The sequence below is a fragment of the Apium graveolens genome, unplaced genomic scaffold (genome assembly GCF_009905375.1).
Source record: "Apium graveolens cultivar Ventura unplaced genomic scaffold, ASM990537v1 ctg1319, whole genome shotgun sequence".
Taxonomy (NCBI): domain Eukaryota; kingdom Viridiplantae; phylum Streptophyta; class Magnoliopsida; order Apiales; family Apiaceae; genus Apium; species Apium graveolens.
Genome location: NW_027417189.1, coordinates 8,105 through 80,193, shown reverse-complemented (window position 1 = coordinate 80,193; position 72,089 = coordinate 8,105). Strand labels below are relative to the sequence as shown.

Here is a 72,089-nt window from a genome sequence, read left to right as displayed (position 1 = left end):
ATTTCTTATTTTAAATTTTAAACAATGGAGATATTGACAGATACAGTAATTTCAGGATGCTAAAAAAGGTGTCTTATTTATAGACTTCCCTCCTGTTCTACAACTTCAGTTAAAGCGATTTGAATATGATTTCATGCGAGACACGATGGTGAAGGTAAGCTGTTTGATTTATTCAATTGTTTCCTCTGTTTTGTTGATGCACAGGTTACACATTCATTAGCTTTGCGGTATTACTGTATTTCTTGCAATGCTATTTGGTGGTTGCATGTTTTATAAAGAGCAATTGTGTCATTATTTAGTTGTTTTAAGAACAACCATTAGTCAGAAATCTCTACTATCGGTAAAGCAAAAGTCATTCGTTAATTGAATTTTACTCTAAAAAACATTAAAAACTGCTGTAGTATGTCTCTTCATACTTTTATATTGTTTGGGTATATTTGCAAACTTTCTTTTATGCCTGGTCAGTTACATTGTTGCACGGATCGCGGGTCGATCAGGTACGTGACACGAGTCCGGGTACGTGGGACTTTAGCTTTAGTGAATCCGGTATGATGAGCCATGCATCGGGTTCGCGTATCGATTTGAGGATCCCTTTTTTTATCATAAATATTTATTAAATATTATAAAATTCTGGTACTATTATATATTTTCAGTTTGATAGTTAAATTTAAAAATTAAAAAAAATAATATTTGTAACAACTAAAATTATTTATTTTAGAAATTAATATTTTGAATTTATATAAGTTGATTATTTTGTCGAAATTAAAACATTTATATGCAAGTGCATATCCAAGTTATAAAATGGGAAGGTAATTGGTGAATAGTTGGCTCCATTATTAATAATAAATCATGAACATGGACATGATACAGTCCAGATTCATCCATACTTGCATACATATGACTGTATCTATATACCATTTTATAACCTTTTTATAGCACCGCAAAACAAATATATAATTAATCTTGTTCACTGAAAGCAATCTCCGGAGAATGTAGGCGTTCTATCAGCTTTCTTCCCGGTAATTAGCCATACAAGCTAGTAAACAAAATTAATTTGGGGTATCTTTATATTATTTTATTGTCAATGGAGTTAAAAATCTTCATATTACTGTGTAAAAATATAAATCTTGCTTGAATTAATTGTGCAGATAAATGACCGTTATGAATTTCCTTTAGAGCTTGATCTTGATAGGGAGGACGGAAAATATTTATCACCAGATGCAGATAGGAGTGTTCGCAACCTTTATACTCTTCATAGGTATATATTTGATGCAGTTGACTACCTTTGTTGGCGTGATGCTTCATTCGATTAAGTGTGGCTTCCATTTTGTTTTTAAACTAAATTTGGCGTCAACTTTATTATTTTGGAAGTACGTACAAAAACAATACACTAACTAGTATTATTTACGAATGAGAACTAATGTGTTACTTTGTGGAGTGTTTTGAATACTTCTCTCCAAAGTGTTGTTTTTTTACTAGGAATACAATGTTATCTTCCACCTGACAGTTGATTAGCAGATTTTTAGTTATAGTTGTGATTCGAAACACATGTTTGTATTATTCCTTTTGTCCTACTTTAGTTGGTGGACATTTGGTTGTGCAAGTTAAAGCGGTTAACCATTTCCAGAATTTGCCCGTGTGCGTCTACTTGTCTGTAGTTTTATTTTGTTCATCTACATGACTTCTCATTCACTCGTATCACTTCAATATTAGTACTTGCAGTAAATTTTTCTACAGAACCCAAAGAGTCTGTTACCATCGCTTTAAGCATATATATATATATTAATGAAATAATTATTTCTCTGAACATTCAAGGAGAACTGCTATGTCTAGGCATTTGAGCATGGAACTTATCTTGCATCCGGAGCAGCCTTTTCTCTAATCCAGTTCATGTTATTTGTATAAGCAATTTGTTTGGGGTTCTATGGAATGTTTATCTAGTAATAATGCATGTAGAAACAACTAAGGGCTAGGTGTCCGTTTGTTAACCTTGCAGGGTGCGCTTAGTTATTAGCTTACACTTTACAGTATATGTATAATAAAGAAAGATGAAATGTTAAATTGTTGAGTGTTGACACATGGATATAGCGTATTTGTAAGCTTTTTAGCATAATGAGATGAAGGATGTCATAGGTATGATGGATGATAAGTCCACTTACTAAATGCAGTTACTAGTGATTTGTTGACCTAATTTTTTTGAAGTTTTTTGGAATAGTTTTGTTGCATTAAAGTCTCAATTTATCAATTCGAACTTTTCTCTGTTGTCAATATTTAATGGTTTGCTCACTCATGTTTCTTTTCCTTCACAACAGTGTTTTGGTTCATAGTGGTGGAGTGCATGGAGGACACTATTATGCGTTTATTAGACCGACACTGTCTGATCAATGGTACAAGGATTCATGTTAAAGTACTCTATTATTTCTGAACTTTTGAACTGTAGAAGTTAAGCACTGAGAATGTAAAATGACTTGCCCCTACTTGTTCGGTCCGTGTATCTTTTTTGCAGCGTAGTCAGATTTTTTCACCATGTACACGTCTTGATGGCCGTTTCCTGTCTAGCATCAGTTTTTTAATATTGCTATCCATTCACCTTCTCCTTTAGGTTTAAGTTTGATGATGAAAGGGTTACGAAAGAAGATATGAAAAGAGTGCTGGAGGAACAGTATGGCGGTGAGGAAGAGGTATTGTTATGTATCTCATCAGAGTTCAATATGCGGTTGATTTATCTTGGTTGTTCAGTGCTCTAATATATTTTCCTGTTTACTTTTGTCTATATCAAACAGTTGCCCCAGACCAATCCTGGTTTCAATAATGCCCCGTTTAAGTTTACAAAATACTCAAATGCATATATGCTTGTGTATATACGAGAAAGTGACAAGGAGAAAATAATATGTGATGTGGACGAGAAAGACATTGCTGAGCACCTTAGGGTAACGTAGCATATATCTTTGGACATCTTTATTTTCAACATCTTCATCACAAAGGCATGCATTATATTGACACTTCTCTATCATCTCTTTCCAGATAAGGCTTAAGAAAGAACAAGAAGAGAAGGAGGATAAGAGAAAATATAAAGCACAAGCTCACCTGTACACAATAATTAAGGTAATTATATATATTAGAGTGCTTTACTTTTTTGGTGTCTGCAAGCAGATCTTTTTCTTTAAGCCAGTTCTTGCTAAATTTTGATTTCAATATCAAGGTTGCTCGTGATGAGGACCTAAAGGAACAGATCGGAAAGGATATCTATTTTGATCTTGTAGATCATGATAAAGTGCGGAGTTTTCGAATCCAAAAGCAGGTCCAATTTTCCTCATTTAAGGTAATTTTAATAATCTGTTGTATCTACTAGTCTGGTATGTGCTCAATTATTGTAAGATCTATATTTAGTTGTGCATCTTTAGTCTGTTGTAGATTTAGTTTCCGTTAAACACTATAATGTTTAACATTTTATTTTTTATATATTTTTTTAATCAAAAAGGGGGTAATTATCAGAAAGGGTTAAAATAAAATAAAATATAATAAAAAATTCACGAATACCTTTATTAACAAAATGTTGTTATGCCTTTTCCTTTACTCCGGGCTATAGATAACTTTACTGGTTAAGGTGCTAATTTTGGATATGTGGGTCCACTCCTAGATGGCAGCTACATTTTCGTCCTATTGTCCCACACCTAGTCGGCACTCGGAAGCTAAATTTTTTACTATTGTCCCATTCCTGCCAGCAGCTAATTTTTCATGCTTCTGTCTTTCTTAACTATAACTTAGGTTTTAGAGGACTTCAAGGGTTTTTTTTAGATTACTGACTTAGGATTTAGGTTCTATAAAGTTTGCTGCACACTGATGTATACTATTTTGACATTATTCTTGAATCTAACCAGATGTTTGGTTACTATTTATTTCCATGATTAAGATAACCTTTCTTGAACAATCCTGGGCTCTAAATGGAAATTTTCTTATGATGTCATTCGTTAATCCTTTTAGGTCAATTAGTTTCGATAATAGTAGAACTGTTGTACATCTCTAGCATATATGCTATCATTTAATTTGTTCAAATGATGAGTAGAGATATTTCTCTTGATCTCAATAACTGTTTCTTTGTATTGTTGAACACATCAATTGATAATTTAAGTTATATCAGGTAGTAGAAGTTATTGAAATCTATTATATTTTCAGTTTTAGATGAATATTAGGGTCATGTTAAGAGATGTTTTCTAGTTCAAATGTGTTTTATACTTCTTCAACACAGATATTTATTCACCTATACTGGGACATGATCTTCAGCATAAGAGGAACACTGAAAGCAATGTTTACCCTATTTGTTAGCCTTTCATTTTCTTTCTGGTAAAATTGTCTGAATTGATATAGAACTTACGGTTGTTTGATTTAAATTATTTTCGAAAAATAAGTATTGAATTCTTAAAAGAAGTACTGTAACAGGTATATTTTCCGAGAGGATTGAAATGACAGTTTTTAGGGGTGTTTGGTTTTTATTTTTGTAAGAGAAGTACTGATTTTTTTTAAAGTATTACGTTAACAGTTACTTTTTCTGAAGAACTGTACTTATTTTTAAAAGGGAAATGTTAACAACAGCCCTTAAGGCTGTGTTTAAGCATTAAAACACTTTTAGCTTTTAATAGGTTAGAGGATTACAGCTGGACGAATGAACTTATCAATTAAATGAATGGCTACTAAATGCATTTACTGCCCTATTAAAATGCATGTACTACTTATTTGAATCATCCATAATCAATTGTTTTTATTAATTAAGTTTATATATCAAAATTTGGAAAATGTTAGATGTAAAAAATTGGTTTCCAATTTATTTACTAAATGCCATTGTCAAACTCTAATTTGCTATATACATATACAATGAACCCCCTGCATTCACATCAACATTATAATTAACTATTTTATACCGTCACGTTAACCATGCCATGTCATTTGCAAATAATTGTTTATACTCATTTTTGTAACTCTTGCACTACTAATCAAATTTTATGATTTTTTTATATCGAAACTATGTTTAAAAATTAAGAAAATTTTAAATCATATTTTGGCTATGTATAAATATTGCTCAAAGTTAAGATTTAAGATATTCAGTTTGATTAAATATATAAAATTATAATTTTGATAAAATATGTTAGAAACATTTAACTACCGAAGGCGGGTCATTAGGTGTGAACTCGTTACATGTGTGTATACAAGAGAGAATGCATACATTTATTTTGCAAATACAGTTGAAAAGGTTCAGATAACAAGGAAATTATTAATTGCTTAAACACAGCCCTTAGGGCTATGTTTAACATTACCCTTTTAAAAAAAAGTTAAAGCGAACACGTTTGTATTTTAAAATCTGATTATTTCTGGTTCTATAAACTGTTTTCTCCCTAAATATGGAGTTCCTTGTAGAATGCTAACAGGTGTTCTTATGCAGGAGGAGGTTGCCAAAGAATTTGGTATACCGGTTCAGTTTCAGCGTTTCTGGGTCTGGGCAAAGAGGCAAAACCATACATATCGTCCTAATCGACCTTTGACTTCGCAGGAAGAAGCACAAACGGTAAAAACTGAGTACTTGATATTGCTATCAATTTGTTAACATGAATTTATGGCATTGGCACATGTTTGTGCTACAAGCTGAATCTTAAAATTGGTGGCGGGGGGATGTTTGCATTGTACTCCATCCTTTGAGAACTTCTATCGACACTATTCATGTGTACGATCTAGTGTTTTTATTACACTTCGTGTCACTAACATGCAAATTGAGATCGTGCTCACATATTTGCTTTTAAAAGTCTATTACTGTCGAAAGAAATACGTGTCGAAGTAAATAACTAAATACAAATTTTCAAGCAGTTGTGCATCCCCTCGAGGAAATTTTCCAAAAGTTTTACTTTCTGGGTATTTATTGTATTATAGCTAAAGCAAATGGGTTTTTACACTATGGCATATGATTTAGCTAATTAATACAGTTCAGTAGGAGATAGCAGCAATCATAGGTTGAGATGAGTATGCACTGTTTGCATATATTTGAATGGAAGTATCGAAGTTGCTTCTCTCGCATATACGAGTCATCACGGTTCACTTTTAAAGCTAATGACTTGCATGTCATAAATGCAGGTTGGACAATTAAAGGATTCTTCTAACAAGAACCACAATGCTGAGCTAAAATTATTTTTAGAAATTCAGACTGGGCAGGTAATAATGCAGTTTTAAGTGGGACACCTTTCACAATTTTAGTTGACCTTTCCAATATGAGTGACTTGCCCAAACTTTGCAGGACTTGCATCCTATACCACCACCGGACAAAAGTAAAGAGGATATACTCCTTTTCTTCAAGCTTTATGATCCTAAGAAAGAAGAGCTTCGGTAAGTAGCACCTGCAGTATCATTTTGTCGTATATCATGGCTAAATTTCTTTTTCTTTTTATGTATCAATCTATATTAATCTGCCTCCTGCATAGTACCCCTTGCCTAACGAACAACACACCATGTGAAGAATATCAATAGAATATGCAGTGTTTTACGCTCCTTGTGCCACCCAAGTTTTACTCGCATTGTGCCTCCAATGCTGTCAACTCAATGAAACATGATCCCTTTACTAGTTTTTATAAACTCATGAGCACGAAGTGAAAATCAGCTACATGGATGTGGATAACAAAAAAAATGCTAGTTGCTTATATGAATTAAATTCTTCCCTTCAGAAAATGTAAAATTGTTGGTAAACCTCATAGCCTTTAGCGACCACTGCGTATTTCCCCAAACTAGAGAAATAACATTTTTTACTATAGTAAAAAGTTTAAACTTTTGAAACATGTACCCCACTCTGAATATCTCGTTGAGAAACTTACTCTGCAGGAAACTTGTAAGTGTGCCAACCATATGCATGCAATTTTGGGACAAGGGTGCCAAAGTGATATTCACGAGAGTGTGTGGTGATTCGGCAAAGTTGGTATCCTTAAAAAGTGCTAACAATTTGGAATGCTCTTACAATAATCAATAATATGGCAAATTAAATCACAGCTTGCAAAATCCTAACCCCAGCTTCAAATGGTTGTTTCTTTTTCATTACCAACGGAATTGACAGTCCTGGAAAGAGTATAAGGAAGAGGGGATAGTGAAGAAAACAGAACAAAAGCAAATTTTAGGAGATAAGACAAATGGAGGCATATAAGTGCATTGCATGAGAGGTGCAAAATGTTTTCGGTGGCTCCAGTAAGAAGACTGGCTTCTGAACATTGTCCCTTTTATTTATCTCTATATGTCCGTTATGGTATCATTTAAAACCGACATTTATAAATTGATGGACTGGCTCAGAGGTTAAGAATTGGGAACCCTTTGCAGGATAAAGCTTGTAAGAGACTCACAAAAATATCCTAGATTAAAAGAAACAGATAACTTTAAAGATCAATAACAATTGAACCATGGTTATCGACTAGTCGGCGAGTCGCTGGGGATGAAAAAGTCGAGGAGCGACTTTTTGTTTTGTCGTCCATGGGTTTTACCCGACCCGACCTGGCCCAAATAGTCAAAATAGGGTTTTTTAAACCCAAGACTTACCCAATTCTTAATCTGGACGGCTACAAAGGCGACGTATTCATGTCCAATTAACAGATCCATCAATGACGATTAAAGTTACGTTTTGTCCATCTCTATCTTCTTTTCGTCTTACTTCCTCTTCTTTATCTCTTTATTCTTTCTCTATTTTTCTTCTCTCTTCTTCATCTCTCCTCTACATGTACGTGTCTATACATACATGTTTTGTATATAAATATAGACACAGTTTTTCTATCTGTTTTATAAAAAAGGTTTATTGAATCATTTTTTTTCCTTTTTTGTTTCTTTTTTCTATTTCATTACTTATTCACTCACAAAAACGAATTTCAATCTTTCATTTATTTAAAAACCAAATATTTGTCAATCTTTGACACCAAAAAATGACTTTTATTTGAATTTTATGTTTTAAATTTATTTTATCAGGTTTAAAATTTTAAAATTTATCCATTTAAATAGTTTTTTTTCTTCACAACTTCAAATTAATTTCATCAATTTTAAATCTTCAAATTTCATAAGCGCGTTTTAATTTTCAAGTTATCAGATGTTTTTTTAATACAAGTTGACAATTTTATAAAAATTTACACACTTATAGTTTAGTAATCTAATTACAAAATTCTGTGTTTCAAATTTTGATGAACAAAACTATTCACTATCCACTGAATTGATAATAAAAAATTTGCACATTCGACTAATCTATTAGGTAGTGGTATTGGTACCTTTTATCTGTTAGTTTTCACCTGAATTATGTAATTGACATATGCTAACCAAAAATATATATTATAATTGGGCACTGGTCCCTGGCAAACTTGCCAGGGAGTTTTAACACGACAAATGCTTTTTGCTTCGGTAGATGGGAAAATCAATGGCTGAGATTTAAAATGTTGACGTGTAGTACCGCGGTTAATGTGTAAATTCTCTTTTTCATGAACACCTAGGGTTTTTGTTGTACAGCTATCCCACCACTTGTATTCTTTTAATAAGATTTTTTTTCTTCTTATTTTTGAGAAAATAAGATATATTTCTTGATTTATACTCCCTCCGTCCCGTAATACATTTACTATTTTGACTTCTGACACTATTCATGATAAGCGATTGACTATTAATTTACGTCTAATCTATAAGATCAAATATAGTCATGAGTGATCTTGTTGAATTCGTATTTATGAGTACTAATGAAGTTTTTATATATAGTACTAATACGAAATTAAAAATATTAACAATTAAAAATGTGCATAGTGTCCAACATAAATAGGAAACGTTTTTAGGGACGGAGGGAGTAGTTATGATAATCATAGTTTTTTATTTATATTTTTCTAAAATGGAATTTTTTCATTTTATAATGTGAACCGATTAATTAAAAAATTTTAGTTGCAGTTTTGAAATAAAAATTATTAAACATTAATTAAAAACAAATTAAAGTTGAATAATTTTCACAATATATATTTAAAAAACATCGTAAAAACAAATAAACCATGCATTCAATCCATACTGTTCTTGCTTGCTACATTTCTTTGACTTGTCAAGGAAAAAGAGAATCATAATATAATTAAAATTTAAAATAGGAAGAGTGTACTGTTATAACATCAGGTAATCAAGTATACTATTGAATTTTGTGAGTGCAATTTCAAATGATGACTAGTTCTTTATTAATACTAATTAATATCATTTACTAATATGTAACTTTAACTTATTTGTTTTATGTTTAATAATCTAATTCAGAATTAATAATAAAATATTTTATTTAATCTTTTCACATTGTAACATGATTTTTTTTTAAAAAAATAAATAAATAAACAACTATAATCTAAAATGAAAGATATAAAACTACAAGACTACTATAATTGCAAATTTAGGTTATATAAGAAAATAAGGTCAGGTGTAAAAAAACCCTACATACCACTGAAAAAGACCGCGGTTGCTACTGGAGAGTTACAGGTACCGTGGACATTAACCGCGGTACGATTCAGAGATTTTTGAAATCACAGCCATTGATTTTTCAATCCAACGAAACAGAGATCGTTTGTTGTCTTAAGGCTACATGGCAAACGTTTGCCTGGGACCAGGCCCCATTATAATTACTCTAAATATATGTATGTCGACTTCTTACGACTAGTCGGGCTACTTGTCGACTAGTCAATTTGAAGGTACTTAGGCGTGGAGGCTCGACTTGTCGACTTTACAACCTTGAATTGAACTCAGTTGTGCATCCGCAGCATATCCAGTTATGCAAAGGAAGTTTACTGCAGCTGCTCGTTTATTCTAAATTCGCGATATTCGTCTGCTAGATCGATTGTTGTTCTTACAGCATGTTTATCTATGAATACGTGTGCATGCCAAACACATAATTCATGTATTGTGTTTGAAATGTACGTTGGTCGTAGTATGGCAGAAGTATTTGTCACTGGTCTCACTGTTTTGTATTGCTGACTGTTGACTACACTTTCTGATCATCTCATATGCGAAGATACGCTGGTAGACTTTTGGTCATTGTATGGCAGAAGTATTTGTCACTGGTCTCACTGTTTTGTATTGCTGACTGTTGACTACACTTTTTGATCATATCATATGCGCAGATACGTTGGTAGACTTTTCGTGAGGAGTACTGGAAGGCCGGTTGAGATCTTAGAAAAGTTGAATGAGATGGCTGGTTTTGATGCTGATGAGGAAATTGAACTGTTTGAGGTTTGTTTTTCAAGTGAAAGTTCTTTGTCTCTCCTTTTGGCAGCCTGTTGCTTTTGCATTGTTAGAGAGTACTTGAAAAGTTGCATATTATGGATTACTTGTATAAATGCAAAATGCTTCTAATGTTTTCTCCGAAAAACCCAATTGCATCTATATCACCAATGGTGTTAGATTTGTACAGAACTCTTAGTTTATGATATTTATTGCTTATTAGCGCTGAATATTGATCCCATTCAGGAGGTTAAATTTGAGCCCTGTGTGATGTGTGAACGACTTGACAAGAGAGCTTCATTTCGTTTGAGCCAGGTATAATTTAATTAGATTTCCATACTTGTCAATGTGAATCAAGTGGAGTGGCTTTGCATTGTACTAATATTGCCATAAAGGCTTTCTCTTATAATTTTATGACTCCGTAGATCGAAGACGGGGATATAATTTGCTTCCAGAAATATCCTCAGCCTCAAAATGAAGAGGATTATAGATATCCAGATGTCCCCTCATTTTTGGAGTATGTGAAGAATCGTCAGGTACATACATGCGTGTAGACTTTTTTTCTACGCTGCCTATTCCATTATCTTTTATATTGATAATGCATTTTATGTTTTTTTTTAACTTCTTATTCAGTAGGTAGTTTTCGGCAATGTTACCTGGACTCGGGTATGGGTGTCGGACACGGGTTCATATCCAAGTGTCGGGCTCGGCAATATTCTGAAAAATTTACATGTTTTTGGCCTAAAATAAGTGTCCAAGTGTTCATACCCATGTCCGAGTGTCGAGTGTCGAGTGTCCGACACGGGTACTCGAAGCAAAATGAAGAGTCTGGGTAACTAAGGTTTTCGGTGGTTATTACATTTTCTACTGTCCAATTTTTTATGGTCTTTAACCTATTGAATTAATGTTAATGTGAATAGCATTAAAATGTTATTATTCGGCTGTGGTACAATCTATGTTACTCGGAATCTTCATTTTACCTTTGAGTACCCATGTCGGACACTCGACACTTGGACATGGACACTCGGATTCGGACACTTCTTTTAAGCCAAAAACATGTATATTTTTTAAAATATTGCCGAGTCCGATACTTGGACACGTGTCCATGTCGGACACTTCTAGCCAAGTTCGAGTAATATAGGGTACAATTAACTCTGTACGCTCCCTCAGCAATACACAGTACACACACATCCACACGCAGGGTACTATGCTAGACAGTTTATGTTTAGGCAACTTACCAAATGCCAGAAAGATATAACTGCATATTTGCCCAAATAGTGTCGTTGTACTTCCTGGGTTAATAACTACATAGATTTTGTTAACAAGAGAAAGGAACTCTTTCCTTACCTACTAAAGATTGTAGATCTGGTTCAGGAAAGGAAAGGTTATTTGTTGATTGTATTTAGTGAACTGCTTGGAGCTCGTTTGTGTAAGTTATTTTTTTTTCTGGCTTTTTAGTCAGAAAAAGTAGCTAAAGCCTAAAAGGTACTTATTCCAATGAATTTTGGCAAACAGGCTTCAAGATTAAAAATTATATCACATTTTGAGTTAAAAATAATGTTAATATATATCAGATCCTTTTTCAATATATAGTTTTTAGTGAGTTTGTTTTAAGAAAGCTGTTTAAGTCTTTTTGTTGCTGTGGTCTGTTTGCTCTTGAGTTTCTTCCAACTTCTTGCTTTTCATTCTTTGCAGATTGTTCATTTTCGATCTCTTGAGAAGCCCAAGGAGGATGATTTCTGTCTAGAATTGTGAGCACATCAATCATATGTTTTACACACATCTGCTTCTACGGTAATAGCTGACATGATTTCATGTTTATTTATAGGTCCAAATTACATACCTATGACGATGTTGTTGAAAGAGTGGCACAGAAACTAGGACTGGAAGATCCCTCTAAGATCAGACTTACTCCTCATAACTGCTATTCTCAGCAACCTAAACCCCACCCAATTAAATATAGAGTAGCAGAACATTTGTTAGATATGCTGGTGCATTATAATCAGGTTGTTAGATAATGATGCCTAGTTGTGTTCATGTAACCGGATGTTTCTAATTTGGGATAAAAAGCTAAATGTCATATAGTGATATAGGTTAAGGAAGAAGCGCAACTCAAACACTATGCTTGTGTGAAAGCTTACAAATTTTTGTTTTCTTCTGGACAGATCTCTGACATTCTGTACTATGAAGTGCTCGATATCCCTCTGCCAGAATTGCAGTGTCTCAAAACTCTGAAGGTTGCTTTCCATCATACAAATAAAGATGAAGTGAGTCTGGAAATGCTTTCTTTCCACCCGTGCTCAAGTTATTTAAGTCCTTGTATGGTTATAATACATCACACTTTTTCCAGGTGGTTATACATAACATTCGACTGCCCAAACAGAGCACTGTAGGAGATGTGCTTAATGAAATTAAAACAAAGGTAGATTTGCTCTGCATGGAATTTGCTCTCAAATCCTTTGTTATGCTGCTACCGTAATTCTTATATGTTGCATTTGTAGAGTCTCTCTTGCTGCTACCGTAATGCCTATATGTTGCAGTTGCCCATCGTAAAAAATCAGACAAACATACGATGATGAAAACAAGTAAATAAAACTGTTGATATAAGATTGGCTAACCTTCAGGTGAAAACCACTCGTTGTGCAAACCTGGGACCCCTTTTTTAACTGCTAGATGCCTAGATTAACTTGACTAAACCAATTGTTTCAAAAGATTTAACTTATATATTCATATAATTTTATATAAATTTTTTATAGGACCACGACAAAATGTTGACATAAATTTAGCAGAATCATAATGCTGTATAACCATTATTTTGCAGAACCACGACTTTAATATTTTTCTACAGAACCACACAAAATTAAGTACTATAGAAGCACAATATAATAAATCTATTATTTTGTTAGTAACACAAAAAATAATTTCAATATTAAAAGATGGTTCTGCAAAAATAATTTATACAAATAAAATTGGTTCTGCAGAATATTATGTTATGTTATTTAATTATATTAAGTCTAAAAAGAATTCTCTTCTAATATAACCTCCAAAAAATAAAATTCTAATTTAAAGAAGAGGTCTCAGGGTTTTTATTCTGAAGTAGTTTGCAGCGGAATGTTACTATAATTGATTAACAGTTAAGTCATACTTAAGTAAAATAGTTAATTGAAGCTAAAGAATTTTATTAATTAGAATAGTTTTTTTAATAAATGATTACAAACTAAATAAGATTATTTTATAAGTTATTGTGTTTATAATTTACAAAATAAGTTGGACCACTGTTTCGATCTGCTACCCTCTACCTCCTCTCTCTCTCTCTCTCTCTCTCTCTCTCTCTCTCTCTCTCTCTCTCTCTCCTCCTCTTTTCCTCCCTCTCCTCTCTATCTGCAACTCATTTTCAGTTTGGGGCAAATTTTGAGCGAACTTTGACTAGTCGCTCTGAATAGCTTGAGGTTTCTTCCATTTAGTCGAACGTCTTTCCTCCAAAAGTTGAGTCAGTAATCCTATTCGTTCCTCAAATTACAACTTACTGACAAGTCGAAAGCCAAACACCTATGCTTTCAATATAGATTTATTCACCAATATCCTTTGTTTTTTTGGTAACTCGGGCAGACACTGTCGTGAGTTTGTATCAGTTTTTTGTTGTGCTGTATAAATTAACTTTACCAAATATTATATGCTTCCTTTTGCAGGTAGAATTATCTCATGCCAGTGCGGAGCTTAGACTGCTTGAAGTCTTCTATCACAAGATATACAAGGTATAAAGTAATTAAATTGTAATTTAGTATGCTGTTATGGGTCCATATATAATTGCTGATTTTTAACAATCATTGATTTGTAATATTGTGTTTAATATTCGTAGCTGACCATACTTTGTCTTGATCTCTTTTTGCTAGATATTTCCTTTGAATGAGAAAATTGAGAATATAAATGACCAATACTGGACACTGAGAGCAGAGGAGGCAAGTAACTATAATTATACTGTCATCTTTTCTTTTGCTTGCTGAATTTGAAAAGAAGTTTAATGTTCAAAATATAGCTTTTGGTGTCAAGTCAACTGCAGTTGATGCGTATATTGCCGAAATTGTTTCCTTGCTGTTCTCTTAACACCCTTTCTTTGCTAAGACTTTGTTCCCTTAAATGTATTCTATTAGAGGGGCGTCTTTGCCTAAAATGTTTTTTTCCGCATAATACAGATACCCGAAGAAGAAAAGAACCTTGGTCCACATGATCGCCTAATACATGTTTACCACTTCTCAAAAGAGACTGCCCAGAATCAAATGGTAATAAAGAGTAAACGCAGTAGATGCGGAATTCTTGCATGAATGTTTTGGCTGTATTTGTGCTTAGTTCTAGCCAATTGTAAGATGCGGAGATTTATATGCAATGTACTTTGTTTGGTTTTAACAGCAAGTACAAAATTTTGGGGAGCCATTTTTCTTGGTCATCCATGAAGGTGAAACTTTGGTAGATGTTAAAATGCGTATTCAAAAGAAATTGCAGGTTCCAGATGAGGAGTTTTTGAAGGTACATCTGTTTCTTTGTCACGTGGCTGCTCAATATCTAATCCCAACTTGATTTAACATTTTTTTTCTACTCTAGTTGATTTGTTAGTGAGAATTGACTCCTGGTTTTTTCTTTGCATATGGTTACTTTCTGGGGGATTCAGTGGAAGTTTGCATTTTTATCTCTGGGAAGGCCAGAGTATCTGCTGGACTCAGATGTTGTATCTACCCGTTTCCAGGTGCCTAAGAATTGCGACATTCATATTATGTCTTGAAATCTTTTAAGCACTTTAATGTCAAACTTAAATTTGAGTTTGCTTTTAGAAGCGAAATGGTCAAGTCTTTTGAACAAAAGATAGTTGCTTAAAGCTGGACACTGCCTAAACTTTTGATGTTGGTCTTTGTAGAGGAGGGATGTGTATGGTGCTTGGGAGCAATATCTTGGGTTGGAGCACTCTGATACTACTCCTAAAAGGGCTTTTGCTGCTAACCAGGTATTACATTATGCTGTGTGAACATATAGATGACATATGGATATGCTTATCTCTTAGATGTCTATGAAATTTTCTTTCCGATAAGCGAGAGTGCAGCATAGATTTATATTAAAGTTTTGACTATACATATGAAACAAGTTGGTTTATAAGTTGGACTTGTATTCTGGGTTAACTCTTGCTTTAATATTTTTGCAGAACCGGCATACATATGAGAAGCCTGTCAAAATATACAACTAGCTGTTGAACAGAACTACCAACAGTGCTTGGATGAATTTCCATCCTCTTAAGATCAAATTGGTTATGTTAAAGAAGGGGTCGAGAGGACAAAGCAGCGTTAGACATTGGCAGGATGTGTGATGATCCATTTTCTCTTTTCCAGCTATAATCTTTTTTTTGTAGGCTACATCTTAATTTTGACTTGGGCAGGAAAGAAAGGGGTTTCTCTCACATTTGACCTGTTTTTACCTGCCCACTTGGGCTTTTGGAATCTGTGACCTTTCTTGTCCTTTATGTTTAGGCACCAAGTCTTCATGGAGAAGATTGGGGCCTATGATATTCAGCTAATGTTGTAGCTTAGCCAAGTACATAAAAAGATTTTGATTGACTGAAGTGTTCTGGGTGTAGTCGAGGCCTTTCTTTCACCCGTCATTTGTTTAGGGGGAGGTTTGTTAACGTCTCTAGCTGGGTTGGGAGTAGATACATTTTTCTGATTTTGTAAAGGTATAATGATACTGTTTAGCCGTCAATAGATTCTTGTTATAGTGCCTTTATTGTTTTGTAAAAATTTCTACTCTTGTTACATAATTTATATAATAAGTTTCTTGTGTAGAACTGGAAGTGTCAGTCGGCTTTCCTTGGCAACTCGATTATTTTCAACTGGATAGTTTTTGTTTTGCTAAAAGTGTTTTTTATTTTGCTAAAAGTGTTTGGCAACTATCTCATACAAAATCGTTCCTCTTTTTTTTTTGCCAGTAATTTGGCAACTCGATCTCACAACAAGTCCCTTTGTTTACCGATCTCTGATTTTTTTTGTCAAGGATCTCTGATTTATTTTAGTTGATATTTGATTTTTTGACACATATATTACAATATATAAAGTAATTGTTATATATTTGGCATAAAATTTAATTTTTATGTTCAAGTTAAGTATTGGAGTATTGAAGTGTAAGTAATATATTATGTAAAACACAACAAAATATATTATTTTGTATATCATGTCCTGCAAATATTATTATTATTATAATTATAATCTTGTAAATTTCTTATAATTTATAAGTAAAATATTGCAAAATATGTTGTTTAGCAGAATATATTTATTTTGCGGAACATTCATGTTCATATAATATGTTTTGCAATATTATACTTATAAAATGTATGAAATTTGTATGATTTGTATTACAATTTTCCAATATTATACATATAAAATATATGGGATTTGGAAGATATGTATTAAAATATTAATGTTTGTAAAATATGTTGCACAAAAAAAGAATCTGTTTTGTAATATTTTATTTGTAGAACAAATATAACATCCGGTAAATCGACTTCATAGAACTTTATACTTTATATTAAATATAAATTTAGATTTTATACCTTCAATTGATTAATAATATAATTTTGTTTAGTGACATAAAAAAGATAAGTTTGTTTAAGTGCAACTTTTTGATGACCTCAATTTGCGTCTACAAAAGTTTAACGGAGGGAATAAGTGAATAACTAACAAATCAATCTCAAAAGAAAAAATCTTAGTTAACAAAAATAAAGATCTTTAGAAAAAGTTTAGTGAACATTAGACTCTCAAACATTAGTAAGTAAACGCTCAACCGCATAATCGTAAAAACCATCCACAACCGATTCACATATTATGGCTAACTGTAAAACGCGGGTGGTCGTGGATATAATTTTAGATAATTTTTAATTTACGGTTTAGTTCCGGATTCGTTATTTTAAAAACTGCGAAAATCCAACCGCAACCGTATATTATACAAACTAATATATATTTCTAATAAAATATTTAAAATGTACACATAAATAAAATTACCCGAGTTTGAAACTTGGACTTGGTCCAATATAAATAAATTTCGAAAAGTTTTACATCAACTTTTATATTTTATGATTACCTTTTCTTTTATAATATGTGACTAGACTATTAAATTTATTTGTCATTTGAACTTATTAAATTTTTAGAATTATTGAATTTTTTTGTTAAACCTTATAAATTTCATATGCAATATTTATTAAAGTTAATTTTTTTTAATTATTTGAGCGGTTGAATCACAAAACCAACCGCAGCCAACCGCAATTACATGTTGCGTGGATTTGATTGATTTTTATATACAATTGATTTGGTTGCGAATGTAGATATTGGAAAACCGCAAATTGCGGTTTGGTTTGATTTTTACCCTCCAACCGACCAAACCGCACCGTATATACCCCTAATTAATAGATTGAAAAATGCACAAATAAAAACGTATAACAAATTTAAAAATTGGATGAAAAAGATAAATTGATCGGATGTTATTCGCAGGTGCAAGGTAGAGTATATTTTTGATACACGATAACATAACATGCAAACGAGGTGATAATTTTATATTTGAAATTATATTTTCGAGACACGAACATGAAAAATAGCGAAATAAACAAATAAATAAACATTTGTAAAGAAATATTGTATATATAATTTTTACACAAACAAAATTTGAAATAGCTTCAAATTTAAGTTTAACAAGATTTGACTTGACTTTAATTGATATGAATTATTAATTTATGATAAGTTAGCCGAAAATTTGATTATTAAATATTTTAATTTATTTGAAAAGTTACATAAATATTAAATACCAAATTAAACGAGGGTCGTACTTTACTCCTTAGGTTTAGCAATCAAGATACACACAAAAAACACCACGGACAATGACGGGGTAAGCTGAAGGAATTGCAGTGTTGTACTTGTTGGAGCATTATAAGAAAAAAGTTTGTTATAGAATTCCTTAATAAATTATTCATTCATTATATTTGAAAGAACAAAAACATGCCCAAATTGAAATTGGAATCGAAGAGATCATCGATGCACTATAATCTTCTTCTTCTGCGAAAAGGCTCCATCCAGAGGTTTTATTTTTTTTACTTACTTGTATACTCCCCCCGCCTGCATTTTTGTTTTTCTTGCCTTCATGTTTAAATTTCCGCAGTCTGGCGATTGTGTCTCATCAAGACGGTTACGACCTTCTTTCTGAACAAGGTTTCCAAATAGGGAGTCCTGATACAACGTGTGAAACAATTATTGAAGAAGCGACTGAGGTATTACAGTTTTTCTTGCTCAGTATTATGTTTGTAATTATAAGGTTTACATTGTTACCATTGAACAGTGGACCAAAATGTCATTTCTGAGTGTTGAATGGCCCGAAATGTCACTTTTGAAAATAATGACCTGAAATATCACTTCATAACGGCACTTTGTCTACCAGTTTGTTTTTTTTTTCAAAATGTAAAACGGTACACTATGTACCGTTTTGATACTTTATTTTTTTTAATTTTTTCTATAATGTGCAAAACGTTAGTTGAAATAGCGTTTTGGTTCAAAACGGTACATCATATAGCGTTTTGTATCAAAACGTAAAAATTCAAAATGCCAAAACGTCATACGAAGTATCGTTTTAGGTTTTTTGCATAAACATTACAGGATGTACCGTTTTGAAGTGACATTTAGGGCCATTTTCAACCCCAAAGTGAGATTTAGGGCCACCACCCGTTAACACCAGACCACAGAAGTATGCTTGTGGCCTCTAATTTATGCAAACATTAACAATCATACTTTCTAAAATTAACTTTTCAATTTGAATATACTTTCAATCTCAATTTAAATCTTAAAAGTTACCATCTTTCTCTGGAACAAAATCTTATATTTATTACCTTCGTTTTCTTTTTCTCTGGGTTGAAGAAACTAAGACAGTTTTATTGATTTCAAATTGTTGAGAAAGTAAAGAGGTTGATATTATTGAGGTTGATAATATCTAGTTTGTCATTTTAGAATATTGTGTTGAACCTCTTTCTCCGGCTACTCAGTTTTCAGAGTTCTTTGTATCTCAACCTTTCTTTTGAAAGAGTAAACGATTCATCTTCATTCTCTTCAGTCTTGCATCGTTCCCGTCTTGCACAAACGTGGTCAAATTTTCTCTATAACAGGAGGAGAATGCCGGGGAATGGAAGTGAAGAATATATATATATATATGTTAATTAGTATATACATATTTTTTTTTTGCCAAATTTATAGCAGATTTCATTAATAACATGAAAAAAACTCAATCGGGACAAACCCCCAATTGATCATGCAACCAGGTTGAAAAACAAATAGACGAACTAAATAATTAGCCTCTTTGTTTCCGGATTGCTTAACTGACTGAATAAAAATATTCTGGAAATTAAAAATGAAGATAATGGTTTCTCGAGCAATCCAGCCTGCATCTCCACCGAAAACAGTAGCTTCACAATTGACCCTCACATTAATTCCATGGATAGTACAATGTTCAGAGGACTAGTTGCAAAAACTGAGAGGGCCCTCGTGTTATGAACAAAAATATTTTGTGAGAGGTGAGCACATGCGATTTTCACTACCGTTCCAAAAGCACCCTAGCTATCTACCTGCCGGACACCAGCTATAAACCTGCCGAAAGTGTTGTTGATGCGAGATATCCAGATCTTCCAATACACCATAAAATCCATTTTCAACACATTGCATAAAGCGAGACACATCGCACAAAACGAGACAATCAAACACATAAATAACAACTCAATTAAACGAAACGAAAAAGAATCGAATTTTTGAACAAAATTCGATATTTATTGAAAGAAAGTTAAAAACAAATGGAAAAAATGTTGTATGGATGAAGAGAGAGGATGGAGATAGTAATGAAGATGGGTAGAAAGGTTGAAAAAGGAGGTGTGATGAATTAGGGTTAATGAAAAATGGGGCGGCCGACTCTCATCGAGAGAGAGAGAATTAGGGTTCTAGAGTTTGGTGGTCGAGCATTTTATATTAGTATATACATATTAAGTGTAGAGATAATTAATATATTAATCTATATGTTTTACATGCAGGTTAGTAATATTTTAAATATAGGTTATATATATTAAGCCCAAGTGTTAAGGGGTCATAATCCATTAAGTTATTCGAATGGAGTTTCTATTCCCTATATAATTATTATAATCCCCACATTAATTTGACTTTATTATTTATACATTATTGAAATATTTAATTTGGTCTCATGCATCATATTATATGTATCTCAATTTTTTTTATTTCATTTTTGTAGAGGATTTGTACATATATGCATTTTTGTACCCGCAGTTTATACTTGTTTGACTCACACATATTCTCGTTCGATACAAGATATTAATTGATTGGAAAATTATACATTCATCAAAGTGTAACCAAATTAATATCATAACTAATCTCATGTCGAAGACCAAGGAATATATGTTCTTTTGTGATTTGAACGAACGTGTTGTCAATCAGATGTTGTTCGTGTAAAGTTTCACATTTAATATTGTACTTACGGCAATCAAGACTTTAGGTGGAGTTTAAATTTAAACAAAGTAGATGGTTACTACCTTCTTTTTGAACAAGGTTTCCAAATAGGGAGTCCTGATACAATGTGTGATAATTATTGATGAAGCGACTGAGGTATTACAGTTTTTCTTGCTCAGTATTATGTTTGTAATTATAAGGTGTACATTGTTAACATCAGACCAAAAGATGCATGCTTCGTGTGGCCTATGAATTCTGCAACAGTTAGTAGTTTTCAACTAAACAATCATATTTTCTATGATTAACTTTCCAATTTGTATTTACCTTCAATCTCATTTTAAATCTTAGAAGTTACTATCTTTCTCTGGAACAAAATCTTATATTTATTATCTTTGTTTTCGTTTCATATTACCTATGAGGTAGTTGCAGCACCTGGTTGTTTCCGTGTAATAAATGGAACTGCTAGCTTCTCAAGAATATAAATATTTAGACACTATGTTAGTGTTCTATTGACGATTTTTTTCTAAATGACTATTAACCACATAGAAAATAAAACAAATTTATTGCGTCATTTAAGTTATATCGCACTCTTTTATTGGGTCGTTGGAAAACATGATATCTGACAACATAATTATTTGCTTTCATAAGCTACCAACAGTTGGAGATGCACAATATTAGCGCTTAAATCTATACAATATGTAGATAAATTTGTTGCTCAATATCATAAGCGGCGCACTGCATAAAATAATTAGTTGTGAATAATTATATCATCTACTTATCAATATTCTAGAAAATATTAATATGATAATAAGATATATGGTAGGTGATAAGTTGATGAAGCTCTTGCTTCCCCTCAAATTCATTTTCCCGTACTTAAACTTAAGGTACAAATTGGTAATATGGTGATCATACTTGAAGAGATTTATGATAGAAAGTCCTTTAAGATGTCCAAGAGTCTTTGAAATTTGAACAATTTTACATCGACTTTATACTCCTCAATGGTTTTCTAAAAGTACCACCCAACCGACCAAATATACCGAGTATGTTAAGCTAGTAGCAGGGTTCGGGAAGTTTGTGATATACACCGACAAGAATGAAGATTTTGTTTTCTGAAAGACCTTAGCTTTGACAATGCAATTAAAAGATCATACCAAACATGATACAAACATGAGACACAAAAAAAGTCATCAAGCAAGAAACATATATCAAACATGCAGTACACTAAGGAGAGGGAGATAATACACAAAAGATGGTAAACAATAACTGTAAATCGAAGACTTTCTTCCACTTACGCCTCAAATTATGAGACTATCTATTCTGTTAGACTAATCCACTATAATTTCCCATCTTCGAGAACTCCTATTTGAGGGTATGATCCTAAACATTTATGAGAACTTCAGTTGCTCGTCCCATGTCCTTCTTGGCCTCCGTCTCCTTCTCAGTCTTGAGAATCATATCAATGGGACTTGATTACAAATACAATTCCCAACTCCTAAATAAAAAAAAATAAACCTAAAACTCGGCCCATAACTAGTTGTGCATCACCAATCAGCCGCTGCTACTGATCATGATCTCAATCAATCACGAATTGTTGTTTAATTCGAGAACGAAAAAAATTAGAAAAGAAAATGCAAAAAAAAATCAGAGAGAGAAGTATATTTGGAAAAATAATCAAAAGAAAAAAGGGAAGAAAGGGAAGGAAGAAAAAAATAGTGGGGAAAAGGCTACCAGGGGACTACTATGGTAGAGACGAAGGCAGTAACCCTAATATTTTTATTACAAATGATACCAAAACTTGTAGTTCTTATTATAAAATATGTCCTTTGTTTTCAAGAAATTTCAATTCCCTTAGATTTTAGGAAATTACAATCCAGAAAACACAAAATAGGCCCTGAATTGCAGATGTGTTAGATTAGTCCTTGAACTTCAATATTTTGACAATTCAACCCTTGCAACTTCTGTTCCTTAATGTTTCAACCGCAAACCTTCTGTGTAGTGGCAATTTTCCCGTTACGTGTATTAACTCATTGATATGAAGCATAAAATAATTAAATTCTTTGTTAGCTATTTTATATTATTATTTAGATATAAGAATGTTGGTAATTTAATTATATTATCAACATTCTAGATTATTGTAGTTAAAGAAAAAGGATTTGTTTTCGTTAATTAATTATAGTTGGTTTCAAGAAATTACTTGGCTTCCAACTAATTGCTATCTATATAATCTAATGAAATATTGTATTATGAAATTGAGTTGAATTATATGAATTAATTCTAAGGATTTTTTGTGTTTTTGTTGTTTCTCTATGTAAATTGGTATTTATCCTTGTTTTACCTCTTTCCCCGTTCTGCATCAAGTGGTATCAATAGTCAGCGTGTATATGGAGGTTGTTAGTGAACACTGGGTAGAAGAAACTAAGACTCAGTTTTATTGTTTTCAAATTGTTGAGGAAGTAAAGAGGTTGATATTGTTGAAGTTGATAATATCTAGTTTGTCATTTTAGAATATTGTGCTGAACCTCCTTCTGCTCTAGTCAGTTTTCGGAGTTCTTTGTAACCATTCTTTAAAAGAGTAAACGATTCATTTTCATTCTCTTTAGTCTTGCATCGTTCCTTTCTTGTAGGAACGTGGTCTAATTTTCTCTATAACAAGAGGAGAATTATAGAGGAGAATGATGGGAATGGAAGTGAAGAATATTTATATGTTATTAATTAGTATATACATATTAAGTGTAGAGATAATTAATATATTAATCTATATGTTTTATATGCAGGCTGGTAATATTTAAATATAGGTTATTTATATTAAGCCCAAGTGTTACGGGGTCATAATCCATTAGGTTATTTGAATGGGGTTTCTATTCCCTATATAATCATTATAATCCCCACAGATTAATTTGACTTTATTATTTAGATATTATTGAGATATTTAATTTGGTCTCATGCATCAATCATATGTATCTCAATTTTTTATTTTATTTTTGTAGAGGATTTGTACATATATGCATCTTTGTACCCGCAGTTTATACTTGTTTCACTCGCACATATGCTCGTTTGATACAAAAGATTAATTGATTGGAAAATTATACATTCATCAAGTGTAACCAAATTAATATCATAACTAATCTCATGTCGAAGGCCAATGAAAATATGTTCTTTTGTGATATGAACGAACACGTCGTCAATCAGATGTTGTTCGTCTTAAATGAAATAGATGGTGTGTACCATGCGCGACCACTACGTGTCTTTTTTACATGACTTGCTAATTTGCAAATTTTATTTTTCAAACTTACAAGAAACATAATAATATGTCAAATTAGTGTAGATATGGAACTCGTCATGAATCCAAATTTCGGATCATCAAAATCGTCAAAGCATACAAAGACTCACGAGTTTAAGTTAGAGTTATATTCCCTTTTCTTATGCACACACAATATCAATATGAACTATTTAAGTATTTCTTATTTAATTTATGTAACATTTGTTTCATTTAGCCAACAATGTAAATGAAATAAATTGGAACAATTTTTTTTATGAAATGATCATTTAAGCAATCTGCATCCTGCATCCTCTAAGGGAAGACATAATATTTGGATGATGTATCAAGGGTAAATAATTGTTTACTTATAGAAGGTATATGGTTTGTTGTTATTCTTTTTAACTATGGATTGTATTGTGTTCACCCAAACATCTTGGATAAAAGCATGACTATGACTAATTGCATAAGTTGGCCATGCCCCCCTCCCAGTTAAAGCAAATATGTACGAGTAAGTGATCTCTGTTACCATTTCTACACTTGCTCTCAACTTTGTTAAAACGATACTCACTATGTATAATGTAGTTGACAATCATATGGTAATGAACAATACTTATTAAATGAAGTAATCTTTATTGCTTGACATAAAATAACTATGCGTATGCATTTATTTAGAAAAAAAACTATGCATATGTGTAACACCCCAGTCCCCTCATCGAGGAGATTTGGGACCTATGTGAAGTTTATAAGGCGAAGTACTACTACTATGTGCATCAAGAAATCATGATCTTTTAAGGAATGTGGTGAGCTTGTTGTTTACTCAAGTTGGCTACATTTGGGTCAGTAGGCTTCAGCTTATTTCGGGCTCAGAATAAAGACTTGGCCCGGTTTTCGAAAAAGGCTCGGGATTGAGATTTGACCCGTGTTGTCACCAATGGTATCAGAGCCAACTTCGAAAGCTTGATTCGTCAAGTTGCCGGAGGCAGGGACACGAAGGCTAGTGGTATTATCCCACAATGGACAGAGGTCCGGAGGTGGGGACACGAAACCAACTGGTATTATCCCACAATGACTACAGAGGAACGATTCAGACTTATGGGTTGTCTGTTTGGGCTTGACGAGGATGTCAGGAGTTTAAGTGGGGAAGTTCGTAACAACCCAGTCCCCACATCAAGGAGATTTGGGACTTATGTTCAGTTTATAAGGCAAAGTATTTGGGACTTATGTTCAGTTTATAAGGCAAAGTATTGCTATGTGTACAAACAAATTATGATCTTTTGGGGCCTGTGGTGAGATTGTTGTTTACTCAAGTCGGCTGCGTTTGGGTCAGTAGGATTGGCTTATTTCGGACTCCGACCCGGGACTTGACTTGGGTTTCGAAAAGGATTCGTGATTTGACCTGGGTTGTCACAATGTGCATTTGTTTTAACTGCGGATTACGGATTATTATTTTTCTCAATGTATAAACTAAATAATGATTTTAAGTAATCAAATCTCCTGAAACGGTTGGAGGCCTTAACTGGTTTATATATTAAATTCGACACTCGCTCGTCCTTATGAGTGCAGAAAAACAACATACAAATCAATATACAAACTAGTAAAAACAAATGGGGTGGGAGCACACAAACCTCCTTTCTAAATTGCGCTCTGATACCATATTAACTAACCAACTCTCTCAAAACCTTAAGATGGTCGGAGAAATTCCTAATTTTCTAAATTATTATATTCAGCAAATGAAATTTTATAAAAATAAATATCTTTTTTTAATGAAAGGGTATATTGGGGCTCGACAAGGGTAACATTGGTCATACCATAACTATTGCGACCGAGACTTATAAAAAGGGGCTTTCATTAGGTTTTTATTTATAGTTCATAACAGGGCGAACGCGGCGGCGGTGACTACAATCGAGTCGACAACCAAATCACAAAATCCTTACACCACCACTGCTTATTCCGGAACTTCAAAGGTAATTCTGCTCTTTTCGTCTATTACCTTGTCACAGATCTAGCTATTAAAGTTAAAACAGCCTATTTTAATCTGAATTATATGTCTTTATGGTGATTTTATCAATGTATTGTTTAAGATTAGTGTAGCATTGATGTCTTCCTCGGGTCCATATGCTTCTAGCATAAACCGGATATCTAGTCTATAATCTAGATTCCTAAGCTATATCTGTTATTTCTGTTTGCAGTAGCTTCCTCTAGCTATAAATGTTCTGAATAACCTTTCTATTAACAGAATTTGCCATTTTTAAATTCGATTCTAATGACACACCTTATCTCCATAGGAAAGCATTTAATTACTGCATACAGAGCCATACTGGCCCTGACATTAGCTACTCTATCTAGCCTGATTAGTTACATTTTTTAAAGAAAATAATTATTACTACATAAAGAGTGGGAAGAATTTGGAAGCTATTGGTTGATCTTTCAAAATTGACTGCTAAATTTACTGTATGGTCAACCTTTGAAGGGACAGTAGGTCAAAAATTTCTGTGTCAAATATAGCAACGTTTTGGTGCTGCGTGTTCTCTTGGATTGTGTTTATTATCTTAAAATTTTCTCTCAGGAAAATGCCTTCGTCTGCAACCATTGTAAACGATTCTGAGAAGGGTGACTGTGTTCAGAAACAATCCTCCAGTACTTCTGGTGTACGAAGTAATACTACGACCAGCGAAGTAACTGGTGCTCCAAGAAATGCTACGACTGCACAAACCTCAAGAAAGCAACCAGGAAAGAGAAAAAGGTCATGTGGCCGCACTAGCTTGGCCAAAGGAGATGGACAACCTTCAAGTGAGGCCAATGTTAATCCTCCAAGGTCAAGGAGAACAATCTCTACAAGGTTTGGTGAGGATGACATGACTACTGCAGATCGAGCCATCTCAGACTCACAACTTGTTGGAGGTACTGCTGATGTTCCTCTTCCTTCTACAGGAAGAGGTCAAGGGAGGAGGAGCATCTCTCGTAGGAACACTAGGTCATCTAGAACTTACGATACGCCTGGTTCAAGCTCGGAAAGAGCTGATGAAGAACCTGATATAGAACCTGGTTCCAGTGATACTAGGGTTGCTGAGGATGATTTGACACCCACAGAGAGGAGAATCCCTGACACACAACTTCTCCGCAACTTAGGGAAGCACCCCTCGGTGTATGCTAGAGCAGGACAGGTAAGACATATAGCTACTTACTATTACTCTTCAGGTCCATCATTTTTCTTAGTAGGGTAGAAACATAATTATGGTTATTTTAATGTGCAGAATCCTCCGACAAAAGGTCTTTATTTTCGGGGTGCTTGGAGAAATGCAGTAAAACTGTATCGTGCAGCAAATGATCAGTACAAGCAACTATTTATTGATGCTGGTTTCGGAGATTTTCTCCAGATTGAGCCGGTAGACCTTCCCCAGGGATACCTTATCGCCTTGACAGAGAGGTGGTTTGCTGAGACAAATACACTCCACTTGCCCTGCTGCGAGCTTGGTCCAACTCCATTGGACTGGACTATGATCACTGGGCTACGTTTCGGAGGTCAACCCATTGAACTAGACACCGAATATGACAAGAAAAAAGTCCGGAGACTTCTTGGATTACGTAGAGAGGATCTTTTCTCGGGAAATAGACTTTGCTTGAATAATATTATACCTTCGAAAGATGAGGTGATGGCTGTTCCACCAACCAGAGAAGCAATGGAAGGAATTTTTCGCCGATTGTTCCTTTATGTAATTGGTAGTTGTTTCTTTGGTAACAGCCGTTCAGTGATGCATTTTGAGCTCTTGCAGTTTCTAGAAGATATTGATGCTGTGAAAAATTATGATTGGGGGGCAATAACATATGCAGCCTTCCTTTCCGGAATGAGGAAAAAGGTTACTGGACGGATAGGAGCTTTCACAGCGTTCTGGCAGTTTTTACTGGTACATATTGTATTTTCTTTGTATATTTTGTAATATTTTCTCCTCAAAGATGGTTTCCACTTTCTTGTAATTATTTCCCAACTTCAAGTTGGAGATTTTTTTTTGAAAATTTTTGTTGGCCAAGTGAGCGTGTGTTTTTCTTAATATTGTATGTCGATTTCATTCTTTGTTCTTATTCTAGTTCTGGGCTTTCGAGTATCTGAGTATATCTCGTCCGGAGCACTCCGAGGAGGGTGAAAAAGCCTTTCCAAGGGCTATGCGCTGGAAGTTTGCAAAAAATATTGGCACTCTTGATAATTCAGAACTTACTGCTTCTCGCTGTCAGTTGGATGATGTTGATGATGTGGCCCAGGTTGATAGTCAATTGAGTCTGCTGTTTTCTTTTGTATATTGCTTCTCTAAATTTTCTTTCTTTCTACAGGTGACTTGGGAACCTTACGTAGAGGTTGAAATTTATGATGGCATTGGATCCTCAATTGATCTTGCAAAAAATAGGGTACGATTTATGAGCTTAGACACCTGGGAATACTATCTTGGGGAAAGATGTCGACGACAGTTAGGTCTATCTTGTCTGGTTCCTCAAAATCCTCCAAAGAAGATGTATGGACAACAGAATAAAAAGAAAAGACAGAGTAAAGATGAACAACAGAGTAAAAATGAACCTGCGAATCATATAAACAGTGGAAGATCAGCGGCAACTTTGGTGAGGAATGACATAAAAGATTATGCCTCCTGGTTTGCAAATAATTCAGTCGGTAAAATTGTTGATGTAAATCAACTAATTGGTGGACCTGACATTGGGAGAAAGGTCATGAGCCACTGGATGGTGAGCACCTATGTGTATATATTTATATCAAGTTGTTATCATATGCTTTGTGAATGTTCTTGTCAGCTTATTATCTTGTTATTTTTAGGCGACACACCAACCAGAAATGATTCTTGTCCCTGAATCGGAAGTCAAGGAAATAACAGAAGCTCTTGGTACCGCTGATGCTGAGCTTAACAAGCTTCAAGAGGAGTTGGTAAGATTTGTTATTTCCTTTCATTGGCTTCTATATATTTTATCAATATTATTTCTCATAGAATAGGATGGACAAATGTAAATTTTGTGTTATTTTACAGTCTCAAATTAGAAGAGGTTCGTATTCCTAAGGAAAGAAAATGGTCTTCTAAGCAAGCTCCAGAAATGGTCAGTCTGCTACTATTTGTATTGATTGCTTTACCTACCTCATCCTTTGCTTAAATTTGTTTTCGATGCTATCTTCATCAGTTACGAGGGATTCTGAGTATATGACAAGTATCTGTGAATCCGACTTGCATGTGTGCAAAAAGCAACTGGTAGAGATTCAAATTGTGCAGAGTTTTAACCCATGTCAGAACTAAGCCGTCTATTTTAGCTGAGGTTTGATGGCCATTATCCTTGCCCTAAAATGTTAGAATTTCTTTTAATGTTTTGTAGCTGAAACTTTAATATCGGAAAACTTGCTTTAGAATTCAGATGTCCGTATTGTGATTATGGGGCTGTACCGCTGTAGTAAGTGGGAAAGTAGTATATGCAGCAAGTGAAATACCTGTATACAGGCATTATTTGTTATTTAGGAATATTTTCATCTGCATTATGTATGTACACAATATTTTGGTGTATTTCTATTAAGGAGTTTTACTGCAAATAACAATTTTCTCTAGTTATGATTTGGATAACTGGAGGTTTTCTTATCCGTGTTTTCTAAGTGATCACCGAGGCCATACATAAATATTATATTAAGCGACATAACAAAATAAGCTCATTTCTTTTCTTTTCATGTAACTACAATGGAAGGATATTTACAAAGTTGGGTCAAGAAAACGTACACCAAATTTGCTATAATATATTATGTAATCATCACTGTCATGTTATAACTGGATTAAATATCGAGTATTTTTATTAAATTTTGGAATAAATTTTGTTTCTAAATTTAGAAATATACTAAATTTATTAACAAAAAAAAATCAGAAGAGGTAGTTGGAAATGGTTTTTTGTTTCTTTATAAGAAGAAGAATGATGAAATAGAAAATGATTGAAATTACATGATAGTTACAAGTAGTGAGTATTTTAATGATTGAAATTTGTAATTAAGTTATTTATTTATGGAATTTATGATACTTTTACAAGTACTAATTAACCATTCAACTTAACTTCCATTAATCTGATAACTATGATGGCATGAGTTGTTTCTTACTTTTAAAAGAACATGTTTCTTAACCATGTAAACTTGTTAATAGGAGGAACTGTTAATTCTGATGTTGAGTCCTTTGCTTTTATCGACTTATCATCATAACCCTCGTGGTTCATACTCAGCTATGGGAATTCTTATATGACAAGTTATCGTCCTCGTCTAATTATGTTATTGTTGTTCCTTACTATTTAATCCAACATTTGTAGGAGAAGCTTACCGACCGACACTCCTCTGCTGGTGGGTGAACTTACCGACCGACACTCCTCTGATAACTCCTGGTGGCGGGGCCGCTCCTTCGGCGCCGTCCTGAATCCTTCGCCGCTGTAGAGGTGTCGCTGTGGTTGGGTTCCTACAAAACAACAACGGAAGGGGGTTGGGGTCCCGCGTCGCCTCCGGCGTGAGAGTAAGAACTAGCTTTTTGGGAAGATGAAGATAAATATGAATGTAAGGTTGCCGTGTGTGTATATGAGTGTGAAAAATGATTAACCCCAAAACCTCACCTTCTTGGGCCATTTATAGCCCAAGAGTAGGATTTTGAGGTTGGTACCTTTAGATCATAGTCATTGGTTCTGGGAGCGGAGGACACCTGGCTGGAGTGGATGCTTTACACGTGTCAGCGCGGGACTGGACGAGGAATGTTCTGAGGATCCTCTGACACGTGCCCTGATTATTCCCATGATTGATGCGTGACAGTTGTCCCCATCACGTGCCTGGGCCAACGTCTCACGTGATGGGATTTATCAAGGTTATGCTTGCGGGACTGAGCTAGTTAGGAGTGGTAGTGTGCGGGACTACTCCTTCCAGGAGCTGCGTGGAGTCAGGAGTTTAGGAGTAATCCTTCCAGGAGCTGTATGAGGTTAGGAGCTTAGGAGTAGTCCTTCCAGGAGCTGTATGGAGTTAGGAGCTTAGGGGTAGTCCTTCCAGGAGCTGTATGGGGTTAGGAGCTTAGGAGTAGTCCTTCTAGGAGCTGTATGGAGGTAAGAGCTTAGGAGTAGTCCTTCCAGGAGCTATATGTACTATCATGTGCCCCCCACTCCCTTATGCAGATTTTCTGGATGGGGGAGTGAATTTGTGTTTGTCTGTAGAACGTGAGCTTTTGATTGTTGTGTTAGAAGAATTTAGGCTTTTCTTGCCCTCCAGTTCGGATTGCGATGAGTTCTGCGAATCAGGACTAAGGAGGTTGTCTTTAGCAGGAGTTGAGCTTTTCTTGGCCCCCAGTCCGGATTGCGTTGAGTTCTGCGAATCAGGACTAAGGTGGTTGTCTTTAGCTGGAGTTGCGCTTTTCTTGCCCCCCAGTCCGGATTGCGATGAGTTCAGCGAATCAGGACTAAGGTGGTTGTCTTTAGCAGGAGTTGAGCTTTTCTTGCCCCCAGTCCGGATTGCGATGAGTTCAGCGAATCAGGACTAAGGTGGTTGTCCTTGTCAGGAGTTGAACTTTTCAGTGCCTTGGTTCAGATTAAATTGAGAGGTGTAGTCCGGACTTGGAAGTTGAAGCGTTTTTTATATTTTCCCCCCAATAATTTGAATTATTACAGTTGTCTTTATCCAAAAGACGTGCTGTAATAATGACTTTCCAATAATGACCGCTCATGATGGGCGGCTAGGATTGTGCCACGTGTCGTGGCGATTAGGTTTTTTACCACGCCTATAAAAGGCAGTCCCTCCCCTCTTTCTTGTTTTTTTATCTTCTTTTCTCTTGCTCTTGCTTTCCTTTTCTTCTCAATTTCTTTGAAGCTTTTCCGTTGGGATTTCTTGCTGGTGTACCGCCGTTGCCCGGTCTTCTCCAATCTCTCCGTAATCTTTTCATTTGTAAGTTTCCTTCTCTTCTTTTCTTTATTTTCTTCTTTCTTTTAGTTTGTTGTCCGATTGGGTTTTGTGTTTCTGCTATATTGCTTGTATGCTGTTGTGTTTAGTTTTTGGTTTAATTCTTGTGTATATCTGTGTGCATATAGTTTTTTTTGGCATATTTTGGTGTTTTGATTTTGGTTGATAGTGTTTCTGGAATTAGGGTTTTTTGTTAGGGTCCGGACTTCGATACCTAGTCCGGATTAATAGGCTAGGATTTGGAGTTTGTAATTGGTTGATGATTTTGTGTTATTGTGATATCTGATTTCGGAGTAATAAGCTAGTTTTGAGTCCGGAGTAGCTTTTAGTTTTCGGGTTTTGGTTCTCCGGACTGTTTGCTTTTGACTTGTAATAAAATTGAATCATAGGGTAGTTCGGACCATGTAGCTTTCAAGATAAATAAACTGTAGGATTTTAGACTAACCTTTGTCACTTATTTTAGGTTTATGGTCCGGACTAAAGCTCTTGCCAAGGCTTACATAACTTGCTATACGGGGCCGTCTAGTTCGGATTCTGATTCTTCAGCTGATTCTGAACGAGTTGAGATGGGGAAGAGGGCTTCTACTTGGGACTCTGAGGCCGTAACGAAGCTTTCAGTTGCTAAGATCTCTTCCAGAAAGGTACCTTACAGTCCGGAGGGACTTTGGGTGGAGAATCTGGGATATTTTGTTAGTAAGAGTGAGGAGATAGAAGATAGCTTCTATTATAGGAGTATTAGGTCCGGGTACGCTAGGCAGCCTAATGCAGGTCCAGGGCCTTATGATAGGGAAGCTTTTGATAGGAAGTTTGCTGATAGCATAGTGGCTAAGGAGCACTATGAACTCAAGGATGAGTATGCTGGCCTAGATCATGCTGCTCAGGATTCGGCGGTCCGGGCTGCTTTTCAGTTGGATCGCCGGATTGAGTGGAGGTGGCCGACTTCGGACGAAAGGATTTATCACAGGCCGGCTGATGGGTTTGTTCCAGTATGGCTGGAGCATCTCCGGTCCGGATGGAACCCGTACTGGCACTTGTTTCTCAAGCACTTGTGTAAGTATGTATACAAGGTTTCTCTGATGCAGATAACGCCCAACGGTATAAAATGGATGACTTGGTTTATTGCTACCTGTAATAAGTTTAAAGTTTAGCCCACCTTTAAACTATGGCATCATATATTTCATTTAGTCCGTTCCAGCCAGTTTCCCCTGTATGAGCTTCGTTTCCGGGCTCCAGAGTGTGGGTACGGGGGCTCCTACAGACCTGTGATTCAGCAGTCTTCATTGAAGTACTGGAACGGAGAGCTGATCATGCTCCGGGGTTTGGATTTGTATTATCTTCCCCATTTTGCTTCGGAGGGAGTCCGGACTCGGTTTCGTAGGGAAGTACTCCGGGGCGAAGCTATCCGGCTGATGTTTGCTTTTTGCGAATGCTTGGGTTTTCAGATGACTCGTGATACTTTTATGATTCATAGAACCATGAATAGGCTAGGCTGTAAGTAGTTTTTTCTTGTTTCCGGACTTCTTATATTCCTTATTGTCCGGACTTGTTATCTGCTTTCTTTTGCTATGATTATTTATTGTTTGTGACTTGTGTTTTTTGTTCCGTTGCAGGTTTGCCTCACTACAATCCGGACATGTCGTCTTCCGCATACAGTGATGCGTTGAAAGGTCTGGGCAAGGCTTTCAAGTTGCCCAAGAAGAATGCTGCTACTGGGTCCGGATCTAACGCCTCAGCGGAGGAGGGATCCCAGAGCAATGCGGTTCCGAATCCGGAGCCTGAAGTTTTTGTGAATCACTTGGGTCCGGAGTTGGATGCTGAAGTTGAAATTGGAGATGATTTTGCTAATCTGGAGGACCTTGGTCCTATAGGCGAGGCTCCGGGTGGAGATTCTGGGAGGAGGAGGAAGAGGCTTCGCACCATTGGGAGTAAGCCTCCCCGGGCCGAAAACTTTGAAGTTGGGTTCGGGTCTGGGGCTGGCAAGGGAAAGAATGTTGAAGAAGAGAGTCCGGATGAAGGTGGTCCGGGGCTGGAGGAAAAAGTCGCTCGCTTCATGGCTGGGATTCCTACTCAAACTGAGTGGAGGAGGATGAATGAGTCCGGATTCGATGCGACTATGAAGGAGTGTTCCCGGCTCTGGGGTCAGGTACTTCTTTTTTCTATTCTTGTTTCTTGTGTTGATTTGCCTTAGAATGTTTTTCTAAGTTTCTCTATTTTTGTAGCTTGGCGGGTATATGGCCGGATCGGCTTCTCTGACCTACAATGAGCTTAAAACTCCCGGAGTGCCATTGCTGATAAGGATTCAGAGATTAGTCATCTCCGGGATCAGATAATTGACAAAGACAATTCTCTGTCCAGATTGAACAAGCACCTGAATGAAGTAACCATCCGGGCTGAAAATGCTAAAAAAGAGGTTTCTGACTTGAAGTCTGAGTTAGCTGAGCTTCGGAGACAGATGTCCGTTGTGCGTCCGGAGTCTGAAGTTATCGCTGAGTTTAAAAGATCTGAGGAGTACGATAGAGCCCTTGCCAATGCTGGTGCTCCGGAGATAGCTCGGTGCTGGTTGATTGCTGAAAGGCATATCAAGACCAATCCGGAGGCCGATTGGGATAGCTTCGTCTCTGAGTTTATTAAGGCCAAGGAAGATATTGAGCTCGGATTAGGGGAACCGGAGCCGTTCGACGGACCCTGTCCCACCTTCCTTCCTTCCAATGCTCCGGATTCTTGACTTTTTTTTATGAATTTACTATTTGTTGAAGAATTTTGATACATTTGGTTCTTGTAATATTCGTACTTTGCTCCGGGCTCGTTTGAGTCCGGTGAATCTCTAATATTTGCTTGCTGTTATTTTACTCTGTGTCTGTAGTTTATTTTTGCCTTAGAATATTTTTCCAAGTTAAATTTATTGTACTAGTCCTAACTAATCTTTTGTCCGGACTAGTAGTTAGCTTTTTTACTCAGGAATTTTATTCTAAATAAAAATGGTTGCACTAGTCCGGAATTATTGCATGTCCGGACTAGTGGTGGCCTTTTAGTTAGAAAATTAATTCTAAGTAAAAATGGTTGCTCTAGTCCTGACTAATATCTTGTCCGGATTAGTGTTTGCTTTTAGCTAGAAAATTAATTATGAGTAAAAATGGTTGCTCTAGTCCTGACTAATAGCTTGTCCGGACTAGTGGTGGCTTTTTAGCTAGAAAATTAATTCTAAGTAAAAATGGTTGTTCTAGTCATGACTAATAGCTTGTCCGGACTAGTGGTGGCTTTTTAGCTAGAAAATTAATTCTAAGTAAAAGTGGTTGCTCTAGTCCTGACTAATAGCTTGTCCGGACTAGTTGTGGTTTTTTAGCTAGAAAATTAATTCTAAGTAAAAATGGTTGTTCTAGTCCTGACTAATAGCTTGTCCGGACTAGTGGTGGCTTTTTAGCTAGAAAATTAATTCTAAGTAAAAATGGTTGCTCTAGTCCTGACTAATAGCTTGTCCGGACTAGTGATTGCTTTTAGCTAGAAAATTAATTCTAAGTAAAAGTGGTTGCTCTGGTCCTGACTAATAGCTTGTCCGGGCTAGTGGTGGCTTTTTAGCTAGAAAATTAATTCTAAGTAAAAATGGTTGTTCTAGTCCTGACTAATAGCTTGTCCGGACTAGTGGTGGCTTTTTAGCTAGAAAATTAATTCTAAGTAAAAATGGTTGCTCTAGTCCTGACTAATAGCTTGTCCGGACTAGTGATTGCTTTTTGCTAGAAAATTAATTCTAAGTAAAAGTGGTTGCTCTAGTCCTGAGTAATATGCTTGTCCGGACTAGTGGTGGGTTTTTAGCTAGAAAATTAATTCTAAGTAAAAATGGTTGTTCTAGTCCTGACTAATAGCTTGTCCGGACTAGTGTTTGTTTTGGAAAAATATGCAAAGGGAAAAAGCTTTTCATTTTTTCATTCATATAAGATAGAAGGAGAAATAAATTGGTTGCTTGCCATATTGGCTACAAGATTTTTGGTTGCTTTGTTTGTTTTCCTACTGGTAGAATTTTCTTAGCCTTAGTCCATGCCAAGTGTTTGGGACTTCTGAGCCATCCATGTACAGAAGCTTGTAAGTTCCTGGCCTGAGGACTTCTTTGATCTTGTATGGTCCTTCCCATTTGGGCATTAGCTTTCCAGTGTTTGTGGGATCTGATGCTTCAGTGTCTCGAAGAACTAAGTCTCCAACTTGGAAGTTTTTGACTCTTGACTTCTTACTGAAGTGCTCTTTTGTTGTCTCCTTGTATTTTTCCATCCTTTCTACGCTTGGTCCCGGACCTCATCAATTAGTTCCATATTTGTTTTGAGTTCTTCTTCATTTGCTTCTTCTTCAAAGTTTATTGCTCTGTGGGAAGGAGAGCCCACTTCAATAGGAAGCATTGCTTCTGTTCCATAAGCTAGTTTGAATGGAATTTCTCCGGTTCTTGTCCTTGGGCTTGTCCTGTAGGACCAAAGTACATTTGGTAGTTCTTCTGGCCATTTGCTTTTGGTTTCTTTGAGTCTTTTCTCGATACCTCGGAGCAGGATTCTGTTACTTACTTCTACTTGGCCATTTCCTAGGGGATATGCCACTGATGATTTTTTGTGCTTGATCCCGCGCTCTTGGAGGTAGGACTCGAACTCCGATCCAATGAATTGGGGCCCATTGTCTGATACTAGGATTCACGGTATCCCGAACCTCATCAAAATGTTGTCCATAAACTTTATGCAGTCTTGTTGGTTGATTGTCCTCATTGCTTTTGCTTCAACCCATTTTGTCATGTAATCAATAGAGACTAGTAGGTACCTGAGGTCTCCTTTTGCCCGGGGGAAGGGTCCCATAATGTCAATACCCCAAACAGCGAAGGGGATAGGTGACAGGACTGAGGATGGTAGGACTGGGCTAATCCGGGACACATTGCTGAAAAGCTGGCATTCTTTGCACTTCTTGACAAATTCTATTGCGTCCTGATGAATGGTTGGCCAGTAGTAGCCTTGTCTTATGATCTTATGAGCTAGGGCCTTTGCAGGCATATGGTCCCCGCATATCCCTTCATGTACTTCTGCCAAACAGTACTCTGCTTCTTCTGGGCCAATGCATTTCAGGATAGGAGATGAGAAGGTCCTGTGGTAAAGTATTCCTTCTTCGAGGAAGAACTTGGCTGCTTTGACTTTCTGTCTTTGAGCATTTCTTTTGTCTTCTGGGAGCTCCCCTTTGTCCAAGTAGTTTATGAAGGGAGTCAACCAGTTTGAGTGCTCTTTATCTCCAAGATCTCTCCGGATTCAATGGATGGTTTGTGGAGTTCTTCGAAGTAAACTGAGCAGTCTAGATCTGATGAGTTCCGGACTAATTTGGATAGGATATCAGCTTCTTCATTTTCTTCTCGGCATATCTGAAGGACTTGGTGGCTTGGAATTGAAGCTAAGTAGCTCTGAACCAGTGTTTGGTACTTCGCCAGAGTAGGGTCATTTGCTATGTATTCCCCATTTGTTTGCTTGACCACTATCTGGGAGTCGCTGTATATTTTTAAGTCTTGGACCCTTAGAGTCCTGGAGAGCTTTAGTCCTGCGATCAATGCCTCATATTCTGCTTGATTGTTTGTTGCTGGGAAGCTGAAAGATATAGCTGTCTGAATCTTGAATCCTTCTGGACTCTTGAGTATGAGTCCGGCTCCTGACCTCTCGCTTGTTGAAGAACCATCTACCTTTAAGGTCCAGGCTCCCGGACTTGTATCCTTTTTCAGCTCCTGATTTGTGTCCATTGGTTCCGAATCTTGGTCTGGGAAGTTGCATTCGATTATGAAATCTGCAAGTGCTTGAGCTTTGATGGCAGTCCTGGGAATGAAGCTTAAATTAAACTGGCTCAACTCCACAGCCCAATTAACAAGTCTTCCCGATGCATCTGGCTTGTGAATTATTTTCCATAGTGGTTGATTTGTTACTACTCTGATTTCCCTCCCTTGGAAGTAGTGCCTGAGTTTTCTTGAAGTTGTGACTAAGGCAAAGGCAAACTTCTCCAATCTTGGGTATCTTGTTTCTGCATCTTTTAAGACTTGGCTTACATAGTAGACTGGTTGCTGTGTTCCATTCTCCTCCCTGATTAGGGCAGCTCCTACAGCTTGTGCTCCTGCTGACAAGTATAAGTAGAGAGGCTCTCCTGGCTGAGCTTTAGTTAGGACTGGTGGATGAGAGAGGTAGGACTTGATTTCCTCAAATGATTTTTGGCAGTCCGGACTCCAGTTCACCTCTTTCTTGTTGGTTGCTCCTTTGAGTAAATCAAAGATGGTAGGCACCTTTCTGCTAGCTTTGAGACAAATCTCCTGAGTGCTGCTAGGGATCCTGCTAGCTTCTGCACATCTTTTTGGGTCCTGGGAGCTTTCATCTCCTGGATTACTTTTATCTTCTCTGGATTGGCTTCTATGCCTCTGTTGCTGATCATGAATCCTAAGAACTTGCCTGCTCCTACTCCGAAGGTGCATTTCTCCGGGTTCAGCTTGAGTTGGTTTTTCCTTAGATTGTCAAAGCACTCCTTGAGGTCTTCCACATGCCCTGGTACAGTTGTTGATTTTGAAATCATGTCATCGACATAGCATTCCAAGTTTCTCCCAATTTGGGACTTGAATATCTTGTTCATGGCTCTTTGGTAAGTGGATCCTGCGCTGGTAAGCCCGAAGGGTAGCATCACATAAGCATAGACTGCTCTGTGAGTTATGAATGCTATCTTAGGAATGTCCTTCGGGTTCATCTTTATCTGGTTGTACCCGGAGAAGGCGTCCATGAAACTAAGCATAATGTGTCAGGAGGTGGCATCTATCAGTTGATCAATGTTTGGGAGAGGATACGGGTCCTTCGGGCATGCGTCATTCAGGTCAATATAGTCCACACACATTCTCCATTTGCCGTTGGACTTCTTAACCATGACCACATTAGCTAGCCACTCCGGATATTTGATTTCTTTGATGATTCCTGTTTTGAGTAGTTTTTCTACTTCTTCGTCAATGGCTCTTTGCCTCTCCGGAGCAAAGTTTCTTCTCTTTTATTTTACTGGTTTTCTGTTGGGGTTGACATCCAAGCTGTGCATTGCTATGGACTCATGTAGTCCTGGCATGTCCCTTGGACTCCAGGCAAAAACATCTCTGTACTCCCGGAGCAAGGACACTAATCTCTCCTTGAAGGACTCCTCGAGTCCTGACCCAACTTTCACTTTTTTGCTAGAATTGCTTTCATCTACCTGGACTTCTTCTATTTCAACTGCGGCTTCAATTTTTGCTTGTTCTTTTTTTGAAACCATTTGATGAATCCGGGCTTCAGAGTTCTTCTTTAGATAGAAGTTTGCTTGTTCAGGTTCTTTGGTTGCTTGCATGGTAGGACTAGCTTGTTCTGGGACTTGATTTGCCTTGTCTACTACCATGACTTGGTTGATTTCCAGTCCCTCTGGACTTGTTTTGTCTGCTTCTTCCTCTGTCCGGGGTCGGTGCTTCTTCATGCTTTGTTCCTTGTGAAGGACCGTAGCCTTCCTCTTGTTATCTTGATGGGTTTATGCCATAACTAACCCCTGGTTGTAGCATGTTTCAGCAACTCCGTAATCTCCTTTAATCTCCCCGACTCCTGTCGGGGTCGGGAATTTGATCTTGAGATGGGAGATTGAAGTTATCGCTTGCATCATGGTCAGGGCTGATTTGCCAATAATACCGTTGTATGAAGAATGATCATTGATCATATAAAATTTGATGACATGAGTCACTTGGTTATGAGCGGATCCAAAAATGACTGGTAGATACAAAATTTCTTGGATCAGGACTAAGTTGTGGCCGAAGCCATAGAGTGGGTCCTCTCGACATTCATTTGAGCGGACACTCCCTAACTGCATTCTATCCACTGTGTGCTTGAAGAGAATATTTACCGAGTAGCCATTGTCTATGAGCATTCTTCTTACTTCATTATCAAAGATGTCTAGAGTGACAACCAAAGCTACATTATGATGAGGGCTGACTCCTTCGTAGTCATTGCTGCTGAAGGATATCACCAGGTTTGGGAGTGATCGGATTGAGAGCACTTCTTCGCCGAAGTCCGGGCTCCGGGGTGGGGAGTAGGATCCACCTAGGACCACATTGACTACATTCTTTCCTCTCTTCTATGCTTCCCCTCTCTTGTCCCGAACTAAGTACTTGTTCATGTTCCCCTTCTTCACTTGGTCCTCAATGAAGTACTTGAGTGATAAGCAATTCTCAGTCTTGTGGCCATGGGTCTCGTGGTAATCACACTGCCTATTATAAGGCCTGCTTTCCGGAGGAGTTTGCATTGGTTTAGGAGGATAATAGAAAGGCTTGTCTTTTACCTTTTTCAAGATTTCCTCCCGGGTCATGTTGAGAGGAGTCCAGTCTGGTTCCTGCTTTGGCTCCCGGAGCTGCTTTGCGGGTCCTGGGTCACTGCTTGACTCCTTCTTAGGACCAAGTCTCTGGAAAACCGGAGTAGTTTGTCTTTCTTGGCCTTGATTGCTTTGCTTGAACTTCTTATCCTGATGGTAACCCCATTTCGGTTGGTCATCAGTGTTTTTGCTCCTGGACCCCCCATTCCTGGTCATCCTCATTTCCTGGAGCACATCTGTTTCCTTAATGAATCTGGCAGCCATGGAATAAGCTGCTGCCAGACTTTGCGGCTCCTTATTGATTAGCTCCACTATATACCTCTCGTTGTGCTCTGGGTCCAGGTTTCTTCTGAAAATGCTTAAAGCTTCCCTCTCATCCAAACTTGAAACTTTATTGATTGCTTCCTGGAACCGGCGCATATATGAAGAGAGGGACTCATTGTCATGCGACCGGATTATCTCCAGGCGACACATGTGCATTTCGTGCTTTTTGTTTGCCCGAAATCTCCGAAGGAAGGAGGCTCGAAATTCCTTCCAGGAGTGGATGCTGTGGGAGGGGATTCTGCTGAACCATCTCTGGGCCCCCCTTAAGAGTTGAAGCGAATAACCTTGATTTCGGTCGTTGTAGTAATATATTTGCGCTATCTGTTCAAAGTAGTTCAAGTGCTCTTCTGGGTCTCCTAGTCCATCGAAGGAGTCGAAGTTGTAATGCTTCAAGTTCCGCTGCCGGGGGATAGCTTCCAAGCAGTGGCTGAATGGAGTTAATGTTTCTCCGACCTCTACTCCTGAGTCTCTGTCCATTTTTCTCTGCAATTCATAGATCATATCTTTTAGGTCCTTCTGCCCCTCTTCTTCTTCGTCATTAGAAATCAGCTCCGGAGTAGGGTCTCTCCGGGTTCTTTTGCTCCTAGACTTGGCCAATAGCTTCTCTTCTTCCAGCTGCATCCTCTTTTGGATCTTTAGCTCAAGCTTTGCTTCTTCTTTCCTGAAATGCTATCGGACTTCTTCCAACTTTCTCTGCTTAGCAGCTTCTGCTTCTATCTTGCTTTGATCTTTTTTGCTTTTCTTCCCTTTGGCTCCAATTCGGTCGAACACAGACCTCTTTGATTGCTGGGAGTCTCCGGATTCCTCCAGTTCCTCCTCTAGTTCGGCTTCTTCTTGGAGCCGGGTATGCTCCTGCCTATATAGTCTGATTGCTTCTGCTAGTTCATCGCTTGTAAGGTTGGCCATGTGCTCTTCGGCTACCGGGAAATTGGTATACTTGTACTGATTGAGCTCTATGAGGGTCCTGGCATCCCTGATGTTTACAATTCTCTCCACTACAGGAGTGTGTAGTGGCTGCTCCTGGAATATTTCTCTCTCGGCTCCCGGGTCGAGGGCCTGGGAGTGGTCCGGCTCCTGGACCTGAGTACTAGCAGATGGTCTTCCAGAGGTATCCTTTCCTAGTCTTGCCATTTCTCAACAATACCAACAACAAATAACAACAATATGCCACATAGAATATCGGTCTATGGTTGCTTTATGAAATTTACAAAAACTACCCAGAATAACAACAAAAACTAACAAATAGCTTCCTGGGAGCAGTTCAAATAATTTTATGGGACTATTCAACGATGAAGTACAACGTAAATGCCATATTCAAACTAGAGCAATAACGATTAAAACTAACGATAGCTCACACAAACGTGGCTTAAATCAACAAAACGGGTTCACACAAACGTGGCCTAAAATAACGAGCACACTCAAACGCGGCTGAAATAAATGACATTCATGCTTATGGAAAAGGTTGGTTGCTTGGGTTCTTACAAGTTTGAATAAATGGACTCTTTGAAGAGTTTGTTGATGAAGGTGAATCCAGGGGCACCGAGACCCAAGGATGGAGAGCCCCTCCTTCTAGCGCCAAATGATAACTCCTGGTGGCGGGGCTGCTCCTTCGGCGCCGTCTTGGATCCTTCGCCGCTGTAGAGGTGTCGTTGTGGTTGGGTTCCTACAAAACAACACCGGAAGGGGGGTTGGGGTCCCGCGGCGCCTCCAGCGTGAGAGTAAGAACTAGCTTTTTGGGAAGATGAAGATGAATATGAATGTAAGGTTGTCGTGTGTGTATATGAGTGTGAAGAATGATTAACCCCAAAACCTCACCTTCTTGGGCCATTTATAGCCCAAGGGTAGGGTTTTGGGGTTGGTACCTTTAGATCATAGCCATTGGTTCTGGGAGCGGAGGACACCTGGCTGGAGTGGATGCTTTACACGTGTCAACGCGGGACTGGCTGATGAATGTTCTGAGGATCCTCTGACACGTGCCCTGATTATTTCCATGATTGATGTGTGACAGTTGTCCTCATCACGTGCATGGGCCAACGTCTCACGTGATGGGATTTATCAAGGTTATGCTTACGGGACTGAGCTAGTTAGGAGTGGTAGTGTGCAGGACTACTCCTTCCAGGAGCTGCGTGGAGTCAGGAGTTTAGGAGTAGTCCTTCCAGGAGCTGTATGGGGTTAGGAGCTTAGGAGTAGTCCTTCCAGGAGCTGTATGGAGTTAGGAGCTTATGGGTGGTCCTTCCAGGTGCTGTATGGGGTTAGGAGCTTAGGAATAGTTCTTCTAGGAGCTGTATGGAGTTAGGAGCTTAGGAGTAGTCCTTCCAGGAGCTATATGTACTATCATGTGCCCCCCACTCCCTTATGCGGATTTTCTGGATGGGGGAGTGAATTTGTGTTTGTCTGTAGAACGTGAGCTTTTGATTGTTGTGTTAGAAGAATTTGGGCTTTTCTTGCCCCCCAGTCCGGATTGCGATGAGTTCTGCGAATCAGGACTAAGGAGGTTGTCTTTAGAAGGAGTTGAGCTTTTCTTGGCCCCCAGTCCGGATTGCATTGAGTTCTGCGAATCAGGACTAAGGTGGTTGTCTTTAGCAGGAATTGCGCTTTTCTCTACCAGTGGGTGAACTTTCAAGTAAATACCTCCCCACCTGGTTAGGGAACAACTAATGCTTGCTTAAACCTTTTTTAAGTTACCGAAAACATCTTTAAGATTCTTCAATCTGGCGATAATGTCTCATCAAGATGGTTACTACTGATGTGTAAAATAATAACAAATACAGGTTGATCCACAGAGACTATGAATTTTCAAAACCCTAACAATTTAAATCAAGCGAACTAGACAATAAGATTTGAGAGGAGTTTGAATTAATCTAATTAGCAAATAGATCAAATAATATGGAAAATTTAAAAAATTCGAATCCGTTAATCAATCACAATTAATATCAACTCGCCCTAAAATCAATTCTCTTTTCTTCATAAATAAATTTTAATTAACGAGACAAGCATATACTATGGAACTTGTTATCTAACAATAACCCATCAAAACTTCATGTAGCAAGCATAAGCTATGAAAAATAAATTCGGTAACAATAATATATCAAAATCATTTTGTCAATCAAACAATTAAGCACCAAGAAAAATCATGAGAATCAAATAATAGGAACGAGAAGATATCAAAGCAATTAAATTAACTTCATCTTCATCCTAGGTAACAAATTTAGCTACACATGATAAAAAGATGAACAAAACAAATAACTAATTGGGTGTCTTGGGTGTTGGATTGTTGAATGTGTAAAATACAAGAGGGGATACCCATATATATAGGGAAAATATGAGGGTTGGGTTCTTGGAATACAAGTAGGATTCTTAAAATAAATTCTTCTTCTTCTCCAATAAGGATTCTATTCATCTTCCAAATCCCTTGACTTCTAGAATAGTCCACCTCCTTCCTTATTTGCTCCTTTTCCAACTCAAATTCTGATTTTATTTATTTTCCTACAAAACAAAGTAAAATAATTTATTTATTAATAAAATTACGAAAATGAACATAAAATAGGTATTAATGATATGCAATAATATGGACCTATTAACTACCTTCTTTTCGAACAAGGTTTTCAAACAGGGAGTCCTGATACAATGTGTGAAACAATTGTTGATGAAGCCACTGAGGTATTACAATTTTCTTGCTCAATATTATGTTTGTAATTCTAAGGTGTACATTGTTAATATCTGACCAAAGACGTATGCTTCATGTGGCCTATAAATTATGCAACAATTAGTAGTTTTCTGCAACTAAACAATCAAATTTCCTATGATTAAATTTTCAATTTAAATTTACCTTGAATCTCATTTTAAATCTTAAAAATTGCTATCTTTCTCCGGAACAAAATCTTATATTTATTACCTTTATTTTCGTTTCATATTACCTATGAAGTAGTTGCAGCACCTGGTTGTTTCCATGTAATAAATGGAACTGCTAGCTTCTCAAGAATATAAATATTTTGACACTGTGTTAGTGTCCTATTGACGATTTTTTTCTAAATGGATATTGAACAAATAAGAAACAAAACAAATTTATTGTGTCATTTAAGTTATATCACACTCTTTAAAACACAACAAATTTATTGCGTCATTTAAGTTATATCACACTGTTTTTTGGGGTCGTTGGAAAACATGATATCTGTACAATGCAACAACATAATCATTTGCTTTCATAAGCTACCAACAGTTGGGATGCACAATATTTGCGCTTAAATCTATACAAGATCATGTGTAGATAAATTTGTTACTCAATATCATAAGTGACGCACTGCATAATTAATTGTGAATAATTATATCATCTACTTATCAACATTCTAGTAAATATTAATATGATAATAAGATAAATGGTAGGTGATAAGTTGATGAAGCTCCTGTCTTCCCTCAAATTCATTTTCCCTTACGTAAGAGGAAGATTAAATTTTAAGCACAATAATACCCCAAACTTAAAAAAACGAAACCCTTAACGTGAACAAGATAATGACGCAGTACGATACATTTGTGTTCAATTTTGTAATTATGAAAATTCACCTCACATATTATTTCTTATTATATTATGGTGAAATTATTTAGCGAGAGATTATAAATTCATTTACGTGTTAATAAGAATAGTTTTAACTTGCAACTATTTAATAAACTATATATAAATGATGTTTTTGATTGATTAATCCCGAATTTTTGATTTCGCCACACCCAATTTAAAATCCACCTGTTTTACCAGATTTCAGGAAATTGAGAAATATAACAAATTATGGACTATAGTTGTGGGGTCTACGCGAACGCAAGCCCCACTAACACAAATTATTAACACAAATTAATAATAATTAATTTATTAATGCATGACAATATTAAAATATCTCAATAATAAAGTGATGCAAGAGAGTATTAAAAAACACGAAAAATGATAGATAAATGTGGATTAACCACAGAAAACCCACGCCTAAGGTGATCCAACCGAAGAAGAATAACTAACACTATGATTTCTTAACCGCATCATAATCACAACCCATAGCACGAGAGAAACAATTCTCAATTTCAATTATAATCAACTCTATTACATAATGAAGATTACATGAGATCTTATGAAAATCCTAAAATTTGGTAAACACGTAAGATCCTAAAAAATAACAAATAAACTGACTATTACGTAATAATTCTTACTTAATATATATATATATATTATTTTAACCAAATATATTTAAATTTATTCCTAATTAATATAATAAAATAAAAACAAACTAATATTATAATTCTTTGTTCCACATCACAGTCTATACTTATTTGATTCACACATATGCTCGTTCGATACACGAGATTTATTAATTTGAAAATTAGACATTCATCAAAGTGTAACCAAATTAATATCATAACTAATCTCATGTCGAAGAGCAAGGAATATATGTTCTTTTATGATTTGAACGATCACATCGTCAATCAGATGTTGTTCGTGTAAAGTCTCACATTCATTATTATACTTTTGGTTGTCACGACTTTAGGTGAAGTTTAAATTTAAACGAACTAGATGGTGTGTACTATGCCTGATGTCACGGGGTCAGAATTTTCAACCCTGAATTCTCTGATCCGTGCGGCCTACTCAGTCGCCGACCTAGACGCCCAAGCAGTCAGCCTTCCGAGAGGTTGTTGCCCAACAGCCCCAACAGCCCCAACAGCACCAGCAACCCCAGCAACCCAAGCATAACGGATATGATATTGAACCAATGCACAACAAGAACCAATCGTGTGTGCAAGTGTGTCTAATTACCAAGTAAATGTAAGACACAACAAATTACGAGCCTGAATGCTCAACCTTCTATTGACCAACAATATAAGGATATAATTCGATTATGCTTACAGACTTAGGTTACTGCCTAGCATAATAATACAACCAAAATATATGTTTACAGACTTTTCCCTACTGTCTAACATATGGATACATGTTTAGTGCATACAAGCCTACATGCATAGATTACATTCTCACAATGCCTATCTATTTATATATAGGAGTCTGATCCACTCAGCCCCAATAAAAGCAACTGCCCACGCAGCCCACACAGCCCTAGCAGAAGCAACTGCCGGCGGTTACAAGCGGTTCCAGCATTTCAAATTCCCTAAATTCGAATTTTCCACCAATTCCTTGAGCCCCAACTGCAAGGTGGTTATTCCAGCAACCCACTAGTGCATATTTCAGCACTTATGCATATATATAATGCATATATATCTCAGCCCCCATGTGCCACACATGTGCCTACAGTTTTGACCATGCTTAGTCATTTTGGACTCCCAACTTAGCTCCCAGCTCAGTGTCATCCACATTTAGACCAACCATCAATCCCACATAAACACAGCAGCTCAAGTCTGTGTTGCCGCCTGACGACTAGTCTATGTCGCCACCCGGCGCCCAATCTGAGTCCCCACCTAGCGATTAGTCCGTGTCGCCGCCTGGCGCCCAATCCTTATCGCCGCCTGGCGACTGGTCCGTGTCGCCGCCAGGTGAATCTTGATCCCAAAATGAAATCCAGCCTGAGGGTCTTACAAACCCACCCACACCTCCTGAGTTTGATTTCCTCATCAAATCAGCAACAACTCTGAGAAGTCCGTCTCCCCTAGTAGCGAAACCAACGCCTATGAAGCAAGGCTGCAAATCCGTCTGTGGTTCCTGCCACTGCCAAACCCAATCAGCTATTCCGAGTTGATTAGATTAACCTCCAAGGTTTCACCCCTTTAGTCACCAAAATTTCTGATGACCATGTGTAGTCGCACTGTCTCCTAAACACCCAATACCATTCTGACTTAGTTCCAGTAGCGTCTCCCACCCTTGGAGACATTTGACTTAGGCCCCCTCCAGAAAATACCAAGTTTGCTGCCTTATAGAGATGCGTCGCCAACAATAATCTGATCCCACAAACCATGTCGCTGACCAACACTTGAACAACCCTTAACTTCTGCATTTTCTTCTTACCTTTGTCAAACCAATAGGAACTCAGCCATCTCAAATCATGAACATGTTTCAACCATGATCATGTTCCTCCAAGTCACTTCAATCCATATGAGCGACCATAGGCTAAACATATCCCAAAAATTCTAACTATCCAAAAGCCAACATAACCAAAACCCAAGATCAGCGCTCTTCCTTAACAAGACCTGCCCCCGGAAGAATCATATACACATAATGCACGCCAATCACCATAAACTAATCAGCCACCACCGATCTGCACACCACATAACTGTGGTAAGTGTTTCCAACACTTGTCACCAAATCTGTAACATAGTCCAGCCCCCGTCGCTGAACCTTGACGCCAACGCCTCTACGCTGCGCCACAGTCGCCATGACTGCCTCAAAAATCAGATGCGCCTCTACCAAAGAGAGACGACTTTTGTGCAATCCTTGCACTTTCCCCACCTTGAACAAAAGTTTCAAGTCCAGAGTGATCTCCATCATCACCCAACGAAATGTGTCCAGCATCCCGTCTTGATAACTCCAAGTAAAACTCAACTCGTTCTACTTTGCTTAAACAATCAACATCCCAACTCGAAAAGATATCTCCTCGAACCTTCTCTCTATGGCGTCAAACTGATCCCCAAGAGCATTTTAAAAGTCACCAAGATCATACTTCATGGCCCTGCATTTCTTTATCAATGGCACCAAATTTCTGACCATGGACTCGCCCAACACTTTTTGAAACCCAGCAAAATCAACTTTGCTCCCACATGATCCAGCCATCATGTCAAATCCCGAACTGATCAACGCAACTCTGATACCACTTGTCACGGGGTCAGATTTTTAACCCTGAATTCTCTGATCCGTGCGACCTACTCAGTCGCCGACCTAGGCGCCCAAGCAGTCAGCCTTCCGAGAGGTTGTTGCCCAACAGCCCCAGTAGCCCCGACAACACCAGCAACCCCAGCAAACCCAAGCACAGCGGATATGATATTGAACCAACGCACAACAGGAACCAATCATGTGTGCAAGTGTGTCTAATTACCAAGCAAATGTAAGACACAACAAATTACGAGCCTGAATGCCCAACCTTCTATTGACCAACAATATAAGGATACAACTCGATTATGCTTACAGACTTAGGAAACTGCCTAATATAATAATACAACCCAACATATGTTTATAGACTTTTCCCTACCGTCTAACATATGGATATATGTTTAGTGCATACAAGCCTACATGCATGGATTACATTCTCATAATGCCTATCGATTTATATATAGGAGTCTGATCCACTCAGCCCCAATAAAAGCAACTGCCCATGCAACCCACACAGCCCCAACAGAAGCAACTGCCGGCGGTTACAAGCGGTTCCAGCATTTTAAATTCCCTCAATTCGAATTTTTCACCAATTCCTTGAGCCCCAACTACAAGGTGGTTATTCCAGCAACCCACTAGTGCATATTCCAGCACTTATACATATATATAATGCATATATATCTCAGCCCCCATGTGTCACACATGTGCCTACAGTTTTGACCATGCCTTAGTCATTTTGGACTCTCAGCTCAGTGTCGTCCACATTTAGACCAACCAGCAATCCCACATAAACACAGCAGCTCAAGTCTGTGTTGCCGCCTGACGACTAGTCTGTGTCGCCGCCCGGCGCCCAATCTGAGTCCTCGCCCAACGACTAGTCCGTGTCGCCGCCTGGCACCCAATCCTTGTCGCCGCCTAGCGACTGGTCCATGTCGCCGCCAGGTGAATTTTGATCCCAAAATGAAATCCAGCCTAAGGGTCTTACACCTGACCATTACATGACTCTTTTCTCATGTCTTGCTAATTTGCAAATTTTCTTTTTCAAACTGACAAGAAACGTAATAATATGTCAAATTGGCGTAGATATCGAACTCGTTTAGTGTTCCATGAATCCAAAATTTGAATAATCATAATCGTTAAAACATACAAAGACTCACGAGTTTAAACTAGAGTTACGCTCCTTTTTCTTATGCACATACAATATCAATATGAACTATTTAAGTATTTTTTATTTAATTTATGTATTATTTGTTTCATTTAGTCAACAATATAAATGAAACAAAGTGGAATTTTTTTTATGAAATGATCATTTAAGCAATCCTGTTTCCTCTAAGGGAAGACATAATATTTGGATGATGTATCAAGGTAACTAATTATTTATTTATAGAAGATATATGGTACGTTGTCATTCTTTCTAACTGTGGATTATAACTGTGGAGTGAACCCAAACATCCTGGATAAAAGCACGACGATTACTAATTACATAAGTTGGCCATACCCCCTCCCAGTTAAAGCAAATTTGCAGGAGTAAGTGATATTCATTAGAATTTCTACACTTACTCTCAACTTTGTTAAAACTGCACTCACCATATATAATATAGTTCACAATCTTATGTAGGGTTGTCATTCGAGCTCGAGCTGCTATGTCAAACCCACCCGTCTCGAACCCAAAAAAGAGTCGAGCTGCGCGACACTTTCGTACCCATTTATCTAAATGAGCCGAGCCTAATATGTACCGAACTTGAATAGAGCTCGACTAGATAACCGAAACTCGACCAGGCTCGAACCCGAACTCGAGCTGGTTTACAAAAACAAGTAAATCATAATAAATTAATACACACATTACCTGTCAAGATGCATACTCACCCTCTTTCCTTTAGTTTAATACCACAAGTCCACAAACACAAATCTCTTCACAGGTCAAACACACAAATACACCACTAGGGACACATACTGTAAGACACATACACACAACACAACAACCCACATCGTTCACACACAACACAAATCATTATATTTAACTTTTAAAGCAACCACCTCCACTACCATTTTTTAATCTCTCTTATCTCTCTCACCTTTCGTCATCCAAAGCAACCACCTCCACCACCGTCGTTGTCCACCTCACCCCCTTTCCTTTAATTTAGTACCACAACACAAATCATTGACTTAAGAGAAATGATGCAATTAGATTTGAGAGGGTTAAAAATTGTTATTGGGCCGAACTTTTGAAGGATTGGGCTATCTGTAACAATCAATTATACGAGCTGCCTGAACCCAGCTCGTTCAAACCTGACTCGCTAAACTCGCGAGTAAGCTCGACCTGGCTCTTGAAATTATCGATTCGGATGCAAAAACATTTTTCAGCTCATATAACATTTTTGCATGGCTCAATTTGTTTAACTTAAACCTGATCTCTAACTCGTATAATCTAAAACCGGCTCGAATCGGCTCGAACTATAACCCTAACCATATGGTAGTCAACAATACTTATTACATAAAATAATTTTTATTGCTTGACATAAAATAACTATGCACATGCATTTATTTAGCAAAAAAAAACTATGCTTATGCATTTGTTTTAACTGCGGATTACGGATTCTTAATTTCCTCCATGTATAAACTAAATAATGATTTTGAGTAACCAAATCTCCTAAAACTTAAAGTGTCCGTTTGGGAAATCTTAAATAAGTAACTTTTGACTTATATTGAATAAGTAATTTATAAGTGATAAATAAATAAATACTTATAAATTATATAAGCGTTTGGATAATTTCACTTATAGGTCAGATTTTTTTTTAATTTAATAAATTAAAATAAATAATTTTTATATATAATTATATTATTTCATGAATTTTAGATTAGATTAACATTTAAAAATATATATTTTTAAATTAAAGTTAATAAAAATGCAAAAAATCAAAATAACTTGAGAAAAAGTACGTAATTACTAACATTCAACTTATCACCTTATAAGTTAAAAATCCGACTTATAAGTTACGTACACAAACAGTCCTCGATAATTACTTGCGGGCTTATAAGTCACTTATTTGACTTATAAGCTGTGGTCAAACAGACCCAAAGTGTTTGGAGGCCTTAATTGGTTTAAATATCAAATTCCACACTTGCTCATCAACACAACATACAAACCAATATACAAACTAGTAAAAAAAACTAGAGGTGGGAGCACACGAACCTCCTCTCTCTCTATAAATTGGGCGGTGATATCATGTTAATTAATCAAATCTCTCAAATCTTTAAGGTGATAGGAGAAGTTCCTAATTTTTTTAATATTATATTAAACAAATGAAATTTATGAAATAAATATCTTTTTTTAATGAAAGAGTATATTGGGGCTTGACAAGGGGTAACATTGGTCATACCATAACTATTGTGATTAAGACTTATAAAAAAGGGTTTTCATTAGATTTTTGTTTATATTTCATAAGAGGGTGAACGCGGCGGCGGTGACTACAATCTAGTCGACAACCAAAATCCTTACACCACCGTTGCTTATTCCGAAAATTCAAGCACTTTTCTTGTATTACCTTGTCAAAGATCTAGCTATTAAAATTAAAAACCGTAAATTTTAATCTGAACTATATGTCTTTATGGTAATTTTTTTTATCAATTTATTGTTTGAGATTACTATAGCATTAATGTCTTCCTTGTGTCCGTATGCTTCTAGCATAAATCGGATATCTAGTAAATAATCTAAGTTCCTAAGCTATATCTGTTATTTCTGTTCGCAGTAGCATCCTCTAGCTATAAAGGTTCTGAATAACCTTTGTATTTACAAAATTTGCCATTTTTAAATTCAATTCTGATGACATAGGAAAGCATTTTATTACTGCATACATATATCCATACTGGGCCGATTGTTCCTTTATGTAATTGGTAGTTGTTTCTTTGGCAACAGCCGTTCAGTGATGCATTTCGAGCTCTTGCAGTTTTTGGGCAATAACATATGCAGCCTTCCTTGCCGGAATGAGGAAAAAGGTTACTGGGACGGATAGGAGCTTTCACAGCATTCTGGCAGTTTTTACTGGTAACACATTGTCTTTGCCTTGTATATTCTGTGATATTTAGTTCGCAGCATTTATAAGATCGCCGGAATATATCTGTAATTATTCTGTGACATTATTTTCACAGCATGCGTTTTTCTATAATATTGTATGTCGATTTCATTCTTTGTTCGTATTCTAGTTCTGGGCTTTCGAGTATCTGAGTATAATTCGTCCGGAGCACTCCGAGGAGGGTGAAAAAGCCTTTCCAAGGGCTATGCGCTGGAAGTTTGCAAAAAATATTGGCCCTCTTGATAATTCAGAACTTACTGCTTCTCGCTGTCAGTTGGATGATGTGGCCCAGGTTGATAGTCAATTGAGTCTGCTGAATTCTTTTGTATATTGCTTCTCTAAATTTTCTTTCTTTCTACAGGTGACTTGGGAACCTTCCGGAGAAGTTGAGACTTATGATGGAGTTGGATCCTCAATTGCTCTCGCAAAGAATAGGGTACGATTTATGAGCTTAGACACCTGGGAATATTTTCTCGGGGAAAGATGTCGACTTTCTTGTATATTGTTCTGGACTTATGTTCAAAAAGCAACTGATGGAGATTCAAATTGTGCAGTGTTTTTACCCATGCCAACTTTAAGCCATTTATGTTAGCTGAGGTTTGATGGCCATTATGGTTGTCCTCAAATTTTAGAATTTCTTGTAATGTTTTGAAGCTGAAACTTTAATATTCAGATATCTGTATTGTGATTATGGGGGCTGTAGCAAGTGAAATGCCTGTAGGCATGATTTGTTATACAACTCTGTCAAGAAATTTTCATCTGCATTATGTATGTGTATGTACATAGTATTTTTGTATTTCTACCCGGGCATTATTTAGGCACAGTTTTCTGATTAAGCTAATTATTTAAAGAAAAGAGTTGCAAGTTATAACTATTTCATCTCTTAGTATTAGGCAATACAAACATTATAGTGGAATTTTATATTTTACATCACACAAGAAGATCAATTCCTTTTCTTTCATATAAGCACACGGGAAGACCAGAATAACACGCTTTTTTTCCGTAAAAAACTTGCACAAAATTCTGCATTATTTTTTTAAATAATATTTTAGTCCCCTACATATTTCCAAAAATTCATACTTGTTGATGAACTTTTTTTTACTAGAAATCTCGGGATTGGATATTTATAAAATTCTTGTTTAACCAATTGCACGTAGCCTCATACACCCAAGTTAATTTTTGTATGCATATCAACATAGATGATATATCAAAATAATATCCTAAATTACTAGAATATTATTTTTTATTATAATATGCTAAATCAAGATTTAGGTCGATTTATAAAAAACTGTTGTAACAATGTTGTTGTTAGATATATTTGATATTGTCACGTCTAATATGATTTGTTCAGATCTTACTTAAACAGGACAAATCAGTATTTAACTGAAATCAGCACTTATACTGAAGTCAGAACTTAAGTTATCAGTACTTAAGGTTCAAGAGATATTTATCAGGAGATAATATCAGGACTTAAAGGAAACTTTCAGATAAGGAAGGCGGCTGATTGAAAGGAAAGAAGATCAAGACAAACGTAAGAAGAGATATGCATGAAGAAGGAATTCTATGAAGAATGGAATACTTGGAAGAAAAGATAACTGGTTGATATATTTTAGGAAGCAGAATTATATTCCATATCAATTAGCGATTATCTTGTAACTGTGTAATATATAAACACAGACATAGAGTTTACACTATAAGTGTTATCATTATCGAGAATATTATTCATTGTAACCCTGACAGCTCTCGTGATATTTGTTCATCACTGAGAGAGGACAGTTCTACATTGTAACAGAGTTTAATAAAGTTTATTTTCTGTTACTTGTGTTCTTTGAATTCGATTTGATTGTGGTATACACTGTATTCAACCCCGTTCTACAGTGTGTGTGACCTAACAAGTGGTATCAGAGCTTATCTGTTAACACACAAACAGTTTAAAATCCAAAAACAATCATGTCTGAAGCAGAAACTCCAACCAAGCCCACCAAAACTGAAGAACCTCCAAAGACTCAAATCCATAGTCGATATGAGGCTATTAGAGTTCTCATACTGAAACCATCTGAATATCCCATATGGAAGGTGAGGATGACTAGATTTCTGGAAGGTACAGATCCAGAATATCTTGACAGAATCAATGAAGGACCTCACAAGCCAACAAAACTCGTTGTTGTAGTTGCAGGTGAAGCAGCAAAGTCTGTACCAAAGGAGAAGAGTGATTACACTGCTGAAGATATCGCATCAATTGCCAAGGATGCTAAGGTACGACACTTGCTGCATAGTGTCATTGATAATGTAATGTCAAACAGGGTAATAACTGCAAAACTGCAAAAGAGATATGGGATGCCTTGGAAACAAGATACCAGGGAACTGATTCGATTAAGAAGAACATGAAGACTATACTCACTCAAGGGTATGAACACTTTGACTCAAAGTTAAATGCGTCATTGACTGATTTATATGACAGATTTGTCCAACTCTTGAATGATTTGTCACTAGTTGATAAGGAGTATGATCTTGAAGATTCAAATCTTAAATTCCTGTTAGCTCTTCCTGAAAGTTGGGATTTGAAGGCCACAATTATAAGAGACAACTATAATCTTGAAGAAACAACTCTTGATGAAATTTATGGGATGCTCAAGACTCATGAACTTGAGATGAAACAAAGAAGCAAGAGGAAAGGAGGAAAGTCAAGGACAATTGCTTTTAAGGCTGAAGAAGAATCCCCCAAGGAAGCTACATCAAGGAAAGGCAAGGGAAAAGCGCTCATCACAAAGTCTGTTACTGAGTCATCAAGTTCTGATAGTGATGATAACTCAGAAACTGAAAGCTTGCCTAAGATGGATGTTGATGAAGAGATGATGAAGCTATGTGCTCTTATGGTGAAAGGAATCACAAGGATTGCATACAGAAAGTTCAGAAATGGAAAGAAGTTTTCAAGGAAAGGTGCAAGTACTGATAAGAAGAGTTTCAGAAAATCTGAAGGCAAAGGAGGGAAGTCTGACAGATGAGATTACACAAATGTCAAATGCTACAACTGTGGTGAAAAAGGCCACATATCTCCTGATTGCAAGAAAGTGAAGAGTGACAAAGGCAAGGCTCTTGTCACAAAGAAGAAAAGCTGGACAGACACTTCAGATTCTGAAAGTGAGGTGAACTATGCCTTGATGGCAAATGCTGATAGCAGTTCTGAAGCTGCTGAGTTAAAGGTACCTCAAACCACTTATGTCTTTCATACTGATGATATTAATGAGTTGAGAAGATATCTTAAAGCTATGTTCATTAGTTATAGAGATCAAACTTTAACATGTGAAAGATTAACTTCTGAAAATCTTGCCTGTAAAAAGAGGAATGATTATTTAGAAAAAGAGTTAGTCATGTTCCATCAAACTCAGAAAGATAGAGATGATGCTTTCTATGTTAGGGATGAAGTACTTAAAATGAATGAATCTCTAAAAACTGAGTTAGAAAAGGAAAGAGAGATTATCAGGACTTGGACTAACTCTGGCAGAACAACTCAGAATTTGTTAAGTAGTGGAAACTGGAAAGAGGGCTTAGGTTATGGAGATGATAAGAATGATAAAGGAACTGTAGAAATTAAGCCTATAGTTGTTAAACAAAAGGCAAAGTTAAAACCTGTTAAGTTTGTAGCTGTAAAGTCTGATACTGAGAAATCAGAGGTTAAAGAGGAATTAACTTCTGACAAACTAAAACAGGAAAAGACAACTGAAGTTAACATAGGCTTAATGACAAAGAAGCAGCTTAAGCATAAGCTGAAAGATGTTAAGAATGTAAACAAGGTAAAGTCACCTAGGAAAAATCGGAATGGAAAGGAAGGTGTGAATAAAAGCAATGATTATAAGCATATTCCTGATGCTCCTAGAAAAACATGTCATAACTGTGGAAGTTCTAACCATCTGGCTTCGTTTTGCAGGAAGAATAAGAACATAAACTGTTAGGTCCCAATGTGTTTGTAGAAGGGGGGTTGAATACAAACAGTACCAAATAATCGAATAAATGCGGAATAAAAAATGTGAAACAAAATTCAAGTTAAATAAAAATATTATTAAACTTGAAAGGTGTTACAACAACTGTATCGATTACAAGGTATTAATCTCAAATCAATTATCACAAATCTAGAATAAATTCGACATGAACTTTTTCTATTTTTGCAATAATTAGAATCAAATGCTAAACGCGATTTGAGATTAAGTTCTAGGGATTTTGATCCGCTAGATTGTTACACAAGAACAAGATAAAGATTTCTAGTTGATTGGATTTAACTTTACAATCTAGAAATTGATCTTGAAGTTTGCAGATGAAAAGATGAAATATTTCTTCTTGTTTTTCTTTTCTGCTTTTTTCTTGACTTCTGTGTATTGGATGGATAAAAATGAACTGCTGCTTGTCTGCTTCTTTTTAATCAACAGAATAGAATTGAACTGGCAAGACAATCCTGAGCTCAGCAAGACAATCGGTAGGACAATGGATTGAACTAGCATGACAATCAGAATGAACTAGCATGACAATCAGAATGAACTAGCAAGACAATCCTCCTCCTAGTGTAACTTTCGGTGAGACTATTGAAAATGGACTAGCATGACAATCGGTATGACAATCCTGATTGTCATGCTAGTTCATTTTCAATTGTCTTGCTGATTTAATGCAGATTTTAATCCAATTAAAATTCTGAAAATTCCTAAAATTAATTCTGAATTAATTAATCAATTAATTTAATTAATCAATAAATTAATCCTTGCAGATATAATTTATTTACTTAATTAAATTATATGACTTAATTAATTAATAGAGAATTAATACTAACCCTGAGCAGCATCCATTCTTCTGAATATCTTCTGAAAATCACTGAGAATTATGAATCAATTCCGCCACTTCAACGTTGACACTCGATGTACTGTCTGGTTCATGAGTGACTAACTTCCGTGACGTTTCTTCATGTCTTGACTTTGACGCTTTGATTTTCTTCAGATTAAATCCTTGTAATTAATGATACCCTGACGAGATCTCTGTCACTTGATTAAATCCACGATCTTGATTTATATCACTGAGGCATGATCAAATTCTTGAACTTCTTCCAGTGAATTAACTCCTCAAGTCTGTAGATGAACCTTGTTTCTGAATCCTTTGACAGATATTACTTTGCGAGATCTCTCTGACGGTCGATCCACTATTTACTTATTACATTCTTATTTGAGTTGAGTTGAATCCTCGAATATACAAATAGGCTATGACATATGACTTACAATCTCCCCCTATTTGTTTGTTAGACAATAACACACAAATACCTAGAGGATAACTCAACTAACAAATAAGAAAAAGATATAAACATACATGCAAAGTAAATAGTAGAAAAGTTCTGGACTAGATTTAACATTTTCCAGATTCCAAGTAGATGTTCCTCTAGACTGAACATATCTTCAAGTAGTTCCATCTTCATTTGTACAACCACATTTCCTGTTGAGAAGCCCATATCTCTCTTGCTTCTCCCCCTATGAGAATCAACTGATTAAAGAAGATCACCTTCGTTTTACCACCTCTCCCGTACAATAGGATCCGCAGATAAAAACCAATGGTACTCCCCTAACTGCTTCTTCCCTTACTAGGAAATCACCTTGTGTTTACCACCTCTCCCGTACAATAGGATCCGTAGTTACAAACAACAATGGTGTGGTGTAGTGTACATGTAATCTTTTTCTTCCTCCCTGCTATTTCTCCCCCTTAGTTGAGGAATCCTCCAAACTATTACTTAAGCTTTTATCTCCCCCTTAAAGAAGGAATGTATGCCGTCGTCTGAAGGAGTTCTCATATTTCACTTGGTTGGAAAAGAAATAACAAGAAGTTTCTCTTTCTTCCTCACTGTGAGTGTGTGATTCTGTTTAGTGTACCTCACATGTGTTTCACTCTTCTCTCCACTCGTGTTTACACTCATTCTCACAAGTGTATCACTCTTCTCTCATAGCTCCATAATCCAGCTGTACCTGCAAGGAAAATCACCTTAGCCATCCTTAAGAAGGTCACAGGTGGTGCAATGGGAGTTCACAAATCCCCATCCTTGTTAAACTCGTCAGATGAATCTGAGTCATAATTTACAAGTTGCTAGTTTCCCTTTTAGGGTTCCAGATTTGAATTCTGGGAAGGTAAACAATGATCCAAAGAATTTAGTATAAAGATCAAGGTTCCCTTCTAATGTCTGTGAAGACATTTCCTTGTGACTCATCAGGTAATATCTGAATCATTGTCAACAAGTTGCCGATCTACGCCTATGTCAGATCCACTATCCGCAGATGCATCCAGGGGATTTAAGCCTGGGGAGGTAGACACTGACCACTGACATATGGCTTTTGGATCAGTATCCTCTCCTAACACCTGTAAAGGCAATTGGTCCACTAACGAACCTTGAACAATCGAATCTGACCTTAAAATGGTCGAAACTCTTGTTTCCGTCAACTCATCCTTTGTGTGTGTAACCTCTCCTTGTGCATCAAGAATTGTTTATGTTTGAAGTGGTGACACTACATCGGATACCTTGGCCGACAGGCAAATTTCAATAGACACACCCTGTTGAGAGAATGAATCTAGTAACTGTTTTTATGCCTTTTTAACCATTACATCTTTTTGAGAAGATGTATGGGGGTTAGCAGTTGTCTCGGTTTAAATACTACTCATCTATGTAGGAGACAGAGCTACTGGGTTGACTACAGAACCTTCTTTATGTGGTGCACTAAGGCACTATCTCCCTCACGCTCATTCATACTATATTTAGTGGTAAGAGAGTGTTGGTTGGTTCTGTTTTTGTGATTGTCTTTACAGTCTGGGATAGACGTTGTGGGTTTTCAACCTCATGACTGTCAATGAAAGAAAGTCATTGGAGACTGAACCTGTAACACAGAACATATGGTAATAGAGAGAAAATGATTTACAATAATGATTTCAAAAGATTTTACATGAAATAAGAAATCACTAATGTAGAAAGAAGTTTGATTTTGTTTTTCAATATGAATGAGTTTTTTTTTTGATAAAACATTGATCACTTAGGGTAAAGTCTAAGTAATTCTCATTCATGTCAAAAGCTTACAAATATCTGCAACATAATGTTAACAAGATATCATTGACCGATACTTGTCAAGTACTTTAGATACTAATTGTTATGTTGCATTATCAATATACCACTGCACATATAAAACAATATGATTGTGCTTAGTGATAAGATAGTTATTAATATGACGACTCTACTTATTCATATAAAACTGTAACTGCAGTTAGAGTGCCATACCATGTCCTTGACGATTTCTTGAGCAGTATACTAGTTCATACCAACCTGAAGTGAGATTGTGAAGAAGAGATTGCATAGTCCAATAGATCTGCAGCTGTAAAGTCCATGAACTGTGGTGCACTGACTTCCTCTTTTAACTCACTAATCAGGAGTACACTTGTACACATCTTACTAGAGTACAATTCCAAGTGTAATGTGCAGCAGGTGCCTGATATGTCGTAATATTCTCAAGTCTCGTCACTGGTGCTATATGTTAGATACTGCTTCCTGATAATAACCTAGCACAATATACAAAATTACAATGATAACATTCCCAGCTTGCAAACAGCCATATCCCTCAGATAAACCTTTGCTGTTATCTCCAAAGGTAATCAGGGGGCCAGCTTTCTCAATCCACATTTGATAGCAGGGCTCTATCTCCGGTCATATGTCTTGATGATCCACTGTCAAGAATCCACACTACCGGTTACACCTGTTTAATGCCCTGCACTACAAATGGATTAGACCTTCTTCGGAACCCAAACTTGGTTGGGCCCGACATACTTGTAGAACTGTCCTTTGTCAGGCAAAACAACATTTTTAATTTTAATTGTCTCAACTTTCTCAATGACTGAACATTTGACCTTGTAAACAGCCTTAACAAATTTCTGTTTAAGCTTAGGCACAAATGTCTCCTTTCTAGCCTTAGAAGGACTGGCAGTCTTAGACCTATCATGCTTCTTGTTATTCACATGCTGACGAGGAGTAGTCTTATCATTAGACACATGCTTACCATTAAAATAAGCATACATCATATTAAAAGCACAAGACATACAATTAGCAACACCACATGCTTTATGAGAGTGATTAACAGCAGGTAATTTATGCATGGTAGACATGGCATTATTGTTATCCAACTCATGTGTGTCTGAGTTAGTCTCAGTTGCTTTCACAACTTTGACTGGAACTTTCGACTCACTTGACTTGGAAACAATCTTCTCATAAGCATGATCCTCAGCATGTATTTCTTCTTGAATAACAGAAGAGGTCGCATCAAATAGTTCAGCAATTGATGCTTTATAGAGGGGTTCATCAACACCCTTAAGCACATGTGGTACTTCCCTCCCTTTAGCACAGACATGAGGAGGGGAGTTTATGCCTAATTCTCCAATAGCAGCATTGTAATCATATCCTATTCCAGATGTTTGATTAACAGCTTGCTTACTGTAGAACTCTTTAGCCTTCGAACAAGAATTGAAGTAGGCTCTAACCTTAGTCTCAAGACCGGTGATCTTGTCTTTGAGAATAGTTTCGAGTTTTCTATAACAGTCAACTCTATTCTCTAGAAAAGATACCTGTTCTTTTAATTTGTCTTGATTAATATGCACAAGTCTTAATTCATTGACCTCTTTCTCAAGGTCTGTGATCTTTAAACTTAACAGTTCATTATCACGACGTGCACAATCTAAGTTACCTCTTAGATGATAAACCATTTCAGCATCAGAAAGTTTTACCTCTATTCTTGACGATGAAACTTTTCCATCAATAGCCATAAGAGCAAGATTTCCTTCATCTTCGACTTCACTGTCAGTATCATCCCAGCTTCTTCCCTTTGCCAGATAAGCCCTTTCAGAGTTCTTTCTTACTTGCTTTGGCTTCCTACATTCTGTGGCAAAGTGTCTCAACTCATTGCAGTTATAGCATCTAATGGTGCTTCGATCAACCATCCCTGTTTTGTACCCACCACTGCTGGTGTTAGAGGATGAAGATCCACCTTTCTGGAATTTGTTGTAGTTGGACTTGTACTTAAGCTTGGGATTCCTCCTGAATCTGACATTAGAGAATCTCTTGACAATTTGGGCCATTGATTCATCTTCCAATTGCTCCAGCTCTTCCAAGGAATAAAAATCATCACTTGATTGATTTGTAGTAGGAGGATCATATTCTGCTACTAACTCATTTTCCTCACCCTTGGAAAACTGTACCATTCTTTCTAACTGTTGAGATTGTTGTTGTTGTTGACCTTCAGCTACAAGTGCAGTAGATGTACTGACCATTCTATCCTTCCCATAGACTTCCTTCTGTTGAATCTACTCCAACTCATAGGTTTTTAACACTCCATAGAGCCTGTCCAAAGAAATCTCACTCAGATCTCTAGCTTCTCTAATGGCAGTGATTCTATGTTCAAGATGAGCTGGCAGTGTTAAAAGGAACTTTTTGTTGACCTCCCTGATTGAATAATACTTTCCATTGATGTTCAGGTTGTTGATCAACGCATTGTACCTCTCAAACACTTCAGTAATTCCTTCTCCTGGATTTGATTTGAAATGTTCATATTCAGAGGTTAGGATTTCCAACTTGTTCTCCCTAACTTCCTCTGTGCCTTCATTAATCACCTCAATAGTTTCCCACATGTGTTTGGAATTTTTACAGTTCATCACATGTCTGTTCATCAAGGGATCAAGGGAATCAATTAATATTAATTGAAGGCTGGCATCCAAGGAGGCTTCTTCCTTCTCAGCAGGAGTAAAATCTTCGGGCTCTTTTGGATAGGTTCTAGCTTTAGTAGTCACCACACCATCTATTATTACCTCCGGTTCAATAACCATCGGAGTTTTTATACCCTTCTTTAACAAGTTTGAATATTTGGAATTTGTAACTTGTAAAAATAATAGCATCTTCTTCTTCCACATGATATAATTCTCTTTATCAAATTGTGGAATTTTAACGGTTCCAACTTTATGTGAAGTCATTATGAATTTTTGAATAAATAAAAATTCAAGGAGTTGAAAAATCACAAAAGTCTAGGATCTTGATTTGTTCGTTAATCAGAAGGCTCTGATACCAATTGTTAGGTCCCAATGTGTTTGTAGAAGGGGGGTTGAATACAAACAGTACCAAATAATCGAATAAATGCGGAATAAAAAATTTGAAACAAAATTCAAGTTAAATAAATATATTATTAAACTTGAAAGGTGTTACAACAACTGTATCGATTACAAGGTATTAATCTCAAATCAATTATCACAAATCTAGAATAAATTCGACATGAACTTTTTCTATTTTTGCAATAATTAGAATTAAATGCTAAACGCGATTTGAGATTAAGTTCTAGGGATTTTGATCCGCTAGATTGTTACACAAGAACAAGATAAAGATTTCTAGTTGATTGGATTTAACTTTACAATCTAGAAATTGATCTTGAAGTTTGCAGATGAAAAGATGAAATATTTCTTCTTGTTTTTCTTTTCTGCTTTTTTCTTGACTTCTGTGTATTGGATGGATAAAAATGAACTGCTGCTTGTCTGCTTCTTTTTAATCAACAAAATAGAATTGAACTGGCAAGACAATCCTGAGCTCAGCAAGACAATCGGTAGGACAATGGATTGAACTAGCATGACAATCAGAATGAACTAGCATGACAATCAGAATGAACTAGCAAGACAATCCTCCTCCTAGTGTAACTTTCGGTGAGACTATTGAAAATGGACTAGCATGACAATCGGTATGACAATCCTGATTGTCATGCTAGTTCATTTTCAATTGTCTTGCTGATTTAATGCAGATTTTAATCCAATTAAAATTCTGAAAATTCCTAAAATTAATTCTGAATTAATTAATCAATTAATTTAATTAATCAATAAATTAATCCTTGCAGATATAATTTATTTACTTAATTAAATTATATGACTTAATTAATTAATAGAGAATTAATACTAACCCTGAGCAACATCCATTCTTCTGAATATCTTCTGAAAATCACTGAGAATTATGAATCAATTCCGCCACTTCAACGTTGACACTCGATGTACTGTCTGGTTCATGAGTGACTAACTTCCGTGACGTTTCTTCATGTCTTGACTTTGACGCTTTGATTTTCTTCAGATTAAATCCTTGTAATTAATGATACCCTGACGAGATCTCTGTCACTTGATTAAATCCACGATCTTGATTTATATCACTGAGGCATGATCAAATTCTTGAACTTCTTCCAGTGAATTAACTCCTCAAGTCTGTAGATGAACCTTGTTTCTGAATCCTTTGACAGATATTACTTTGCGAGATCTCTCTGACGGTCGATCCACTATTTACTTATTACATTCTTATTTGAGTTGAGTTGAATCCTCGAATATACAAATAGGCTATGACATATGACTTACATAAACTCCTTACCTTCAAAGTCAGGAGTTAAGAGTCAGTCTGTTAGATACAGGCCACAAAATCCTTGTTTTCATTGTGGTAGTTTATGGCATTCCATTTATACTTTTAAGGAATATCATAGTTTGTACTATGATTATTATCAAATAAAACCTTCTTTAAAGAAAGTTAGCATTGTTCCTTCTAGTGTAAGTTCTGATACAAAGTATGATAGTGTAAATGCTGATAAGAAAAATGTTAACATAAGCTCTGATGCTAAATCCGCTGCAAATGTTAATAAACTTAATAAGGCCAAATGATCCAAGCAAGTCGGGGTCCTTAAAACTAATCATTAATGGTCTTTGTGCTTGCAGGGCAACAGGAAAAACATCATAGTTCTGGACAGTGGATGTTCAGGACATATGACTGGAAATAAAGCCCTGCTAACATACTTTGTGGAGAAAGCTGACCCAAGTGTTTCTTATGGAGATGGCAACATTGGAAAAACACTGGGATATGGAAATATCAATCTTGGGAATTTCATCATTAAAGAAGTAGCTTTGGTCTCAGGACTTAAACACAATCTGCTGAGTGTTAGTCAAATCTGTGACAGAGGTTATCATGTGGATTTCTTTGAAGAACACTGTGAAGTTGTAAGTAAATCGACATGCAAAGTTGTTCTGAAAGGATACAGGCATGGTAACATTTATGAAGCCAAGCTTTCAACAAGTACTGATGGTTCTGTAATCTCTCTGTTGAGTAGAGCATCAATTGAAGAAGGCTGGAATTGGCACAAGAAACTCTCTCATTTAAATTTCAACAATATAAATGAACTAGTCAAGAAAGATCTTGTGAGAGGACTGCCAAAATCAGTATTTGCTCCTGATGGCCTTTGTGATTCATGTCAGAAGGCTAAACAAAGAAAATCTTCATTCAAGAGCAAGACTGAATCATCAATTCTTGAGCCTTATCACCTACTACATGTAGATCTATTTGGTCCAGTGAATGTCATGTCTATTGCAAAGAAGAAATATGCTATGGTCATAGTGGATGAGTTCACCAGATACACATGGGTGTATTTCTTGCACACAAAAAGTGAAACTACATCTATCTTGATTGATCATGTCAAGCAACTGGATAAATTGGTCAAAGATTCTGTGAAGATAATAAAAAGTGATAATGGCACTGAGTTCTAGAATTTGATCATGGAAGAGTTCTAAAAAGAGCATGGAATAAAGCAGGAATTTTATGCTCCTGGAACTCCAAAGCAAAATGGAGTTGTTGAAAGAAAGAATAGAACTCTTATTGAAGCTGCACGAACTATGCTTGATGAAGCAAAGCTACCAACTTATTTTTGGGCTGAAGCTGTGCAGACTACTTGTTTTACTCAGAATGCAACACTCATTAACAAGCATGGAAAGACACCATATGAGATGGTGAAGAAAAAGAAACCGAATCTGAAGTATTTTCATGTATTTGGATGCAAGTATTTTGTTCTTAAGACTCACCCTGAACAGCTGTCCAAATTTGATTTAAAAGCTGATGAAGGAATTTTTGTTGGATATCCACTTTCCACAAAAGCCTTCAGAGTCTACAACTTAAGAACAAGGGTTGTCATGGAATCTATCAATGTCTCCTTTGATGATAAGAAGATTACTGGACTTGAAGATTTCAATGATCATGATCAGTTGAGATTTGAAAATGAAGACTTTGTTAGGAATATGTATATTAGTTTGATGATAAGTTAAGCAAAACACTTAAGTAAAAATCTAGTGTTTGTAGCCTCAACGGATAAGACCATCTTGGCTATCCGTTGAAGGAGTAGCTTTACTTAGCAATAAGTTTAGTATTGTAGCACATTTCACTCTCTGGTTTCAAGCTGTAATTCTTAGATGTTGTTAGGAAATAATCAGTCATGTTGACTACTAATGGATGTACAAATAGGAGGGCTAATTGTAAATATTTCATGCCTTGTAATTTTGTATGAGTGAAGAAGTGTCAACGGATATTGAAGACCTTCAACGGATAAGAAACAAAGCTTCAACAGATGTCTCTAATGCTTCAACGGATAATATCCATCAACGGATAAGTGCTTCAACGGATAAAGACTTCAACGGATAATATCCATCAACGGATAAGTGCTTCAACGGATAAAGACTTCAACTGATAATGCATCAACGGATAAAGCTTCAACGGATAAAGCCTCAACGGATAAGGCATCAACGGATGAAAGCTTCAACGGATGCTTAGTTCATTAGCAGTTGATAGTGACAATTCACAAGCTGACAGAGGCACATGGGTTGACAGAGACATACTGGAATGTGGAAGCCTCTAGGAGGAATCAAGAAAATGCAGCATTTCCATTCTGATGCAAACAAGGAAGTATTCAAAGATTTACAGATTATCCTAGATTGCATTGGATAGAGAAATGAAGAAGAAATATGTGAAGAATCTTTTCAATTGTATTTTACAGTTTGTCTTCACTTGTAAACTTGGTGATATATAAACCAAGTAGCAGCTAGTAATTAAATATGAATTTTCCTGAGCTGTTTAGAAATATCAAAAGAGAAAATCATCTAGTTTGTACTAGGAAGCAGCTGTGATTTAATTCTTTGAATCACAGATTTTCTGAAATAACACATCTCTGGTGGAACAACAAATCCACCAGAAAAGTTTTTAAGTTCTTTGTGCTCATTACACTTGTGTTTGAATATATATCTGTCTGCATCAGCTTCAAGCAATTCACACACATTTGATCACTCAAACACTTAGCCTTAGAAACTGCTCAAAACTTGAAAAAGTTTTGAGATTTACATTCAACCCCCCTTCTGTAAATCTCATTGTTAGTCCACTGGGAATAACAATTGGTATCAGAGCAAGCTCTTAACATACAAAGAGTTTAAAGATCTATTCTGCTAACATCATGAGTGCACAGAAGAATCCTCCTGCTACCATCATGAGTAGGAAGGATATTGGTGTAAAGATCCCAGTCCTGGAAAAATATAATTATCATCACTGGAAAGTGAAGATGCATTTACATCTTCTTTCCCAAGATAAAAGCTACATCAACTGTATTGAAAATGGTCCTCACATCCCTCACAAAGTAGCCACAGCTGCTACTGCAACAGTTGTTGTTGGACAGTCCATTCCCAAGCCAAAAGCAGAATGGACTATTGAAGACATGGAAGAAATCCGCAAGTATAAGAGAGCCATGAACATTTTGTTTAATGGCTTAGATCAAGATATTTTGACAATGTCATCAATAGCCAAACTTCAAAGGAAGTTTGGGATACTGTACAAATCATCTGTGAAGGTACTGAGCAGGTCAGAGAGAACAAGATGCAGCTTCTTATTCAACAGTATGAATATTTTCACTTTGAAGAAGGTGAATCATTAAATGATACCTTCAACAGGTTTCAGAAACTGTTGAATGGATTGAAGCTGTATGGTAGAGTGTACCAAGTCAAGGATTCCAACTTAAAATTTCTTAGGTCTCTGCCAAAGGAATGGAAGCCCATGACTGTCTCTTTGAGAAATTCTCAAGATTATAAGAACTTCACACTTGAAAGATTATATGGAATTCTGAAGACTTATGAACTTGAAATGGAGCAGGATGAGCTGTTGGAAAAGGGAAATAGAAAAGGAGGAACAGTTGCTCTTGTAGCTGACAGTGAGAAGATGGAAGCCAGGAATGAGGAGAAGACAATGCCAAGTCTCAAAATTGGCACAAGCAAATCAGAATCAAGCAAGGGTAAAGAGCAAGTTGCTGAGGATGAAGACAATTCCAGTCAGGATGAATCTGATGATATTGAAGAACATTTGGCCTTTCTGTCCAGGAGGTTTGCAAAAATGAAGTTCAGGAAAAACACAAAGTTCACTAAGCCAAACAAAAACATGGTGGACAAATCAAAGTTCAAATGTTACAACTGTGGCATTAGTGGACACTTTGCAAGTGAGTGTAGGAAGCCAAATTCTGAGAAAAAGAAATTTGAGCAAGTTGATTACAAAAAGAAGTATTTTGATTTGCTCAAACAAAAGGAAAGAGCTTTTCTCACTCAAGATGATTGGGCAGCAGATGGGGTAAATGAAGATGATGATGTGGAATATGTCAACCTAGCCCTGATGGCTAATTCTGATGAAAATGAAACTAGTTCATCAAGCAACCAGGTAATTACTACTGATCTCTCTCAGCTTTCTAAACATGAATGCAATGAAGCCATAAATGATATGACCAATGAATTATATCACTTGCGTGTTTCCCTTAAATCACTAGCAAAAGAAAACACTAGGATCAAGGAGAATAATGTGTTTTTAAGTGATAGGAATGCTGTGTTAGAGGATCAGGTAATTGAGCTTGAAAATATAAAACTTAAATGCTTGACTGTTGAGAGTGAACTAGCAGAAGCTGTTAAGAAAGTGAGCAAGAGGTAATCAAGGCCTGGAAAACATCTAGGGATGTTAGTGTTCAGATTGCAAAGGTTCAGGGAATTGAATCATTCTGTGAGGATGCCTGGAAGAAAAATAAAAAGGAGTTAGAATTAATTGATGAATTGTCAACGGATGTGGAATCAACGGATGATGAAAGTTATCCGTTGAAGGAAGAAAAGGAGCATCCGTTGAAGGCTCATCAATTAAAACAGGCAAGTTCTTTTAAAAATAAAAATCTCAATAAAAAGAATGATTCAACTCTCAAGAACTTTGTCAAAGAAGGAGCTAGCACATCCAGAGATGTCAGTAAGGTGAATATAGGACACATGACTTTAGATCAGCTAAAAGATTGGCTTAAGTTGGTTGAGGATAAGAAGGAAACTAAAAGAAAATCTAAAAGAAATGGGAAGGTAGGGATTAATAAACATAACAATTACACACCTGATAGGTATGCTCCTAGAAAAAGCTGTGTGCATTGTAAAAGTATTAATCACCTATCTGATAATTGCAAATCTGTTAAAAATGCTCCCATGCCTTCAAATCCCTCCATGCCTAACATGTCTATGTCACCTCTGCATGCTATGCCTGTTATGTCTCACCAGAATCCCCATGCACATTTTGCAAACATGTCATATATTAACAATCCTTATTTTACTGCATTTAGTATGCCTCAAATGCCATACAATATGCCTATATAGAATAACATGTTTGCACAACCTATGCCTTATCAAATTCAATCAAATGTGTTAAATGATTCTGTGACTAACCCTACACTTCAACCAACCACATCTGAGACCAAGGTTGACCCAAAGTTACCTAAGTCAAAAGATGCAGGAGGAATGAAGTCTAGGAAAAAGACTAACAAGGCTGGACCCAAGGAAACTTGGGTACCAAAATCAACTTGATTGATTTTGTTGTGTGCAGGGACAAAGAAGGAATCTATGGTACTTGGACAGTGGTTGTTCAAGACACATGACAGGAGATTTCACCCTGCTCACAGAGTTTAAGGAGAGAGCTGACCCTAGCATAACCTTTGGAGATGACATCAAAGGATTCACTATGGGATATGGCTTGATTTTAAAAGAAAATGTCATAATTGATGAAGTTGCATTGGTTGATGGTCTCAAACACAACTTATTGAGCATCAGTCAACTATGTGACAGAGGGAATATTGTTTCCTTCAATTCTGAAGCCTGTATTGTCACAAGTAAAAAGGACAATAAAGTGGTTCTAACTGGAGTTAGAAAAGGGAATGTGTACTTAGCTGATTTCAACTCTACAAATGCAGAATCCATTACTTGTCTTCTCAGCAAAGCAAGTCCAGTTGAAAGTTGGCTATGGCACAAAAAGCTGTCCCATTTGAATTTCAAGACAATGAATGATCTAGTCAAAAAGGACTTAGTTAGAGGAATGCCTCTAGTGGAATTCACAAGGGATGGACTGTGTGATGCTTGTCAGAAAGGAAAGCAAAAGAAAGTATCATTCAGTAAGAAGCTTGAATCTGCAATTGATGAACCACTACAACTTCTACACATGGATCTTTTTGGACCAGTCAATGTATTGTCAATTTCAAGGAAAAGATACTGCCTAGTGATTGTAGATGATTTCTCAAAGTTTTCATGGGTTTATTTTCTTGGATCAAAGGATGAAGCTAGTGAAATCATCATCAATCATATCAAGCAAGTCAACAATCATCCTGATTTCAAAGTAAGGAATATTAGGAGTGACAATGGAACTGAGTTCAAGAATTCAACCATGAAGTTGTTCTGTGAAGAAAGTGGGATCATGCATGAGTTCTCAGCTCCAAGAACTCCACAACAAAATGGTGTGGTGGAAAGGAAGAACATATCACTAATTGAAGCTACAAGGACAATGCTTGAAGAGTCAAAACTCGCAACTTATTTTTGGGCTGAGGCTGTTAACTGTGCATGTTACACTCAGAATATTTCTCTAATCAATCAGGCAAAATGCATGACTCCCTATCAATTATTCAAGAGAAGAAAACCAACTTTAAACTTTCTACATGTCTTTGGTTGCAAATGCTACATCTTAAGGAATCAATTTGATCACAAAGGGAAGTTTGATGCAAAGGCTGATGAAGGAATATTTGTTGGTTATTCTGCTGGAAAATCATATAGGGTCTACAATCTAAGAACCAACATTGTCATGGAATCTATACATGTTGTGTTTGATGATAAAAAGATTGATGGACTAACAGATGAGGGACATCATGAAGGACTCAAATTTGACAACTTTGAGATATACTGTGATGATAGTGAAGATGAGAATGATGAAGAAGGCATCTCAAGAAGAATTCAGAATCTGCCTTTGGATAATGCACAGAATGCTGCATCCGTTGAAAGTCATAATTCAGCTTCCGTTGAAAGAAGCAATGCAGCATCCGTTGAAAGACAAAGTGCATCATCCGTTGAAGTTCATAATGAAGCATCCGTTGATCACAGTCTGTCAACGGATAATCAATTCACTTCATCAGTTGATAGAGCTCCCAATTCCCAAAGGATCAGCAACTCAGGGGGAGTTTCAACAAATCAACATTCTATCTCACATCATGACGATACTGAGGCAACCTCATCTAGGGCTAATCTACCACCTCAAAGGAAATGGACCAAGAATCACCCTTTTGAACTGATCATTGGTGATGCTACATCAAAAGTACAAACTAGAAGAGCTACTCAAGATGAATGTCTGTATAGTAGCTTTCTATCACAGGAGGAACCTAAGAGAGTGGAAGAAGCTCTATTGGATCCAGATTGGATTTTAGCAATGCAAGAGGAGCTAAACCAATTTGAGAGGAACAAAGTATGGAAGCTGGTACCCAAGCCAAAGAACAAGAGTTCTATTGACACAAAATGGGTATTCAGAAACAAGATGGATGAAAATGGCATTGTCATAAGGAATAAAGCCAGATTGGTTGGTAAAGGCTATTCTCAACAAGAGGGAATAGATTTTGATGAAACATTTGCTCCAGTTGCCAGACTTGAAGCCATCAGAATCTTTCTAGCCTATGCAGCTAATGCCAATTTCAAAGTCTATCAAATGGATGTCAAGAGTGCATTTCTAAATGGGGAATTGGAGGAAGAAGTTTATGTAAGCCAACCTCCAGGTTTTGAAGATCCAAATTTTTCAGACTATGTGTATTATCTGTTGAAAGCACTCTATGGACTAAAGCAAGCACCTAGAGCCTGGTATGAGACTTTGTCAAAGTTCCTTCTAGATAATTACTTCACAAGAGGTACTGTTGACAAAACTCTCTTCTTTAGAAATGTTAATGGCTCTAAGATACTTGTACAAATTTATGTAGATGATATTATATTTGGATCTACAGATGATAAGCTTTGTAAAAAGTTTGCTAAATTAATGCAAAGTAAATATGAAATGAGCATGATGGGAGAGCTAACTTACTTTCTTGGTTTACAAGTTAAACAAGTTAGTGGTGGAATTTTCATTAGTCAAACTAAATATATTTATGATCTTTTAAAGAAGTTTGACTTAATGGATTGTTCACCTGCAAAAACTCCCATGGCCACTGCCACTAAGCTTGAATTAAACAAGGCTGAAAAGTCTGTGGATATTACAAGTTATAGAGGCATGGTTGGCTCACTTTTATATTTAACTGCTAGTAGACCTGATATAATGTTTTCTACATGTCTCTGTGCTAGATTTCAAGCTGACCCTAAAGAATCTCACTTAGTGGCTATCAAAAGAATTTTCAGATATCTCAAGGGGACTCCAAATCTAGGAATTTGG

The 72,089-nt window shown here is 36.5% G+C and overlaps 3 protein-coding genes and 1 long non-coding RNA gene across 7 annotated transcripts in view; 3 read left to right on the top strand and 1 right to left on the bottom strand.

Annotated features, from left to right (window-relative positions):
- LOC141699794 (ubiquitin C-terminal hydrolase 12-like) overlaps positions 1-16,057 on the top strand; it is a 20,371-nt gene extending 4,314 nt beyond the window's left edge. For both annotated transcript variants that reach the window (XM_074503624.1, XM_074503623.1), the window contains exons 9-32: positions 56-154; positions 1,149-1,258; positions 2,313-2,387; positions 2,603-2,681; positions 2,784-2,930; positions 3,025-3,105; positions 3,203-3,322; positions 5,438-5,560; positions 6,121-6,198; positions 6,281-6,369; positions 10,131-10,239; positions 10,477-10,545; positions 10,656-10,766; positions 11,926-11,981; positions 12,059-12,236; positions 12,396-12,497; positions 12,581-12,652; positions 13,920-13,985; positions 14,124-14,189; positions 14,424-14,510; positions 14,638-14,754; positions 14,897-14,971; positions 15,140-15,226; positions 15,422-16,057. In XM_074503624.1, the coding sequence (XP_074359725.1) occupies positions 56-154; positions 1,149-1,258; positions 2,313-2,387; positions 2,603-2,681; positions 2,784-2,930; positions 3,025-3,105; positions 3,203-3,322; positions 5,438-5,560; positions 6,121-6,198; positions 6,281-6,369; positions 10,131-10,239; positions 10,477-10,545; positions 10,656-10,766; positions 11,926-11,981; positions 12,059-12,236; positions 12,396-12,497; positions 12,581-12,652; positions 13,920-13,985; positions 14,124-14,189; positions 14,424-14,510; positions 14,638-14,754; positions 14,897-14,971; positions 15,140-15,226; positions 15,422-15,463 (2,238 nt within the window). In that variant the 3' untranslated portion in view covers positions 15,464-16,057. The remainder of the gene's footprint in view (positions 1-55; positions 155-1,148; positions 1,259-2,312; positions 2,388-2,602; positions 2,682-2,783; positions 2,931-3,024; positions 3,106-3,202; positions 3,323-5,437; positions 5,561-6,120; positions 6,199-6,280; positions 6,370-10,130; positions 10,240-10,476; positions 10,546-10,655; positions 10,767-11,925; positions 11,982-12,058; positions 12,237-12,395; positions 12,498-12,580; positions 12,653-13,919; positions 13,986-14,123; positions 14,190-14,423; positions 14,511-14,637; positions 14,755-14,896; positions 14,972-15,139; positions 15,227-15,421) is intronic.
- Positions 16,058-18,098: 2,041 nt separating this feature from the next.
- LOC141699793 (uncharacterized) lies at positions 18,099-29,579 on the top strand. Of its 3 annotated transcripts, none has more exons than XM_074503621.1 (10): positions 18,099-18,334; positions 18,415-18,523; positions 25,886-25,973; positions 26,576-27,173; positions 27,264-27,914; positions 28,096-28,266; positions 28,336-28,740; positions 28,829-28,936; positions 29,037-29,103; positions 29,185-29,579. In XM_074503621.1, the coding sequence occupies exons 4-9, from the start codon at positions 26,580-26,582 to the stop codon at positions 29,064-29,066; spliced, it is 1,959 nt and encodes a 652-aa protein (XP_074359722.1). In that variant the 5' UTR covers positions 18,099-18,334; positions 18,415-18,523; positions 25,886-25,973; positions 26,576-26,579; the 3' UTR covers positions 29,067-29,103; positions 29,185-29,579. The 3 variants fall into 3 exon arrangements, with proteins under 3 accessions (XP_074359722.1, XP_074359721.1, XP_074359723.1); XM_074503620.1 differs by having other exon boundaries at positions 25,876-25,973; XM_074503622.1 differs by having other exon boundaries at positions 18,099-18,523.
- Positions 29,580-40,072: 10,493 nt separating this feature from the next.
- On the bottom strand, positions 40,073-41,251 carry LOC141699792 (uncharacterized). The gene has a single exon (XM_074503619.1). It carries the CDS (start codon positions 41,249-41,251, stop codon positions 40,073-40,075), a length of 1,179 nt encoding a protein of 392 aa, XP_074359720.1.
- Positions 41,252-51,960: 10,709 nt separating this feature from the next.
- Positions 51,961-53,178, top strand: LOC141699795 (uncharacterized). The gene is made up of 3 exons (XR_012566096.1): positions 51,961-52,461; positions 52,620-52,781; positions 52,851-53,178. It is a non-coding gene; the product is annotated as an uncharacterized LOC141699795 (long non-coding RNA).
- The last annotated feature ends 18,911 nt before the right edge of the window (positions 53,179-72,089 follow it).

Bases quoted from the DNA above. Each gene is read 5' to 3' on its own strand.
- LOC141699793 (XM_074503621.1), top strand. From the start codon at position 26,580: ATGCCTTCGTCTGCAACCATTGTAAACGATTCTGAGAAGGGTGACTGT. The intron at 27,915-28,095 runs GTACATATTGTA...TTCTTATTCTAG, and splicing joins CGTTCTGGCAGTTTTTACTG to TTCTGGGCTTTCGAGTATCT. The intron at 28,741-28,828 runs GTGAGCACCTAT...TGTTATTTTTAG, and splicing joins AGGTCATGAGCCACTGGATG to GCGACACACCAACCAGAAAT.
- LOC141699792 (XM_074503619.1), bottom strand. From the start codon at position 41,251: ATGCAGCTGGAAGAAGAGAAGCTATTGGCCAAGTCTAGGAGCAAAAGA.